We start from the raw sequence: 72,089 nt of genomic DNA on the forward strand, positions 1-72,089 counted from the left end.
CTACTGAAGCCAAACTAGCCAACGTGACGTACATAGTCCTTCTGATTTGAGGGTTTCAGTGTAACAACATAACTGAATTAAGGATAATCAGAATCCTGTGTGGGATTTTTTTCAAAGACCATGAGGAAAAATTTGTACCTTCCACTATGGTTACTGAAGTGGTGAGATGTGAGTTTTATTTTGCTGATGGCTGTCTTTCTCTACAGAAAACCTGTCTCAGAAATGAAGAAAGGAAGATAGAAACATCTCTGACAATAGGATGAAGCCTCTGAATATGGTTATTCTGGACACCAGTTATGCCCACGGACTTTGTAGTTAAGTGAACTAATGCATAACGAGTTTGAGTGGAGTCTGTATTACTTGCAAAGAATGAATACTCTGTCTCTCTGTTCTAGAGAGACTGATGTGACTAGGCAGGTTGTCAAGACAAGAAGTCAGGCCCAGGGGAGGAAGGCAGGTGCTTGGCTATGAAACCTGGGGTATCTGGCCTGATAGGACCAGAAGCATGATATTGGACTGGGAGCACATAAAATATAGTCAACACATGGACTAACCATCTTTGTCCTGCTCTCATGGAAGATACCAGTAATCAATTACAGCATTCTTTCCTACAAAATCAATACAAACCATTGCAACCTTACTATTCTTAACCCAAAGCTCTGGGCAACCTCTACCACTGATTTGAGTTTGTATATATTTCCCATTCTGGAGTCAATGCCTGAAGACCGAGATGTATTTGTCTAGGTATTGGTGCTTGAGCTTGGAAGCTAGCCTGGTTTTACTTGGGATTTCTTCCTTGTGGATACTTTGTAAGGGCTGGCTAGTCAATTTATTGTTATTGAAAATACTATGGATATGAATAATGATAAATTATACTTTTAAAATTGTATTTTCTTTTTAAATATTTTACATGTAACTCGATGATTCTTGAATTCATAGTTTCTCTTAGTTGTTCAAGAGTAATGATACTTTTAATTAGTTCTGAGCATTGTCAAACACTGTTATTTTTAGGGTTGTCTCTCTGGTATTTAAGAGAAAGCCCAGGAGAGCTTGGAGCTGACCTAATGGCTTATCACTGGGCAGTTACAGATTTTCTTCTTCCGGTAGAACAATGTTTCCTTTTGCTTACTGCCTTGATTTCCTGCCTGTATCAATCAAAATTCAATGATAATAGTCTATTATGTGGATTTTCATTTAACCTTTTTATGTTTAAGTTCAACATTTCCCCACAACCAACAAACAGATATCCTACTCAAGTGATTCAAGTGTAATTGCTAAGAGAATTTGTAACAAAGAGTTTTATGGGCCTTAGCAGTTAGTCAGGAGGGCCAATTACCACTTAAACCTTTACCTATTTCCAACTCTTCCTAAAATCCATTGCATATTACAAAAGGAATGTCAATTGTACTATTGTTGTAGAAATAACAATCGTTTTTGTCTCAGGATCTTAACTGACCCATAGATTAAATTTAAGATGTCTTAGGACAAATATAAAAAAATCACCCAATGCTTTTAAAAGCGATGATATATCAGAAAGATCAGCATAAAATATTCAATGACAGGGCTGACATTGCACTCACTTTGGCCAATTACATTAGTTGTTGTTACTTGTCATCACTGACAGTAGTTCTAACAGTCAACATTTATTTAGCATTTACTTGTGCCAGATACTGGACCAATTGCTGTACTTGCATTATTACATTTAATCTTAGCATAAGAACCATATACATTTATTCATCCTGTTTTACAAATGAGGTAGCTGAGCTGTAGAGAGATTATGTGACTTACCAAGTATTATAACAGTTAATTAATTAATGTACAGCCTGCATTCATATCTGTATTTGTATCTAGCCTATCTAGATGAAATATGACTATAAGGGCTTGCCTATATATTCATTAAGTTCAGATGCAAGTAACAGAAAAACTTAAAATAATAGCAGGTTAGTTTATACATTAGTTATCTATTAGTTTATCCAGACCCATTAGGGGTCTGGAGGGAGTCAGTTTGAACTGGTATGGCATTGCACAATATTAGGGACTCCAGCTTCAACTATCTCGTTGCTCTGCCAATCTGTGGCTTCTATTTCTAAAGTCACCTTCTGGCTCAGGAGAGCTGCTGGAGCATCAGTCATCACATCTGCGTTCTAGGAAGTAGGAATTCACATACCAGTTCTATTTTATGCCTTTGTTTGAAGTTAGTCACAAGGTCACATCAAGTTTCAAGGAAGGCTAGGATAGGTAGTCTTTATTCTGGGGATCAGTGTGTTCGGCTGACATTCAGAAGAGAATAAATATGAAAAGTGTTCAATAACAGTACCTACTGATGTCATCTTTTTGCTGCTTTTCCATAATTTTTGTGAACAGAAGAATCTGAAATTTTAAAAAAACCAATTCAGAATAATATCATTGCTATGTTGCTTATTATTACACATTCAGTCATTTCACGAAACCATCTAGACCCCTGAATCTAACATAAATAAAACAGAAACTCAGCCTTATCATTTATCTACCACACAGGGGTCAGTCCTGCCTTTAATACTGACACGAAAAGAGGGTTTTGCTCTCAAGGACTATTCTAACAGGCATGCTTTTATGTTGTCTTGGTAATTATGTTCTTGCTTAACTATTGACCAGAAACCACGAGAGAACAAGTTTCCTAGCTTCTGGTTCTCTCCTTTATCCTGTGTGGCCAAAATCTAAGTTGCAATGTGAACAAAAGGAATGTTCATTCCTACAGTGAAAAATTCCTGGTACTGTTCGGGGAATCTCATTACTAACTCTAATAGTTTTATAGTTCTATGCTCTTGTTTACTTATCAGAGGTTTAGCATTCATGCCATTCTTTGATACTCATCCCTGAGATTATACATATATAAGCACAGAGAGGTCTTGAAAGAATGATGGAACATTTCTTTCCATTTGACAAAGTATTCATTAAGCCCTTACTCTATTCTAGGCTTTGCTTAGATATGCAGAGAGTAAATTCAATAACACCTCTTTTCACTGCCCAATATTGGACCCTCCCATTGGACAGTCTTCACTGCCAGTCTCAGACAACCCCTAAGGACCAGGTGGTCCACACAGGGCCTACTCCTCTACCACCTGTGAGACAAAGGAACCAGCTGATAGACCGGACTGGGAGACGCTTGCTCTACCTCCCACAGGAAGGCTGAGTATGTCTCTCATGAAGGAGATGTCAGGGATGAATAAGAAGGTTCTCTCATCTGTCTCTGCCGCCACAGAGATCAATCTGGAACCATAGGGGAACCTCCCGTATGATCCCCAGAGGAACTGTTTCCTGTCTCCCTACTTTTTTCTTCACAACCTCCAGTTCCTCTGATGAAGGGCAGAGGCTTCCTAGAAACTGAAATCCCTTCTTCAGCCTTCAGGTACATAAGCTCTGTGGCTTGTTCTACTGGTCAGTTGACCAATCCCCTTCACCATTCTTCTCTCCAACCACCCTCCAGAGAGAGGCGGCCACATGACATTTCCGGTTTTGGATACTGAAATGTAGATGGAAGTTCCTGGGGAGCACGCCATTCCCAATCTACAAGGCAGAGTCTTTCTAAAAGAGAAAATGTGTTTTGGGCCCTTTGTTCTTCTGTCTTCCTGCCTGGAATGTGAAGATGGGGCCCAGAGGAGCAGTAGCCAACTTGCCATGAGAAGACAACACATTCAGGGAGGAAAACAGACTGCCTGCTGAGAATGTGGAACAGAGCTGGAAAGCACTTGGATCCTTGACTACACTGTGAAGTGCCTTTCTGGGATCAGGACCAGTTGTTTCAAAGGTCCCTAAATGATGTGTGATTCTTGCTCTGTGTTATGGTCTGAGTGTTTGGGTCCTCCAGGTTTAGGTACTGAAATCTACTGAAATCTTAAGCCCCAAAGTGATATTATTAGAGGCTGGGGCCTTTGGGAAGTGAATGGGATTGGATCCTTATAAAAAAGGCCCTAGAAGCTCTTTTGCCCTTTTCCTCATATGAGAACACAATGAAAAGAAAGCCATCTATGAACTAGGAAGCTTACCCTCACCAGATACTGAATCTTGAACATCCCAGCCTCCAGAAGTGCAAGAAATAAATTTCCATAGTTTTTAAGTCACTTGGTCTATAGTATTTCATCGTAGCTGCCCAAAGGGACTAAGGTACTTTGTATCAAAACCTCAAAATACTGAATTTTGGTTATTGGGAGCTATACTTAATGTTTAAAATATTCTTTTGAAAACAAGTGTTTTATTTGATATGTTCTCATATCTAAAGCAAATGAATGCTTTTAGAGTTAAATATTGTTTAACTTCCTTTTTTGAGGCATATATTAATATGTATTAAAAGCTAAATGAGAATGGGTACCCATAGGAGCTGGAAGATTGAGAACAAGTTGAAGAATGGACATCTGTATCCAGTACCACACTATTCATGATTTCCAAGGTTTCAGGGAACTCAAGGAGCTTCTCCTCCAGGGGTTCCCAGATTGAGTCACCAGAACTTCCCTGGGTGCTTCGAGAGAGATGTTGGGAATCTGAGTAGATGGGCTCCAGCCCCATTCTGGTTCAATAACCAGGACACATCCACTTTTCCCTGAGCCCTTCCCTGGATTCTGGATTACAATTAATCCATGTTGTCAAATGAAGCTTCAGACTACAGGTTTAGTCAAAATTAAGTTTAAAAACCACTGTTTTCCCCTAATACACTTATTTTCTTGAAAAAGGAAGGTGACACCCAGCCATGTTCAAATGACTTAAGTGGCAGACTATAATACCATCTTTTTCTGTTCCCAGCATATTGTTATTCCTGCATGAATACTTGATCTCTATGGATTATTAAAGAAGGAATTTCCTCCAAATGCTCATTTCTGCAAGATTGGATTTCTTTGGCACAGCTCCTTACCTAGGAGGCTCATAAGAGGAATGCCACAAGGCTGTTAACTCCAGTCACAGGCCAAAAGGACATAATGCAACTGGAAATTCCAGAGTTAGGTGGACTTTAGGTTCTACTTGATCAAGGTTCTCATTCCATAAGTTCCGCTCCCCATAGGCTAACTCAATCTGGTTCTTTACACGATAGCTGTCTGAGGGAGCATGCATGAAGATCCTGAACAATCATGAAATAATCCTGACCTTTGCAATGATCAACCCACCTACGAACCAATAACTGTAGCAAACTGTCCTTGTTTCCAAGGACAGCTGCCTTGTGTTCTTGCTGTCTGCTGAATGTTCTCTTCACCATGCTTATGCTTATTCACAGTTTAAAATATGTCTTTTATTTAATTATCTTGTATGATCTAGTGATGAATTTCCTAATTTTTTCCATCATTCCTTTTCTGGTAAAGTGTTACCTGAGGTGTTTTCTTCCTAGTGCCTTCCTAGTGGGACTACATATCATGTTTCCTTAATGCTGGCATCATTCTTGACATTGTCCAACCTGAAAATCTGAACGGAAGTGCTCAGGTTTGGCAGCTTTCACCATCGAAGTGATCTGGAGAATGGTCTTCTCTTTTTCTCAAATGGATGAGGTTGAGTTGACATTCTCTGTGCAGCATTTCTTGTCTGTGTCATGTGAGGCTGGAGTCCAGGCAAAGATGGCAAGTGCCATAGTGAGCTATGGTTGCTCAGGGATACTAAGGTCACCAGATCTCTCTTGCTTCAAACACTGCATTTGCAACCCCTCTACTTGCCTGGCCAGGAGTGAGGAATTGGGATTGGGGCTGTGAGTTAGGTCTCAGACTCTGAACTTTTGGAACATCCCTGGGCTTTCCATTTTGCCTGCCTGGATTAGCAGCTAATCCCTTAAGTCAAAGTGACCTGCATCTTTGTTCCTAAGAATAGTAAAAGAGAATAAAGCTAGCTTGCGGGGAAGGAGACCCAAAATATGAGTAGGAGATATGGGGGAAGCAGGGAAAAAAAGAAAAAAAAAAAGGATGAGAGTAAGGCCTCGCCAGAAGATTTAGGAGCGGAAGGCCCGGATCCTGGACAGAGTTCTTGCTCCCAAAGGCAAGATATAACAGGAGGATAAGGGAGGCAGCTGGGGGCTCCTTTGAGATTTTGAAGGATATCTCAGTCAAAAGGCTCTTGTAATTTCATTTGCAGAGGTAGATGTAATTTCATTTGCAGAAAGTTAAATTAAACAAATATATCAAAAGAAGAAAAATGCCATATGAGCAATGGTTTTTATGGCAGTCTATGTATAACTGTACATAATACTACATCTGCTATAATAGCAAAAATGAAAAGCATTTTAAATGTCCAAGGACAGGGAAACAATAAAATAATCCAAGATGTCAATGCAATGAAATAGTATGTATCCATTGTAAGAAACAGGCATGATGGCTCTAGAATTGTGTTGGCCAATCTTAGAGTTACTAGCCTCACGTGGATATCTACATTTGCATTTAAATGGGTTAAAATTAAGCAAGAAATTCTCTTCCTCAGGTACTCTAACCCCTCTTCAAGGGCTGAAGAGGCACGTGTGCCTGGTGGCCCCCATCAAAATGCAGGTTTGGGACATTTTCATTATCATTGAAGGTTCTATTGGGCAGTGCTGCTCTAGAATGCTGGGCAAGTGTTCACACATGACTGTGGAAGTGAAACAAAAGTTGCACAAGAAACACATGCACTGATTTTACCAACAGAAAAATCATAGAGATGCATGGGTAAAGACTAGTCAAGACAAGGAAGAATTAAAATGATTTCAATCAGGGAAATAAATGCACAGGTAGGTTTGAAATCTACCTTTCAGAGTGGCCTCTATAGAGTTCAATTACTAATGCAAGAGAGTCATGAAAACTCTCTTTGGGAAGCCAGTTGTACCTGCTGCTCCTGGACTAGACACCGTGAAGAGAAAGAGGTGGCGGCAGGACATAGAAAGATAAGGTTCTTCAGTTGGCTGTGTGGCTGAGATAGCTCTGTGATATCATGGAAGTCACTACAAGTCTCTCTTTTGTCAGAGAAACTCCAAGGTCTCTTCCAGCTCAGAGGAACGGTTGTGCTTGTCTTCCAGTGGAGGGCAGGTGTTCAGGGGACCCATCGTGCTAGGCCTCCAGAGGCCGTAGGAATGGAGAGACAAGGGCAAGTTTAGCCCTGGGGGGGAGTTTAGCAGAGTCTGGTGATAACCGTGGGTCCCAGGGACAAAGGAGGAGAAGCAGAGGGGATAACTGAGGACAGAGGACCCAGTCGGTGACAAGATGAGGGATTTGTATTCCAGGCACTAAAGAGCTATAAGAAAAATCGCATCTGTTTTTATTAAATGTTAGAGATGACTTTGAACAGAACCTAAGTGAAACTGCAAACACAGCTGAGAAAATCCCACTTCTGTCTGGTTCCTCGGAGACTCCACCCCCTCTCTTTCCGGCGGGCTCTCTAGTTACAGGCAGTTCACCAGACACCCTCCCATTGGCTCCTTAGGAACACGCCGGAGTAGGGCAATTCTTCCCTTTGTTCAGCTATTTCTATGTCACATCATAAAATCATCCTTCTTGAAAATCACTTATTCTTGAACATTTCCTGTCTGAATTGATTTTACAGTTGTAGCATTTTATCTAAATCATTTCATACTTCTTTTTAGTGTTTGAAGCTATGTAACATTTAATCCCATTTCCCTCCTTAGGTATTTTTCTGTTACGCATCACATGGAGAAATTCTACTAAACAGCTGATATTATCATCCACCTTTTTGACTTTTTGATGTATAATAACTACCTATTCTCATTCCTTTGAATGTCTGTCTACACCAGTAGACACTGGTGTGCTTTCCTGTTTATACTTTTACTGTAAATTGAAACAAAGCAAACTACCTGAATCTGTACCTGTGAAACGCTTTAATGATGCAAAATTACATGCATGAGTTGGTGTGGATGTGTGTGTGTGTGTGTGTGTGTGTGTGTGTGTGTGATCTACACATTAATTGAAAAACAAGTTGCTTATTAAATGCTATTCCCTGTGGAGAGATCAGACATAGTCCTGTTTGCCAAGAAGCTTATAATCAAGTGGACACATGCTTTGGTCATTTCTGGACAGCCCCCAAATTAGAAAAAAATATTGGGTTCCAGAAGTGTGTTTTAAACCCAATGGCTCAGAACCCCAAAAGTTTTTCCTTATAAAATTTGTGTATGTTTCATAGTTTTCAAATTCAATCTCCCTAAAATAACAGAATACATAATATACCCTGGGATCATTATACTTAGTGTAATTTAATTCAATTTATTAATACACTTATTGCCTAGCCTATGAGGAACTGGAATACAGAGATGAATAAGACATATTTCTTGCTCTCAAGCAGGTCGTAGTCTGGTAGGAAAGGCGAACCAGTAAACATGTAACCCCCAGTATGCACAATGGCTGCCAAATAGGTCCAGAAGCCCTCATAGAGAGCACTGGTTATCACTCTACCGAGTTATGTGGCCACTTTTGCCAATGGACAAACCAGAGGGCTTGGGACACATTTCCCACTGACAGAAGTCTGGTGGTAGAAGAGGAAGGATCTGCCTCCCCTACTCTTTCCGATCTGCTGATCAGGCTGTGGAGAAACACCAGCTCCAAGGTAGTAAAGGCTGAACGACTTGTCAAATGAGGACTTCCTGCTAATGGAACTCTGCAGACTAACTTCCTGTTTTCCCCTCACTCTTCATCAGGAACCAGGAAGGAGGTTCTGTCTTTCTTCCAACGATAACATTATTGATTTCTTTCCTTTCCTAGCCCACCATGGAGCTAAGAGCAGCCTAAGACACCCTTAAGAACTTCTCACTGCCTTTCAGATAAAATCCAAACTCCCTTCAGGACTGGCCCTTGTCTGTCCCAGTCTTGCCCTTAGCCACACGCCACCATGTTCTCTTTGCTACAGCCATGTGCACTCTTTGTAGTTCCCCCAGCATGTCACGGTTTCCAGTATGTTCTCTAGTCTTTGATTTATGCTCTTCTTAAAAGCACTTTCCCTTCTACTCTTAGACTGGCTGAACCAGGTCATTCATCCATTTTCAGCTTACATGCCATTTCCTTAGGGAGTTCTTCACTGGCTTGAGATGAGGGAACTCCTAGATGAGCCACCACTTCCCTTTTCTTCGTCTTCATTAAACCTCCCTTCCCTTCACTCCTTTCGTTTGTAAGCTCCAAAGGGAGGGCACAGACCACATCTCTCCAGCTCACCACTGTAGCCCAGGGCCTGGTCCATAACTCAGTGGATACAGGGTGGGCTTCATAGGTGTGCAACCTGTAAAGTTGCACAGGGCCTCATGTTCAGAAAGGTGGGTTCAGGGCGCCTGGGTGGCTCGGTCAGTTAAGCATCTGCCTTCAGCTCAGGTCATGATCCGGGAGTCCTGGGATAGAGTCCCATATCAGGCTCCCTGCTCAGCAGGGAGTTGGCTTCCCCCTCTGTCCCTCATCCCACTCTTGCACTTTCTGTCTCTCAAATAAATAAATAAAATCATGTTTTATTTTTACTTTTTTTTTTTTTTTTTAAGATTTTATTTATTGGGACACCTGGGTGGCTCAGTGGGTTAAAGTCCCTGCCTTCGGCTCAGGTCATGATCTCAGGATCCTGGGATTGAGCCCCGCACAGGCTCTCTGCTCAGCGAGGAGCCTGCTTCCTCCTCTCTCTCTGCTAACTGTGATCTCTGTCTGTCAAATAAATAAATAAAATCTTCAAAATAAAATAAAATAAAACTTAAAAAAAAAGATTTTATATATTTATTTGACAGATAGAGATCACAAGTAGGCAGAGAGGCAGGCAGAGAGAGACGGAGAAGCAGGCTCCCTGCCGAGCAGAGAGCCTGACGTGGGACTCGATCCCAGGACTCTGGGATCATGACCTGAGCTGATGGCAGAGGCCCAACCCACTGAGCCACCCAGGCGCCCCTAAAATCTTTTTTTTTTTTTTAAGTTGAGTTTCATGCTTGGTTTAATGATTTGTATATGCTGTTTTGAAAATTCTTAGAAACTGAACAAGGGGCACCACATTTCGTTTTGCACATTTCACAAATTGTGAAGCAGATCCCATGTGGATGAATAAATGAATTAATGAATGTATATTAATCTTCACAATTTGTTGAACCAAGGAAATTAAGGCTTCTGAAGTCCTAATTTTAAAAAAGAAAAAGGATTTTGTAGAGAAATTGCAATGCATAATGCAGACATCTTTATGATCTATTTTGTTAATCTTCACATATTGTTTGTTTCTATGAGAAAGGAGAAACAATGCCTGAAAGATATGCACTCTGTTCTCTGACATGTATTTTCATTTAAAATTGCCTTTTATTCAGCCACATTGTTTATAAATTAAAAAAAAAAAGCAAACAAAACGAAGTGCAGAATGATTTACTTTGTCTTGTGCCTGATTCATTATAATTGGAAAGATGGGTATAACTTCTTAAAAAGGAAAGACAAAGAAGCAAGAAAAATTCTGCAAAGAATGGTGATCCCTAGATTTCTATTTCCTTAGGATGCATGAACATCAGCAGAAATATTTGAGTGGTAAAAGCTATACTAGAAAAGAATGAATCTCAAAGCAAAAAGATGCAGGGTATGACATTGCATCCTAAACGCAAGGATGCCAGTCAAGAGAGACCGTATCTGGGCTTTGAGGTTTTAAGGCCTACAAAGGACCTCTGGTAAGCTTTTGTGAGGACAGCTGGGGAGTCCTCTAGTTCTTTTATTAAGGATCCTCTGAACCATCATCACCATCTCTAGCAGTCAGTGGCTGTCATCAATGTCTTTGACCAATTGAAGAGAAGGCAGCTCTTTGGAGGGAGGGATGGGAGTCTGGGTTCCAAAAGAGTGGGGCTTGGAGCATTTAGAGATGCTGATTTCCATTTAGAGAAGCTGATTTCTTCTCACTCCTTACGGGCTCAGAGGACCAGCTTCAGGTCCATTATGCCAATTATTTGCTGTGTAACCTTAATGATTTTCTGCCTCCAGATCTTGGCTTCCTTGTGTATAAAGCCAGAAGTGGATAAAGGCTTCGTACCACCTCCCACCTACCTTTCTGGTATCCTGAGTCTCTACCCAAGGACATTAATTTCCCTGTCCCTGGGAGTTTGGAACAGACACCCTGATCTGATCCATCTGCTGGGTTCATCCTCACCAGATTCCCATTTGCTATTCCTGACCCTCTATTTTTTCTTGCACATGCTGTTGTCTCTGTCCTGTGTCCTACCGACTACTCTCCCTTCACCCTCCATACTTTCTTAATTTACCTGCCTAATACCTATGCACCCTTCAAGAAGTTAAATCCCAGCCTGTCCAAAGCTCTCTCGAGCTTCAACCTCCATCAGCATTTTACACAGTCTTGTCCACAGGCACTCGTGTACTCACAGCACTCTGCTTCCTGGTGTTCCATCTCTCATCCCACGGTATCATTATTGCCTATTTCCTTGTTTGTTTCCTTCCAGAATCCCAGAGTTCATTGAGGACCTGGATGTTGCCTCTTCGACATCTAGAACAACCAACACAATAGATGTTCAATCAGTGTTCATAGAACAAATGACTGAATGAACCATTGAGGGGATGAATGAAGACTTCATCATCCTGCTGTCTTTTAGAAAGCAGTACACTACTTACTGGGCCTCCAGGAAACACAATTCCTTGATTAAAGAGGGTCAAATGGTAGAGGTTGGACTGGTGGGAAAAAGGAGTCTCTTTGCTACTCAACTGGCCTTTCTGCTTGGCCAAGGCTCACAGCAAAATTGTAGGGAATAGCAACAGGAAAGACTCCTTGGGTTTTGTTGCCTTACTCAAATCTGCCACATATTCTCACCCTGTCTTAGTACTATTGGCAATAGGAAGTAGGGGAGAAGAACAGCTCTCCCCCTTTACTCTAGCTTCTGCCAAACTGGCACAATTCCTGCCTCAGAGATACCCAAGAGTGTAGAGTAGAGACATGATCCCCAGGCGTGGCTAGGAGAATGACGCAGTTGATGGAAGTCATGTACTCAACATTCATGTGGCAGTACCAGCACAGGTATGTAGAGAACCAGACACAACATTTGGCCTCAAGAAGTTAATAGTCTATGTGGGGAGCCAGACAGCAAATAGAACATTACAGTGGAAAAACAATTAGGTAAACTTTTTTTGCCAGGATGTCAACAGCTAAATAAGCCCCAATCCCTGCTTTTACAGGAATGAATATTTCAAGTTGATATCAGGAATTCTTTAATTAATCAAGCCCTCTTATATACATAATCTTTAGCCCCCTACAGAAAACTCATGAGGTAAGTACAATTGTCTTCTTTTTGGATGAGAAAAGAAGTTTTAGCAATTTGCTAGAAGTCACCTAATTTTCAAGAGTATCTTAGGATCAGGGCCATTCAGATCATTCTTCTAACTCTACTTCCAGATCTTCCATCCTCCAAAAGCCCTGGTACTCAGGGCTTATAAATCATCAAGAAGATGATTAGACTCAACATTTTTAAGTCATATGTGCATTTTTCATTCTTTGAAAGTTAGACATCCAAGGAGGGCATCTGATAGACAGGAGCAGGTCTGGTCACGAAGAGGAAGCTCAGCCTGGGGCAAGGGTTGTTGGTTGGCAAGGAGGTGAGTCAAGATGTGAGGCTGGTCTGGATATAGGCAGCGATCTGGGGTGCTATTCTGGATGCGGAAGCCAGGCTGGGGAAGGAAGCCAAGTGGCTCAAGGCATAGTGGTCAAAGGACAGTATTCAGGCCAATTCTAGACAGCTTTGGCGCCAGTTGGCATTGGTTAGTATAATCCAACAATTGGGAGTCAGCCAGACTGTGGCTGACAGTAGACTGTGGCCCCCAGCATTATAGCTGGTGCTGCCAAGGCCAAGGTAGACTCTGAACACAGACCTGCCTGGTCCTCCTCCCCAACAAAGGATGGGCACTAGCACTCCAAGGGGCTCCAGGAGTCCCAGGGTATGGACGAGTGGTTAACTTGATGACTGAATTATGAGGTCTTACCTTCCACGGTGTATCTGAGGCCACTCACCTCTTGCCCCAACCAGAAACCGAGGCACGTCTGGGCCTGCAAACAGATGGAGCCTATAGGCGATCTAGCCCAGGCTAGGCAAAGGCCAGGGAAGGGAAGAAGGGCCTGATGGTAAATGTGGTAACTTGCAATTAAGTGGAAGAGTACATTACTCAGAATACCGCATTCCTCAACCATTCTGAAATGAGTTTACTGTAATTCCAGATAAAAACAAAACTTTCAGAGCTGATACTTAGAGACTGGAGGCAAGGTTGGTTTATTTTTTTCTACAGTTTCAATATAATTCAGCACTTTCACTTTGCGAAGATAGACCTGAACTTTATGTGGTCTGCAGAATGCTGATTCAACAGCAGGGTAACCAGTGGTGCAATCATGACATGAAACAAGACTAGTGGTTGTCAGGGTTTTTAAATCTCCTGACTTGGGCTAGCCCACGACCTCAGAAAGCTCTGCCTTTATCAGAAATGAGAGCCCTTGTGGAAACAGGGGTCTGGAATTGGAGGCATTCATTTGAAACCTTTCTTGAAAGGATTTTTTTCCCCTTAGTTTATAAGGGGTGGAGAAGAGCACTGATTTCATTTACATCTTGTCCCACTTTCCTCTAGTCGCACAAATGGCAACTGAATAGCTGGTGAAAAGAGAAATGGGGAAGGAAGCAGGGAGAAGAGAGGAAGAGGGTTGGGGGGAAGAGGGAGGGTCAACAAGGAAGGCTCACTTTCACTTCCTTGGAAATACTTGGTTCATTTCCAAAACCCCAAATCGAGGTGCTCCTGGAAATGGAAAAGGCTTGGGTTCTTCCAAATGCCTGCCTGTTTGACTTTTATCTGACTCGATTTTATGATTCCTTGGCAACCACACTGTGAATTTAATTTTCTCATGTGAAAAACAGACAAAAGTTCTTCCCTCTTCTCCAAAACACAACACAGCAGCTGCCCCCTTACCCCCACCACACTTCAAAGCACCAGATTGACATTTTCAACATACTTATCGTAAATCAGATCTGCTGTGCACACCAGTAAATAGTGCTAGGAAGCCAGGTGGAACCGAATCAGATTTTTCAGCCTTGACTTCCAATGGTGAGAACAAGTATGTGCTGACAGATGGGAAAAATGAAGAGGCAGGGGTGCCATGCATCTACCCCTTCAGAAGATGGAGAACTTTGCGGGCGTCTGAGGTAAGGATGAACCTGGGGTCCTCCATGATCCAGTGGTCTTAAGGGATAGGAAAAGCCAGGTAGGGTTATAATTTGGAATTCCACGTGGCCTCCGGGTACTCTTGGTGGCTCCTCTGCATTTTCTTTACAAGAGTGGATGTGAACTCTGGTACAGTTGAATGAGAAGGTGGGAGAAACGGCCTATAGGTGGCTGGTGGGATCCAAACCCCAGCTGAAAGCTCAGGCAAGAACCCCTGATCCAAGTCTTGGTTCTGGACTCTTCATGAATGTACTAGCACAAAGGACCTAGAGGAAGCGTGTCACAGCCCCCAAAGCAGGTGCCAGTCTGCAGTGTAAATTGTCTGCAAGAACCAGACCATGTGGGAGCCTGGGTGGCTCAGTTGGTTAAGCGACTGCCTTCGGCTCAGGTCATGATCCTGGAGTACAGGATCGAGTCCCACTCGGCAGGGAATCTGCCTCTCCAGCTGACCTCTTTCCTCTCACTCTCTCATTCTCTCACCCTTTGTCAAATAAATAAAATCTTAAAAAAAAAAAAAAAAAAAAGAACCAGAACCAGATCATGTTCTGGAGATATCTAGGGTAACGAGAAGGGTACAGGTTGGTAGGATTGTAGATGATTTTGATTTTCTCAACAGTTTTTAATAGTTTTGACTTTCCTCCCAACCACTGAATCAAAAATGTCACATTTTAAATCCAATTATTGATCGGAGCCTTTTCTTTCAAGGATTGAAACATTTTATCTGAAACATATTTTGGGAGACTGTCACCTTCTCTAAGTTTATAAAATGATCCTGGGGGCTCACACAGTATCGAAAAAAAGAGGAAGGAAGCCATTTGTCCTTCTTGCTGCTGATCTTCAGCTGTCTTTGGGGGCACCGAACGCCAGGTGGTCTCACTTCATAGTGGCCCTCTTCACAATCCACAAACTTTGTCACAAGAATTTTTCTGGGGTTTGAGGCTGTGGCATGAAGGGTCCAACCATTATAGCATCTCAGTGTCTAGAAGGCTACATGCAAGGGGAGGCGGGGCAGAAATTTCAAGGAAACTCCAAACACCCATCACTTTTTATAATAGTGGGAAATCAACCTCCATGCTTTGGGTCTTTGCCCCTTTGCTATGGTTTGAATGTCTGTGTGCCCCTCAAGTTCATATATGTTGAAATTATAATCCCCAATGTGATGGTATGTAGAGGTAGAACCTTTGGGAGGTAATGACGGGGGAAACCTCATGAATGGGATTAGTATTCTCCTTAAAAAAAAAAAAAGACCCCAGAGAGCTCCCTTTCCCCTTCCACCATGTGAAGACACACTGAGAAGCTGGCAGTCTGCACCACAGAAGGGAGCCTTCTCTTTACCTTGCTGGTATCCTGATCTTGGACTTCAGCCCCCAGAACTGAGAAATAAAGGTTGGTTGATTATAAGCCACCCAGTCTAAGACTATGACACCCTTCCAATGGAGCTCCTCCAGCATCAGCTTCTGTTTCCTCTGCTCTGGGCAAATGCAGTTTAAGCCCTTCTCTTCAGGCTTGTATTGGACTGCTGGGGCTGTATGACACAATGTCCCAAGCTGGGTGGCTTAGACAACAGAAATGTAATGTCTCACAGTTCTGGAGGCCGGAAGTCTTGAGATCAAGGTGAGGTTATAAAAGCCTCCTTCTAAAAAAAATTTTAAAATTAAATAAATAAATAAATAAATAAAAGCCTCCTTCTGCAGGCTGTGAGGGAGGGATCTGTTCCACGCCTCTCTCCTTGGCTGGCCCATGGTCACCTTCATGCTGTGTCTCTTCCCTCTCTGCATATCTCTGTGTCTGAATTTCCTCTCGTTATAGGACACTAGTTATATTAAAATAGGATCTACTCTAATGACCTCACTTTAACTTGATTACTTCTGTAAAGACCTGCTCTCTAAAGAAGGTCACAATCTTAGTTACTGGGGGTTAGGAGTTCAATATACAAATATTTAGGGGAAACAATTCAAGTCATAACAGGCCTAAACATAAGGCAGGGGCAGGGAGTAAAACTGAAAGTTCAGACTTTTTAAAAACTAAACTTTACTTTTGGGGCACCTGGGTGGCTTAGTCATTAAGCATTTGCCTTCGGCTCAGGTCATGATCCCAGGGTCCTGAGATCGAGCCCCACATCAGGCTCCCTGCTTAGCGGGAAGCGTGCTTCTCCCTCTCCCACTGCTCCTGCTTATGTTCCCTCTCTCGCTGTATCTCTCTCTATCAAATAAATAAATAAATAAAATCTTAAAAAAAAAAACAAAACCACTAAACTTTACTTTTTAAGAACAGTTTTATATGACAGGAAAATTGAGAAGATAGGACAGAATTTCCAGACCCCTTCACCTAGTTTCCCGCTAGTTAACATCATACAGTCTGGTGGTACATTTGTTATAATTGATGAACTAATATTGATACATTACCACTAAGCAAACTGCATAGTTCATTCGAATTGCTCTGGTTTCTACCTTATGTCCTTCTCCCGCTGCAGGATCTCACTGAGGATGTCACATTACTTTTACATGTCTTGTCTGCTTAGGCTCCTCTTAGCTATAACAGTATCTCAGACTTCCCTTGTTTTTGATGGCTTTTGATGACAGTTTTGTAGTGAACAGATTAATTATTTTGTAGGATGGCCCTCTTTTGGAATGCTTCCAATGTCTGATTTTTTTCATAATTAGAATGGGGTTATGGGCTTTTAAAAGAACATCATAGAGGTAAAGTGCCATTGTTGTTACATTGTATCAAGAGTACGTACTATCAGCATGATTTGTCACTGTTGATATTGACCTGGATGACTGGCAGAAGTACTGTTTGTTGGTTTCAGTACTGTGAAGTTATTATCCCCCCATCTTTCCCTGGTCTGCCTTTTAGGAAGATATCTCTATGCACAACCTACACTTTAGGAGTAAGGATTTATGTATTACCTCCTTGAAAGTAGAGTACCTACATAAATTATTTGGAATTTTTCCTGCAGAGGCTATTTCTCTCTTCTCCCTATTTACTTATCTGGTCATTTATTTATATCAGTATGGATGCATGGATACTTATTTAATATTTGGTTATAATCTAATACTTGGTTATAATCCAATCCAATAATCCAATCTAATAATATCCAACTTTATTTTGTTGCCAAAGTGTTCTGGCTTTGGCCATTGGGAGCTCTTTCATTTGGCTTCTATGACCTTTTGATATATCCCCATCAATGTAGGGTTGGGTTTTTCTGGGGGTTTTTTGTTTTGCTTTGTTTTGTTTTTACTATTTCCCTACTTTGTTGGCACAATAAGATGCCATCTTTCTGACTTATCAGCCTGGACTCCAAGCCCAGTTTTTATGTGTTAACTTCTAACTTGTTTTGATACCCATGCCCCAACTTTTGTCCTTATTCTAGAAACTGAAATCTGCCATAGTCCTTATTTCCCACCTTGTGTGGAGCTATAACCACCTACTGACCACTGATATCCTTCCTTGATATTGACCAGAGCTGCTGCTTTGAACTATTTGCTTTGTCTTCTCCCTGTTTCCCATTGCTACACTGTCTTCACTTTCAACAACTCACACTCCCCATACCCAGCTTTGGACCTCCCCCAGCTTTGCCCCTCCCCCCAGGGGCAAGTATACCTCAATCACTGCCATGTCACCTCAGTCATTACCTCTCACTAAAAGGCTTTTTTCATTTTCTCCACAAGGAAACTCTTCAGTCTCCTTCATTTCCCATAACATATTCCGCGATACAATCTGCAAAAATAGAATTCTAAAGTCAAATCATGTGACCTCCATCTCTTTCAGATTCTTGACTCATAGTAACATATTATAGACACGTTGTTAGTAAGGAAACCAGTTTTGTTCTGTCAGTCTGCCCATGGAGTTGTTTCTGCTATTGTTGCTGACATTATGCCTGGTACTCTGCAACGCCCACTGGGAAAACATTCCCTTCACTGCTGGGAGGTAGCACTGTGCAGTGGCCAGAGCTCTGATATACCACACCACCTCCTGCTAGACACGTGACCTTGGGTGAGTTACCTAATTTCATCTTCATCTGAAAAACCAAGCTGATCATAATATATTTCTTTATAAGGACAAAATGAGATTATTGAGGCAAGGTGCTAAGACAACCAGAATATTATACCCACTCAATAAGTGACATTTGTCATTATTATTTTTCTTATGCCCTTTTGGGCCACCTTCAGTTCTGTAATGTATAATGCCTTCAAGGTACTCTTTCTTGGCAGTAACTAACAACCAAGGATTGACCATTCTGTGCAAACATTTTAGATAATTTCCCTACAATTATTTTATGAATGTATGTGATAAAGCCCCTTTGTCATATTTTTTCTCATTTTTGCAATCTCAAGAGGTTTCCCTGCACTTTATTTAGTCACTCAAATAGTGCCTCAATTAAAAACAAATTCTATGATGGTTGGGGAAAAAGTCAGCTTGTATCTCTCCCACAAAACAGATGGGAAATGATTCAGAACAAGACAGTCTCTAGAGGTACAAATAGTGCCCTTTCTTTTGGGAAAAAGAATGACTTCTTTTTTTGGGTCTATGCCAAAGTCTGGGATGAAATTAAATTAGTCTTTGTTTATTTCTGCTTTCCTACATTATCTTCAACTGTCTTAGGACTCTGGCCATTGAAACTGTAGCATCCACCTGGAGGTTGTAGCTCAAAGAAATAAAAACACTTCTTTTAGAAACAAAGAAAAACAAAGACAAAACCTCCAAACCAATAAATTTTAACACCTACTTTGTTCTTAACTACGAAATCATATAATAATTTATTCTCTTATAGGTAGGGCTTAAGTCTTCATTTACTATCAACCCAATCTCAGGACACTTGTCAGTTTTAATTTATACACACATACATACAATGCACATGCCATTGTCCTATGTTTGTTTTGTCAGGTTTCTTTTTTTCCTTCTTTCTCTTTCTTTCTTTCTTTCTTAGAGTGAGAGAGGCAGAGAGAGAGAGAATGCATGCATGTGTGTGTGTATACATGGTGGAAAGGGGGTAGAGAAAACGGGAGAGAGCAAATCCTAAGCAGGCTCCACACACAGTACAGAGCCCACATGGAGCTCAATTTCATGACCCTGAGATCATGACCTGAGCAGGAACAGAGTCAGACCTAACCAACTGAGCCATCCAGGTGCCGCATCTTGTGTTTGCTTTCATGTAAATTGCATACCATTTTATTTTTCGACCATCTCTGACTAAAAAATACCTTCCATATTGACTTAAGTGATTCACATGCTAGCCTTTATCATTCACAGCTGTAACTTCTTCCAGTGAAAACACACTCCAACTATTGATAATTAATACCATTAATATCTGTGACAACATTTTTTCACTAGCTTGCTTAGGTCAATGGTTCTCAAATTTGTTATGTGTTAGACTTACTTGGGAAGCTTTTAAAAATTGGAATGCCCAGGCTTCACCCAGGGCCAATGAAATCAGAGTTTTGGGATTTGTGAGATGCCAGCCTTAATAGTTTAAAGATGTCCAGGTAATTCCAATGCACAGCTGAGTTTAAGAACCAGAGTTGAGGAGGTGTCTGGATGTTGTCTCCTCAAGTCTGATTCTTGTAGACTTCTTTTTGAATTTATGTATAGAGAAGTTCTGAACTGGGTCTCCCCAATCAGATCAGGGGAATCTGCTCTTTAATTATGGTCACCCAAAAAGAAAAGCTGAGAAATAGCTTTTTATTGTCATTTCTTTTCTGATCTTTTTGGAAATAATGTAACAGTTTCCTTCTGAGCTATCAATAAAACTTTAGGGAATAATTGGGGATGCCTCTGGAGAGTCTTCCAAAACCCTGGGATTAGTCCATAAAATTAGTCATTTAGATGCCATGATGGTGACAATACCAGGGATCACAAATAACACTAAAGTATGGAATTACAGGTGCTCAGTTCATATAGGAAATAAAGGGATAATGACTTAAAAATTATGGGAAACATTATAGTGAAGAGCAAAAGCAAGGACATTAATTTAGACAAGCTCATGTTCAAATATGGTCCTGCCAGTTCATCAGTAACCTTGGTCCAAGGACTTCATCTTTTTGAGATTGTTTCCTTATCTGTAAAATGAGCATAATATTTCATACTCCAAATATTTGTTGTGATGACTGTTGAAAGTTTTATTAAAAAATCTAACAGTTATTGGCATATAGAGGCATTCAACAAATGTTATTTGATATTTCCTTCACAAAGACGAAAAATAATGCACTATCAAGTTGTTCATGGCCTAAATATGATTTGAATATTGATTCCTGCCTCTCACACTTGTATTCCACAATTTTAAGCAAGGTGAAGAGATCCATAGGGACAGGAAATAGATTCTTCCTAAAGAGGAACTTAACAACAGAAGGGACTAAGCAGAGGTGGAGTATTTAAATACCACCAGTCTTCACGTTGCCTGGTTCTAACATACACAAATTTCAGTTTACCACAGTGTAGTTAAATAGCGCCAGATCTCAACAGAACATTTTAATTTCAGCTGCTATGATATGTTAACTGTGAGAAATTGTATAAATAAAATAAATTGCGAGCTCGTTTGCTAGCCCTTCCCTCCACAAGGCCCTACATAAATAATATATACAGCATGATCATGAATAATCACATCACTTCTTTCAAAGTCTCTTGATGATTGATCACTAAGCATCTGTTGTTAAGTTTTCTCACAGACAGCGAAGCCTCTAGTTGTGCTTCTTCCTTGCCTCTCAGTGATGAACTCCTGTGACATTTTCCAAAAATGGATAATCGAAAGAAGGAAGTAGCCAACCAAAAGGGAAGCGAAGCACGGAAACAGAAGGGGATAATGCTGGAAGTGACCTCCAACTGCACATGCATAGAAGAAGTAGCTGAATGTGAGAGGTTCTGGATATGCAGAGAGAAACTTAGCGAAGGTGAACTTAGTGACACAAATGAGGACAGGACTGTGATGATGCAGATGTCCCAGAGGAAGCACTCTGGGCGAAATACTTTAAAGGAATTCGCAGGTATCTTTTACAACATTGAAAGGGCAAAGGAGAAAAAGTGGGAAACTGATCCAGACTTAGAGTGTGACAATTTTCTAAGGCATAGAAGAAAGTGCTTGCTCCATTTCATGAGTTACATGATGAGAAGACAAGCACTGATCACACTGTTCTTGATAAGTTTTTGACAAAGAACTACAACACATCCATTCTCAATGTTTCTAATGTTTTAAATTACCATCTACTAAACGAATATTAGTTTTACACTCCTTTATTGCCTGTGCGATTATAGTTGACAGTAAGAGTTTTTAACATTTTGACAAAAAACTTTTAAATATCACAAACCAATGTAATTCTCTCATTGATTATTAAGATTGCTTAGCACAGTTTCAGTCACACGGTCGTTTTTATGGGTCCATGCTACCATGCAAAGCCTGCATGTCCAAGATGTCTGCAAGAGAACTTGTAGCTAAATAAGTGAGATTAAATGCAATGAACAGGAAACTTGGCTCCTCCCTCTGCTACTTCTAGGGAAAGCAAATATGAACACCTGGGCCCCTCCAAAAACCACATGGGAAAGGAACCTTATTTGGGAAAGCCCTAAATGGAAAACTATTTAGATTCTTTCTGAAGCTTAATCCTTTCCAAAGAATTTCTTTTTAGGTCTGTGCTGTGAACTTTTGCATCTGCTTCTACAGAACCATTAGTTTCCAGGGTTGTCAGCAGAATGGGGTAAGAGTACGGACCTGAAGCACTCCCATTGTGCCTGAGATGTAGCCAGTGTTCAATAAATTATCAGCATGCCTATTACGAATCTTGTTGCTGGATTCTAGGGTGACCAGCTGTCCCAGTTTGCCCAGGACTGTGGTGTTTCCCAGAATGCAAGATTTTCAGTGCTAATACTAGGATGGACCCAGGCGATCCAAGAAGGTTGGTCTCTCTGTTTGATGTTCTAGGCTCTGGGCCGGAAAGAATACTGAAATTACTGCCAGAAATTCTCTTGGGTTTTAGAAAGTGATCAGAAGAGAGAAAAATCCCTCATGCATAGTTTCCAGATTAAACTTCAGGATAGGAAAAGTAGGATGGCCCATGCTTCAATACTGCACAGAATGGTCTATAATCCATCCCAGGCAGATTTTGTATTTTTTTAAGTTTATAAAGGAAAAAAATAAATGACATATTTAATGGATAAATATCATGCACCAATCACTCTGCCAGAAGCTGAAGGAACACTAGTCAAATCAGACTCATTCCTTATTCTATAGGAGCTGACATTCTAGAAAGGGAGACTGCCATTTCTATGTCCCATGAATCACCATGAAACTACCCTTTACAGAGAGCTGGCACTGTGCAAAGTGCTTCAGACATGTGCTCTCCTTTTGTCTTCCTGACAACCCCAACAATGTACTATTACTCTATTTTACAGATAAGGAAACTGACATTTGGAGAGTTTGAGCTGTACAAAGTCACAACGCTAGTAGGTATGATAATTAATCTCAGGACCAGGTTTGTAGTGGCTGAGAGCATGGGCTCTGGGGTCAGCAAATCTGCATTTGAATCCTGATTTCCACTGGCTTGCCATGTGACAAATGCCAGTGAGCTGCTGCTTCCTCCTCTGCAAAAATGGGGTTGATCTTAATATCCACTTGTGAGAGTCATAAAGATTAAATGAGAAATGCACTTAGCATGTGCTTGACATGTAGTAAATGTCCCACAAATGTTTACCATCATCATCATCCCCAAACCCATGTATTTCCCCTATAGCATGGGGCTTCTTCCCTTTCTAGGGACATTCTTAGGGGAAGGAGAATCAATGAAATGCTTTAAGAATTCAGGGGTGAGGAGACTTTTTCAATCTGTGATGATCAATAAAGTTCTCTTGCAACATTGGAATTTTCTGCTCATGAATGGATGGATGTTCCATGAGTTTGGGGCAGGGAGCATAGTCCAGACAGAAGGAAGGATTTTAGCTGAGGCAAAGAATCAGGAAAGCACAGTGAGTTTGGGGAGCCGTATCTACCTGTGGTTAGAGTGTGGGTTTCTTGTAAGGAGATAGGTGGAAGTCCTCACAATTGAGGTGATGATTCCAGAAAGCGTGTCAAGGACCTTTCCTTCATTAAGGGACTCTCACTATCTTAGATCTAGAATTGCTTCACCTGCGCTAGTTCCTTCCTGAGGCTGCCCCCCGACCCTACCAATTGCTGTCTCATCTCCATCCCTCTTATGCAACATGCTGGAACCATGGTGCGGTGCTCGAACCGCATTCTCAGATAAGCTTGAAGCTCTTGCAGACAGGCTGAGGTTGGCGGTGGGGCAAAGGCTGAAAGAGAGTCACAGGGATTAGATTGTCTGTAGGGGGACCAGAAAGATAGCACTTGTTTCTCAAGATGGATGAGTTTCAGGTTTCCTGGCTTTTTTCTAGAGGGTTAAATCAAATTAAAAAACAAAACAGAACTGCCTGTGGCACATATTTCTCAGAAGGTCTGTTTGTGAAAAGAAATTCACAGGGAATTTAGAAGGATGAGCTTTTACAGAAAGGGAGGAATACATGGGGGAAATCTCTGGAAAGAATAGAGGGAAGGAACAAATGCCATGTTAAGATCGAGAGAACAATAAGTGGTCTCTCGAACAATAAGTGGCCTCTCGGTAATGCAGGCAGAAAGAAGTTGCTCTGCCTGGAGGGTATTATGGGCTAAACTGTGTCTCCATCAAATTTGTGTGTTGAAAATTTGATTATATTTGGAAAGAGGGTCTTTGAAGAGGCAACTAAGGTTATATGAAGTCATTGGGATGGGCCCTAATCCAAGATAGCTGTTATTCTTATAAAACAAGGAGATTAGGACAGATACACAGAGGAAAGTCCCCGTGAAGGTGAAGGGAGAAGAAAATGAACTTCCTGCCCCAGGGCAGACCCAGTGACCTGTGTAAGCCGTGTGTGGGGCTCTTCCTGGGGGATCCTGGAAGGAGGGCTCAGCATTCCAGTCTCTCGTCAATGGAAGCAAACCATCTAGATTCACTGAGGATTGGAAGAGGAGGAGGCGGGGGAGGAGGGTCTCATCACACATCAAACAGTAAGCAACTTCATCCATAACCTGTTAAGATACTATCTCCTTAGTCCTCCTCATCCTGGGTCTTCCTCTCAACCTCCATCTCAAGCAGACCCTCAGATCTCCCTGTCATTTACACAGTGTAAGGTAACCTCCAATGGTTGGCCCCTGGGGACTCAGCCTCTCCACTGGTTTGCCAAAGCCTTGATCAACCAAAGTTCACCTCTCCTCAGAGCATATTTTGCTGGTAAGGAAACTTAGCTTCCTTTTCTGTATGTTTTAATCTTCTACTGGGCAAATCTATGCCACCTTTAACTCACCTATCAGACTTTTCTCCTGTAAGAAGTATGGGAAGAGAAAACAAGACCCAAGACATAGTTTTAGTGTGCGGCGCATGTAAAGGGGTTCCTGCCTCGCTAGGCTGGGCTGAAGAGGTGGTTAGATAGGAAGGGCAGCCACCATCCTGGACTCTAATAACAGAAGGAAGGAAGCAGGATCCCAAGAAGAGTCCATGTGGAGGAGAGGGGATGTTGGCGGTGAATCTGAGGGGGGAAGAGCAAGTGTAAAAATGCTCAGGTGGGAGCAAGCCGGCATGCTGGGCGAGAGGGCCAGGGAGGAAACCATTGTGGTGTGCAACGGTGGGGGTGGTAAGAGAAGCAGGGCTGCCTATGGGGACTTCACTCCAAGTGTCAGAATCTCAGAGGACTGAGGCTCACCTCATTACCTCCAGTCCTTAAACCCTCCCTATGCCTCGGAACCACATTGCTCAGTCCTGTCCCCTGAGAGCACCCCCCTCCACTACCTCCACTTCCTTCTCTTGATTTAACTTTGCTATCGGGGAACATCTCTCTATTTCCTGGTGAAATCGAAGTTTTTTATTTGTTCGTAACTGCAGGGTCTTCGAATCTGTCCCAGAGGGGTCTTTGGCCTTTCTGGGGACACATGCTCCGAAACTTGCCATGTGGAGCCCAGCGTCTCACCACGCCATGGCATGCTTGTCTGAGGGCTAGCAGGCATTCTATCCCAGGGAGACGTCTGTGGCTTTGAGGCCGCCTATAGTCTCAAATCTTGGACTCTTGCTCACTTTCCACTGATTTGTTGCTTCTCCACCCGCTGGGGTTGGCCAGCTCTGCCTCACTGCTGTGGCTACATAGTCAGCCCACAGATCTCCTTTGCAGTCCTTGCCTTATATTCTTGTCTCGGGTCTTAGCTTTGGGAAGCGCTTGCTGGATAGTCCACACAACAGAGGGACTTCTGCCTCTGGTAAACCCACAGCAGCATGTGAGCCTAGAGCTAGGGAGTGGGATTCCTCTCTATGGTGGTGTCTCCTTTCCCCTCCCAGGACAGAATCTGACTTCCCAAAGACTTAGATGTATCCATTGAGGCCTGCTCGCTCACACATCAGCCTCCCACCTGGATTTTAGGAGGGAATTTCTTAGAGAAAGTTGCTCCTAACGTCACACACACTCGCACTTGGGGATGACATTCAAAGGCAGCCACACCCAAGCCCGGGTCACTCCATAGCTCCCCTCTGCCGGCATGGTAGATCTGAAGAAATTTGTGATGGTGCCCATTCAGCCTCCTCTCTCTCTCTGGCAGTCAGGTTGAGGGTGCCCCCCGGCTCTCTTCTGAAAGAATGGCTCAATCTGAGCTGAAGCTGTTTCCTCTGCCTTGAAAATCCTGGGTGGGACTTGGGGAATGATAGCCCAAGTATGGCTGACTTCTCACAGGAAGCCCTGGTTTCACCCCAAGCCAACCACATATTTTGACAACACATTTTTTTATTTCTAAAATGAAATATAGAATATATATAAAGCATATAGAGTAATGTAGATTATACTGGGAATATCATGAGGAGAAAGAGAACAGAGTTAACCTCATGGTATAGCCCCTCCACCCCCAAAAGTGTTTACTTGGAGCAAACAACAAAACTCTATTGATCATTTTGGTTTTCCCCACCTCTAGCCAATGAGTTCCCTCTTTAGCCATCATCTGATTGCTATCCCCACCCTTAACTCCCCAATACTTTCTCTGAACCCTTTTCACATGTGAATTCTGCAGTTGTTGAAGCCAAATTGATGGGTAGTGCTGCTCAAATCTTCTGTATTCTTGTTAGTGATATTCTCAAGTCGTCTTTTGCTCCCTCTACCCACACGGTCTCTGTTTCCTCTGAGCTCCTTTCCCATTTGTTTGATTGTTCGGTTGGATTTTGGTCTCCATCCTTCATATTAGTTTTCCTCAAATGTCTAATGATCCTTGGTTGTCCATTTATAGTTAAGAGTGACACACTAAGGGGCACCCGACTGGCTGGCTCAAGTCAGTGGAGTGTGGGACTCTTGGTCTAAAGATCGTGAGTTCAATCCCCATGTTGGGTGTGGAGATTACATAAATAAATAAATAAATAGATAAACAAAATAGAAATTAAATCTTTTTTTTAAAAAAAAAGAGTAAGGCACTAAAAAGCTGGTGAAAGTTTTGTGTATCTACATAGGATTTGTTGATTGGTAGGCTTTACAAAAAGTGACTGGGTAGGACCCGAATGGAGGTATTCATTAATTTGTGTATTTCTAAGTCTTTTCTACTGGAATTTCTATTTCTCTGGGAGTCAAGAGAAGAAAGGCGGTTATCGGTCTTACTGTTCAGTATGCACTTAACCCCCTTGACTTCAGCAAGGAGCTATCTACTTGCCCTCCTTTGACTTCAATACAAATTTCCCATTTGGTTTCCCTGGAGAATAAACCCAGGGGCAAAGGGAAGCTGCCTAGTTCTTCTAGGGGAAAGTAGGAAACTGGGTATCTGATTACTCTATGTTAAGGTTTTGGATGAATTCTGATATATCCAGCCTACCTGTCACTGGATGATGGTGAACTGGGACTTCTAGTTCCTGAGTCTTTCCAGGGTGTTATGTTACAAATGGGTTGCTTTTTCAATTACCATCCTCTGACTCAACAGAGTTAGACTCAGCTTTCCTCACTTTTTTATGTTCTTCACCTTCTTCATCTTTTTTTTTTTTTAATTTGAATGCTTAGAAAAAAATCAATTCATCAATGGATGATGGAGATGGGGAACAAAAGGGAGCTTTGGAGGACTCACAAAGGAATGGGCACTTTGATCAGGTCTTGAAAGGTCAGTTGGGTTGGATTGTTTTGTTTTGTTTGAGCAAGAGTCAGTTGGATTTTGACTGTTGTAAGATTGGCCAGAATATAAGAATATAGGGAAGAAAATTCTAGGTCAAAGAAAGCACATGAGCAAATGAGGAGCAAAGTGATTTAGCTTAAATAGTTTCTTTAAGGAAATCACCACTTCACTATCAGCTTTCTACAGGCAAACATTTGGCCCACTTTTGTCTTGTCTCCTCTACTTTTGTCTTTTTCCGTTTTGATCTTTTAAAATACTGTCAATTTAATGGGACTTAGAGGTAGAGTGGTTATAAATGCCTTTGCTTAACCGAAGGTTTTTCAACCTTGATACTGTTGACATTTGGGGGTCTGATGACTCTTTGTTGGAAGGAGGGCAGGAGCTGTCCAGTGCATTCTAAGAGGTTGGGTAGCATCCCTGGTTTCTTCCCATTAGATGTCAACAGCTCCCAGTCCCCTACTGTGACAACCAAAAGTGTCTCCAGACATTGCCTGACAAACATCCCTTGCTGGGGGAGTGGTTTGTAGGGAGTGGAGGTTTGTCCAGCTGAGAACCACTGGTTTAATCCACTTTTTATTAGATATCTAGAAAAATATATGCATCAGTGGATGTTGGGGGAGGGAAGAAATGGGGGTTTTGGAAGGTGACACAGGAATCGGCATTTTGACTCAGTCTTAAAAAACAACTTGAATTTTGAAGGTAGAAGATGGACTAGAGTGTTAGAATTGTAGGAAAGGGAATTCTGGGCAAAAGAAACCACATGAAGAAATGGGAGCAAAATGACTGATGCTGAATAGTCTTCTGTAACCCCAGTGTAGGGTACCCATAGCAAGGGAAGAGTCTTCAGAGATAGGAGGCGGATTACAGAGGCCTTGACTGCAAAGATGTGGAACATGGACCTTTCTTGCTGTGATGTGATCACATCTTTGATTTTGAACAATGACTCTAGAAAGTGAGACCTGAGTGCTGGGAGATCGGTGAGGTGTCCACTGTGGGTGTCAGTGGGGAGGACACCTGACTGGGACACGGGAATTGCAGAAAGAATCTTCCAGTGTCTTCATTTCAGTTCTAGTAAAAGGAACTGAAGGGAGGTGGTCAGAGGTTGAGCAGCAGGGTTAATGAAGCCCTCTGACATATATCTTTGCATATTAAAAGAAAAACCTATCTTCATTCGAGGAAAGTACCTTACCAGTGGGAATTTCAGAAGGCTGATACTCCTATGACCACACCCATGAGACAACTTTGGTGGGGTATTGGCAGCCCGGAGTCCAATTATAGCAATTGCCTATAACAAATAGCACTGATGCTTGAGGTTAAAAAGGGAACTAATGCTTCCTAATGAAGACCATTTAAATTTGCATTTGAAGGCAAGGTGGTCCACAGAAGAGCTGAAATACTTTCAGAGGGAACATCACTGCTGCCACCCTTGACACCTCAGCTCCTAATCTTAGTAAGAGAACCGGAACTACCCTTTTATCTCAGGTCTGCTTGGAAGATCAAGCCAATTTGGCTCTTTGACAGCTACTGCCTTGTTTTGGTGGTTTTCCTAATTACTTTGTTTTACAGGTATCAAACTCATGAAGAGCAAAGAAGAGAGGAGAGAGACATTATTCAGAGATTTGGGAATTTGGGAGTTAAAGAGACAACATTTATAGATAGAGCCTTCCTAGAGGTAAGCTTACAAACAACTTTTCCCCCTCCCCACTTTCAATTTTTACCTTACTACCCCATCCTCCTCATGAGTGAACTGTTGGGGGAAGTTCTGGTGAAAAGTGAATACTTCCTGATTTGAGTAAAAGAAGAAAAAAAGTACAGAAAGGAGATATGGTTTTGAGAGCAAAGGGGAATTGACTAAATGTGAAATCTTTAGTGACTGTATGAACTTGGGAGTCTCCACGTTGAGCTTCGAGCGGCTCAAGGTTCTGGGAGGCCTGGTGGGGAGACATTCCCATGTGCTGATGGAGTGAGTCGGCCTTGATGGGAGGGTCTCCATGTGACACCTTCCACTGAGATCTCATTTTTTGGCCTGGCTTCCCACAAAGGCATGTTACACAATTGATTGCCACAAGCTTAGGAACCTGTTCCATTGGTAGAGAGAATGACAGGGACGTTTGAAGATTCTGGAGGCGTAAATAATGCTGGCAGTGACTTGCTGCTTGAGAGGCTAAAACAGTAGCTAGGGGAGAATATGTGGTCATTGAATTTCATCTCACCTCCTTTGAATGAAATGGGATGAGAGCCAGACACAGTTTAACACATGATTCTCGATCCAAATACCCAAGGGGATTGAAAAAAAGAAAAACTGATTTTCTACAGTTTTTTAGTCTTAGTCCTCAGAGTTCTTTTTTTTTCAACACATTTTTTTATTTGGGCACACTAGGCCCAAATGCAGTGGTGTGCTGACCATCTGCTTCCAGGTGGGTGGAGATTACAAGAGTGTGCGTTTCAGTATTGCCCAATGCAAGTCCATGGTCACCATGATAAGGGATTATGCCTATTGCCATGTCTGTGTGCAATAATAGTTTGCTGATCAGGTAGGGCGCTGTTTTCTGAAAGCTATTAATAAGTAAGTGTCCTAGATACAGATTTGACTTGGGAAGAAAAGAACAAATATTGGTAAGCTATGTTACAATCAACAAATGCTATTTTAATGTTCTTCCCATTGCCCAGAAGGAGAGCAGTCATTGGCTAAATAAAAGCCATGGAGTAAAGACCTAAATTTCTACATGGGCTCAATCTGTGATTTGCTCAACATTACCAGGCTTTAGCTTGGATTGAGGAACATGCCGTTGGTAGATACATTGAGAACAGGGGTATCACTGGGTGGTCAGTTTCTTTTTGTTCTTTTTCTTTTCTTTTCTTTCTTTTTTTTTAAGATTTTATTTATTTATTTGACACAGAGAGATCACAAGTAGGCAGAGAGGAAGGTAGAGAGAGAGAGGAGGAAGCAGGCTCCCCGCCAAGGAGAGAGCCCGATGTGGGGCTCGATCCCAGGACCCTGGGATCATGACCTGAGCTGAAGGCAGAGGCTCTAATCCTCCGAGCCACCCAGGCGCCCTCAGGCGTATTTATTTATCTATTTATTTTTAGTAATCTCTACACCCAGCATGGGGCTTGAACTCATGACCCTGAGATCAAGGGTGGCATGCTCTTTGTTTTGTTCTTTTAAAATTCTCTACATGTCAATTAGTCACTAAAATAAGTAAATCTTTTGAATGGTTTTCTTGTTCCTATGATATAATGGGGTGCCTGAAGAGGACTAGACCTTGATCTTACAACTTGGAAAACTGTCATTTGAGGATTAAAAGCACTTTACCTCTGTTGGAAGGAGCCTGCAATCTGTCTTTGGTACAGATCAGTCTGGAGGATGCTACTTTGTGGTCCTGTTCGGCAGGCCCAGATACCAACGATAATGATGTCTAGCACTTATGTAGAACTCACCATGCACCAGGCACCCTTCTAAGTGCCTTATATACGTTAATACTTTAAATCCTTAAATGGCCCTGTGATGTGATATCCGCGTTGCCCAGATGAGGCGACTGAGGCACAAGGATATTAAAGAGATTGACTGGCAGTACACGGTAGAGCCGAAGTTCAAGCCAGACTGATGCCAAATTCTACACTCTTAATATCATGCCTCCTCTTAAGATAACCATGTTGTTGCCAATCAAAGGGACATCCACCATCCAGGACTAGCTTGTGGAATATGGACTCCCAGGGATTCCCAGAAATAAGCAGGCAAGACTGAAGCATGGCGAAGAGAATCTGAGCTCCACGGTTAAGGAAGATGGTGATTCAGACTACCATAGGAGCATTAAAGACTGGTGAAGTTGAGGATATCTGAGTTACCTATGCTTTTGTAGTCTAAAATCTGAATTATACTATTTATTTCTAAGCTGTGATCACAGGAGATGATCGATGTAGGAAAAGAATACAACTTATTATATATCTGCTTATTCAATCAATATTTATTGAGTGTCTACTGTCCTATCTGCACCAGATAGCCACATGAGACAGAAGACCCTAGAACACTCTTCTGAAGGGACAAACATCCTGAGCTACAAGTCTGGAGGCTCTGGTTTCCCAAGGTCTCCTTGGCGAGTGCCAGTGGCTCAAGGATGGACTCGATTTCTCTATCCTCTCTGCTGGGACTTTTGTCCAGAGCATTCTCAGGAGTTCTAGACAGGGCCACCCAAAAGTGAATGGTGGTCGCTGGCAGAACCGGGAGAAGCTGAGGGAACCCACAAAGCTGAGGGGCTCTTGCCCATGGAGTGCAAGGAGGAGGGAGAAACTCAGGAAACACTTACCAAAAAACCTTCCCTTCCCCAGTACTCTACCTCTGTGGATCTGGGAATAGTACCTGACCTAATAAGGAGTGGTTTCCTCTTCATTTATTCCATGCAGTGCCAATGTTCCTATGTTTTACTATAAACATTTTAATGTGTTAGATTGTGTGGAGTCTGCCCGGTCCCGCCAGGTGTGAAAAGGTATGATCTGTGCACTAGATGACTCTGCCAGATGCCTTTTGTTTGCCCAGGCCCACGGTCTGCCCTTCGTCACCTTCTGCTGGTCCTGGGAGACCAGCCGTGTGGATCCTTCCGTGGGCACCTCTTGCTCTCTAGCTTCTGCTTGGATCGGCCAACAGGAAGCAGCCTTTGAGGTCAGAGACAGCAGGAGAGAGAGGTGGGGGTATTTATGCCCCTGGCTGCCCTGCCACCGGGCCATGGGGAGGCAGCGGCTCAGTTCCTCTAGGAAAGGCCACAGCTTTTTGTGAGACAGCCTCTCCTGGAGTGGCATCACAGTCCTATCTGGATTCCAGTTAGCACCCCCTCCCCTAACCCCTCCAGCCTATGAATACCAATGCGATGCAATCCTTAAAATATAAGATACAATTATAGGACAGAAAGCATCATCTAAAAACTGTCTAGGTGGTCGAGAATGGTGGAATACGAGCAATTGCGGCTTGGAGTGTGGAGACAGTCATTTATTGTGTTCAGAAGACAAAGGCAAGAAAACAAGGGAGATCCAACGAAGTTCAGAGAATGATCATTTATTGAGCATCTATGACGAGCCCAGTTCACCCACAGGTATCATCTTGCTCAGTTCACCCAACAGCCCTGCAAACACTGTTATTTATTCCTATTAGAGGATAGGGACTTGGCTGTGCTCATACAGCTAGGAACCATTGCTAATTAAGTGGCGGAGCCTGAACTTGAACTGTGCACATCAGGACAGGACAATAATTGGAGCTTCTGCCCTGGGCACCTCCCAGGATGAGGACATCCCTCCCCAGCACTGCTGGGCTAGAAGAAGTGGGCACAAGGCAAAGGAGGCTAGGGTATCACAGACAATGATGGAGTCCAGATACTGAATCCTTCCCTACTTTGGCAGAGGGTGAGCCAGCGGAAAGGGGCCCGAGGCACCAGGACTAGGGGAGAAATCACCGCTCCGAAGGGTGAAAACATGCAGAAAGAGAGCAAGCTCTGAAAACTAACCTCAAGTACATCTGAGAAGACTTTTCTGCCTACTTTCAACCCTACCAGACAAAGAAGAGAGAAGGTCTTTATTTTGGTCCTTTGTTTAATGGAAACCATGAACGTAAGGACCACCAGCCCTCCTGATACTTCAGAACATTGTGCAAATTTTATTTTATAGAAGCTTCGTACTGAGAGGCTCTTAAATGGGACACCATTACCCTTTAGAGTCAACAGTCGAAGAGTGGTCTTATGTTTCCAAGAAGGAATTAGCAAGTACTTCTTCCATGAAGAATTCAGACTGTTCTTCAGATGGTACCGCCTAGAATTAGAAGGGTGTGGTAGATTAGAGCCCGGATTTATAATCAGACAGAACTGGATTCAAATTCCAGCTCAGCTAGGAAGTAAATGAGGGAATAGGTTGGCTATGTACAAGACAGATACAATAATAAGGGTTTCTACAAGAAAGAGGTCTTTTCTTCCTCATTTAATAGCCTGAGGTGGGTAGCCTAGGAATGGCATAGAGGGATGGTACGCTAGGACACTGTAGGGAACCACTCCTCCAATTTGGCTGTTCCACCATCCACACAATGATGTCTTCAATGAAAGGTACAAGATGTCTCATGGCTTCCTCACCCGTCTCAAGTAGCAGCATGGGAGAAGAGGGGATGGGTGAGGAAGCTCCTCCCCTTTAAAGGCAAGTTCAGGAAGTTCCCCATACTGTTCCATTTCCCTTCATGCCCCCTTGGCCAGATCTTAATCTCAGGTCTGTACCCAGCCTCAAGGGAGGCTGAGAAATGAAGTCTTTACTCTAAAAGGAAATATGCCCCGAAAATCAGAGGTCCTGGTCACTACGGGGCCAGCTGTGTGACTTCAAGCCAGTTAATGAACTTCTGTGTCTCAGTTTCTGCATCTGTAAAATGGGAATCATAAAAGTCTGCTTTGTAGAGTGGAAGTGATGATTAAAGAGGAATGTGCTTCAGCACTCAAGGAAGATAGCTATAATTATGATTGGTTTGCTGAGGCTGGGAGCACTTTGGGTCCCACCCTTGCCAGGATCCAGATTTTCCCACTCCTTTTTCAATGTAAGCTCATGTATGTATCCTTTAAAAACCTTTCTGGTTAGGGTTTAGTGACCAAAAAAGTTACACGCCAACAATGAAAAGCAAAAAGTACGTTCCACATTATTCCTAGGAGGAAAGGAGTTGGTGGTGGCTCTGATTTCTTTCCCCATTCACTAGCCTGTGGAACAAGGATCGGGGGTGGGAGATGGGGGGAGAGGAGCCGAGTGTGGCCCCATCTTCCGCTGCCCAGTCATGCCCAAAGCTTATCTTTCATCTCCAAAACTCAGCAAGCCAGTTTCAAGCCGAAGTATGCCAATTCCCCACGCAGAGCTCCTGCTTCCGTTCTTCCACAGCCTGGCCCCTGTCCAGCCCACATTTAGCTGGAAGTTAGAAATGAATTATGATTAGAAACTAATTTTCACCATTGCTCAGTTTGCCTCTTTCTGGCTTTGTTTTTCGAGGCTGGGTGAGAATGCAGGTGCTGCATCAGACAAGAGGGAGAAACTTCTTCCTTCCCGAAGTATGGCTTAGAACCTTGTTGGGGAATGCGTTTGCTCTAGGATGTGGCTGACCCGTTTTAAAAGGACCCTATAAAATATCTGGAGTTAAGAGAAGCTACCTGAACATCTCTGAGGGGTAATTAGTGGTGTGGCTTATAAAATACCGGCCCTCCATACCTGTGGCCTGAAAGGCACTCTTGTTTTCAGGTGACCACTGTCACCTGTGGTCAATCACTTGTTGCAGCCCAGCCCTCCCACAGCCCCCGGGGCTCCCACCTTCCTGCTGCAGCATCCTTGGTCTGTCTTCGTAGTTGAGCTCCCTGAGCCCGCCCTTAGCACCGTTCGACCTCAGAGTTCTGTTGGCAATTCTTACCAGCTTTCAGGACATTGTTTCCTTGCCCCATTCCTCCTCATGGAAAGAATTATCTCCTTAACTTCATCACTACATCTGGCAGCAAAGACTGAGAGCCCGGGGCAGTTAAAAACATGCATATATTTTTTTTTAGATCCGCAGGGGTTCCAAGTTCTTCTTCTTGGCTGTAAATCATCAGAGAATGTCCCAGCTGGAAGGGTTCCATTCTTAAGACACAAAGATGCTAATGAAAGATGCTATAAGTCAGTAGCTTTTCTTACTTCCCTCTCTCTTTCCTCTCTTCCCTCTTTCCTCCCTCCTTCTAGAGCCCTCCCTCCCTCTCTCCCCCCCTCCCTTCTATCCTTTCTTCCTTTCCCACTTTTGCTTTGCTTGCCTTCTTTCTTTGGGCGTACATCAATCACTGTGATTGCAATAAACAGCCCAAGGTTTGGGGGTTTTCGTGAACTAAGGTTTACCCATCCTAGCTAATCACTATTTTGTTCTCACTACAGTAAACTTACTTGTTGCCCTCTGCACAAAAGGGAACCAAAATGAATTCAACTCCACACTCTGGTTATCCACAACGAGGACCTATCCCTCGACGTGCATCACTTGCAGCAAAAACTTGGGTTTTCCAAATGGATTCAGTGTCTCTCGATTCCATCTGGATAATAGACGTTGCAATGTCAAGCCAAGTCAGCTTCGGTTTCTGCGAGGAGTAAGGGCCACGTGTAGAACTGAAACCATTCCTTTTCAATGTCATTTATTTTCTGGCAACAGTTTTGGGAATCTCCACTGTGATACGAGTAAAGTCAGCACAAGGCAGCAAAGATTTCCTCCTCTGAATCTTTTAATCTTTTTATGTTGATTCTTTGCCACCGAAACCTAAGGAAATAACTTGGCTTAAATATAATTGCCATGCATTACCATAACCTGTTGCTAGGTGTGGTTTCCAAACAGTTTTTATTTCCCATGTATGTTCTTTGATAATAAAATAACATGACCCCTCTAGTAATTAGTAATGCTTTTCAATAATCACTCATGGAAGGAATTGGCATAACCCTACAAGTCTAGTTATGTTTCAGATAAGAATTTGTTCATAGATATTTATTTATTTATTTAATAATGGAAGGTGTTATAGACATGGATCAATATTATACTTCCCAACACAGAAACCAATAGAAGCTCAATTGGAAAGCTCTGATTCTGCTGTTAGACTCAGAAGCAAAAGCCTAGAAAAGAGCAGTCTGTATTTTTGAAAGTTTGCTTATTAAAGAAAAATATCTTATTTCTTCAAAGGAACATTAAGCAGAACGTAAAAGATTCTGGGTCATGTGAAAGGACTGCGAAATGGCTCTTCTAAACTCACAGAAATTGGCTGCAACTATTTTCTTTCTTATTCTAGAAAAAAGAAGAGCTTTTTCTATGATGTGTTAAAATAGCTCAGAAGGCTTTATTCAAAGAATGGGGAGAAACATTGTGTTTTCAGTGATTTTAATACCGAAAAGTTTGCAGGAAATGCTCATAATTTAAACTGAAGTGAAAGAAAGTAAAATGCAAAATATCACGAGGCTTTTTTATAAAAACTGTAAACATTTATATTAAAAAATTGAAGAAACACACACTAAATGTTAGCATTTGTTTTCTCTGGATGTTGAGACCCTTTTTTGGTAAAGTTTACCTTCTTTATCCTTTTGTGCCGTTTTCCATTACCACAGTGATTAGATTATATTTCTTAAGGGAAATTATGATGTTAAGAAAACAGATTAAAATAATGGACGGCCTTCTCTCCCAACAGAAATAAAATTAGGGAAAAATTTAGAAAAACGTGTTGCTTTGGGAAAGTGAAACTTTGAATATATATATTTTTCTTCTTTATTCTAAGAGTTAGCAAACTTTTCTGTAAAGGGCCAGATAGTAAGTATTTTATGCATTGTGGGCCATATCCACCTTGCCATTATTGTACAAAAGTAGATGTACACAACACATACACCCATGAGGACAGTCAGGTTCCAATACAACTTCGAATATTGACACTGAAATTCGAATTTCATGTATTATAAACCATAATTATTCTTCTGATTTTTTCTCTATCATTTAAAAATGTAAAAACCTTTCGTAGCTTGTGGGTCATATAGAAACACCTTCAGTCTATCCTTTGCCAACCGTTGGTCTATTTCATTATTTTATATTTCCCCCCAAATGTAAAATAGATACTTTAATTTTTCCCCAGTTTTCTTAACTTTAAGAATTTTAAGAATATCAAAAAATTTAAAAATAAATGCATATACTCAGGTCACTCATATGATAAGAGTTTACTCCCGAGGGTGGGAGCCAAGGCCAGCTCTGCTTGTCCACGTGAAATCCGAGGTCTGCGCGGGAGGTCTGTGCGGTCAAGGTCAACAGGAGGTTAGAATCTAAGTCACACAGCTGGTGTGGCTTCACCCTGCTGATGAAAGGGAAACGGGTCTTACCCAACAAACCTGGCCACGTCAGAGCCATCAGAAGCCACTCTGCTCAAGGTATCTAGCAACGGTTTCTGTGACATTTCTTGAAGCTTCCTCAGGACCTCATTGTGGAGGAAGCAATAATTCCCCTGTGGTCACCACGAGGGCTGAACCGGGGGCACTTTCCCCACTCGCATGAGTCAGAAGTAACCCCACAAGGGTACCTCACTGGTTCAAAGAGGATGTTGTTTACAGGAGAGGGGAGAGATGAAGCCAGAGGCCTGAGCGCGGTTCAACGTCAGTAATTCTGTGGTCCTTCTAAGTGACTGTTGTAGGCTGTGGTGATTTGGGGGTGGGACTGGAATAGAGCTAGACCCCCCGCTTGTTTGTTTTTCAAGTGTTAACAGACTGTTTTGCTGAAGGCTTGCTTATTCCTGGAGTCTTTTGTTATTGTTGCTTTTGTTGTATTTTAAAAAATAAAAGACTTTTTTTTTTCTTTTCCTCCTTTAACTGTTTCATTACCTAAATCGGGAGAAAACAGACCAATCTTGGCAAGATCACCGATAACTGAGGTAGAGGGACAGTGGGTATCTTGGGGAGGGGCTCCATCGTAAGAGACTGTAAGGGCTGTGAAGCCGGCCCAGAGGATATCTCAGGGAAGGCAAGGCTTGTAAGTCAAATCATCAATCAATATGCCTATCACAATTAAATACTTATCACAATTAAATACTATTAAATACTTATTGAGCTCTGGATCTCTACAGCCCCTGGTACATTCTAGCAACTCTCCACATGTCTGATCAGACAGTCACAGTATGCTTCCAGGGCTGATGGGAGGTCAGTGGAAAAGTACAGGGAACTTTCTTTTTTTTTAAATGTTATTTTACAACATATTGAAGACTCCAAATTTTGCTTATCCGAAGGGGGCTCAATCAGGGGACATTATAGAACTAATCAATATCCCTTAACAATTTGTGTAACAAATTGTTTCTTACTAGTCCAGATTAAAAGAACAGAAGCCTGTCTCTAGGTTTCCTATTTTACTTGGTAAGAACGGCTCCCCACCACCCGAAGGCACACCTTTTAAGGATTTGAACAGGAGGATGAGTCTGCTTCATGCACTGTGGGAGGAGTCCTGACTTTGGAATTCCGGAGGTCCTACAAGTGATTTGTGTTAGAGCTTCTCTGTGGCTGGTCTCCAGAGGATCACCCTGTGCCACATGGCCATCAGGATACCCCCTGGCAGGAGACCTGCGTTGGAGTGTGACTCCCAGGGGCTGAAGAGCTAAAAGCATCATAAATGTCCTCCCAGTTTGAAAGAGATGCTCTTTTATTCTGTGTTAAACCAGCAAGAGCTGTAGGTAATCACTGGAGGGAAAGCAGTGGATTTAGGGGATCGGGCCCCTCCAGGTTGTGGGCATGGGTGGGGAGGGCGAGTGGCCAGGCACCAGGATGTTAAGAATGCTTCAAATTTTGTCCTCTTGCACGCTGAACATTGTCTCTTGCTGGCTGACAGAGGACAGCACTTCTTAGGGATAAGGGACATTTCCACCAGGAGCTATGTCGTTTTTGTCGACATCAGAACACTTTGTAAGTGCATGTCCCTGGAGTCACAAATTGGAAAATTTTTTTTTAAAAGATTTTTTATTTATTTATTTGACAGAGAGAGAGAGATCACAAGTAAGCAGAGAGGCAGGCAGAGAGAGAGGAGGAAGCAGGCTCCCTGCTGAGCAGGGAGCCCGATGCGGGACTCGATCCCAGGACCCTGAGATCATGACCCGAGCGAAGGCAGCGGCTTAACCCATTGAGCCACCCAGGCGCCCCACAAATTGGAAAATTTTACTTGTTTGGCAGAAATTGACTGTACAGTTTTTTTCAGGGTCACTTTATTTCCGTATAATGTAAATTTCACTGTATTTTCCAAGGTATTTCCAGCTTCCCATGATGCCTAGCATGTAGTGTGTACTTAATAAATATTTGTTCAAACAAGAATAAGGTTCTTATAAAATTAACTGTACTCTTACCGGGTGATCCAGCAGTCACATTCCTTGGTATTGTCCCAAAGGAGTTGAAAACTTATGTCCCTACAAACACCTGCACATGAATATTTATAGACGCGTTATTCGCGATTGGCCAAACTTGGAAGCAACCAAGATGTCCTTGGGTAGGTGAGTGGATAAATGAACTGTGATATATTCAGAAAGGGAATATTATTCAGCACTGAAAAGAAATGAGCTATCAAGCCATGAAAAGACAAAGAGGAACTCTAAATGCATATTCCTCTGTGAGAGAAGCCAATCTGAAAAGGCGACATGCTGTATGATGTTACATATATGACACTCCAGGAAAGGGAAAACTGTAAGAGTAGAAAGGTCCATGGTTGCCAGGGGTGGGTGGGGAGGGATGAATGGCTGGAGCACAGGGGATCTTTAGAGCAGTGAAAATACTCTGTGTGATACCACGATGACGGTTACATGTCGTTCTACAGTTGTCCAAGCCCAGAGAATGACAACGCTGGGAACGAATCCTAACGCCAATGATGAACTTGGACTGTTGACAGGCGATGTGTCAGGGGTAAGCTCGTCAACTGTAACAGTGTGGGGGCTCTGTTGGTGGGGGCTGTTGATAATAGGGAGATGAACCTTGTGTGGAGGCAGGGGCTGTATGGGACATTGCTTCCCCTCAATTTTGCTGTGAACCCTAAACGACTTTCAACAGAGGTCTTAATTAAAAAAAAAAAAGTAAGCAAGTACATGAATCCATAAGTGAGACTATGGCAAAACCGTAACTTACCCATGCGATTGCTGGAAGCATCATCAATGAAATGACAGTTTTTCAACAGTCCCTATTAGTAGGGCGTGACTCAGAAATCTGCAGAGAATTTTTCCTGAAGAGCAGATATTCTGTCATAGGAATCGGTCACTTTTTTCAGTCCCCCCAAAACAATCTTGCTGAAGCTTTAGGCAAAGAAGATCCCCAGAAACAGCCCACAGCTCTTACCTACCATTTCCTATTTGTCATTGTCGCAGCCCGCCCGGCCCTAATTGCTGCATCCTGTCTGACCAGAGCTCACGCTCTAGCTGGCCTGCCTTCTTCAGTGACCGGCCACGTTTACACTAGAGTAGCAAGCACTTCCTGGCTGGCTCCTTGCAGACAAGGAGTCTCTGTTCGCCTTGGGACCGGGGAGGAAACAGCCTCTGACTGTCCCTGCGGCTGAGCGACTGGCCCCAACCCCAGGAGAGCAGACTTTGACACCCATATTTCTGAGCACTGGATGGGGAAGCAAAGCAATCAGTTAGGATATTGCCAGCCTTTTAAAAAAGCAGCACTTAGCAATAGTGTTTACAGGCTCACGTTTAAGAAAACAAAAATGCCTGTCTTCCAAGAATTCCTTTTAAGTGGTTTGGGAAGGTGTGTCCTTCCTAAGTAAAGAGCTTTTCACAGGAGCTCGTGCTGAATAATGGCGGAGTCTTGTTATGGCCCTATTTGACTTGGGCGGTTGTGTTTCTGTCCTGCTTGAAGCCTTCAAAAATACTGTAGGTACATGTAGGATTATACTAGTTTGCTTAGCTCCTATTTAAAAAAAAAAAAATAAGATAAGAAAAGAAAGAAAAAGATGAAGAGAGTATTCTTGCCTGACTTAGAGGTTAGTGAATGGAGTGTGGCAGGTTTGTGGTGGCTGGTTTGCTGGGCTTCAACGGATTCAAATCCTGCTTTGAATCGGGGTCAAACTGGGGCCTTTTGTGAGGGGCGATCCTGAGGGGCCCGTGGGCTAGGGAGGTGGAGGGGTGACAAGTGTTCTAGGGCCCTCGGTTGCTATTGTCTGGCACACAAGCTCCAGCCACCGGACTGCTTTCTTCCGTGGAGGGGAAGCCGGATCCAGAGAGAGCGCGGCGGGGGGTGGGGGGGAAGCCCGGGAAGGGCTGGTGCAGCCATTTAGGCCTGACCGTCCCTCCCTGCTCCCCACTCCCACCCCACTCCCCCAGAACCTTCCTGCTGACCCGGAGAGGGCCGAGAAGGGACGCGCTTTGGGGCAGGAGCAGGAACCGGCAGTGGCCCGCGGGAGCCCAGGCCCTGTTCGAGGCGAGTCGTTAATGAGAACTGACTGAGGCTCGGAGGAGAATGCAGGCCGGCCTGGGTTCCGCCTTCCATGCTAATGAAGAACGCAGCGAGGTGGATAATTAAGGGCAGTGATGTGAATAATTCCACACCGATAATCCAAAGGTAATGAAATGCATTATGAGTTTTGGGGACAGCAGATTTGCTTTACCAGCCAAGGCTGCTTTATGATAAAATGAGCTTTGCCTTTTCGAAGCGCGGACCAGCTGACTCTGGGAGGAGCCGGCGGGAATGGGGAGGACCCCGGGGGATGGAGGAGGAGCCCGGCCGGGATGGAGAATTCATTCGGCCATTAGAAACAACAACGTGTGGGATGCTCGCAGCCCCGGTTCCCGGACGGGGAGACACCCCCCTCGGATTGACTGGGGGAGGGAGTAAAGGGGGGGACACCCCCCTCGGATTGACAGGGGGGGCAAAAAAAAAAAAAAAAAAAGAAAGAAAAAAGAAAAGAAAAGACACAGGCACACTGAAGAGTCTGACCAACCACAGCCATGTATAAAACAAACAAACGAGCACCAAACCAACCAAATGCGTCGAAGAAACACTGTGAAGAAACCCACGGGAATGCTTTTCTCCTAGGTAGTGTTGGAGAAGGGACCTAGGTGATTTCTTTCTTTCTTCTCTCTGCTGTTGTTCTCCGAATTTTCTTCTGTGAGCTTGGATCATTTTCATCCTGAAAAAGGGGAACGCACTTAAAAAAAAAAACAAAAACCAAAAAACCATGAACTTGACTTGGCAGAGTTCTTCCCATAATGCCAACTTTTTGACTCATGTGGATGGGCAGGGCATCCAGCCAGGCCGGATTTTACTGTAGACGTTGTGAGAGGTCCCAGCAGCCCTCTTCTGGATAGAAAAGATTTTCTCTGTCAAATTCAGACTGTATGTGAATCTCTCTGGTTCTGCTTTTCTGAGAGCAAAGACACAGAGACAGATTTTGGCTACGTGTTCTCCTTAGGGTATAACCGATTCTTACCATATGTAGTAGCTTTCTGGAACCTCGTCTGCACTGTGTTTCTTTCTTGTGTCTTCTAGTTTTCAAACTAGTTATGAAAATAACACTGGTAAATTAAATGGATTCTTGATTTCTTGATTTCATGAAGTCATGGGGCTGGCCGATCTGCAGGGTTTCCAGTGGATCTCTGGGAGGAGATGACTGATTATTTCTCACTCTTACTAAGAAGACAAGTGGTGGGAGACTTAGTAGCAAATTCTTTATTTTATAAAGATTTCTGGTTAATGAGGATGATCTGTCACCTAGAACTAAAATCTGTATTTCCCTCTACAAGTGTTTGGGTTTGAAAACACTAAAAAAGTCTTTAGGAACTCTGAATATTTTGTTCTCACCGCATCGCTTCTGGTATGAGATTGGCCAGATGTTTGTGCTGCTGTTGGCCATGACCTTGTTTAGGGTTGGGTGGGTGATACCAGAGAGTAGTGTCTCTTGGTTTTACTGAGTTGAGTTGATTAAAATGCTTACTGTAATCTTGCAATATCATCCAGATTTTCAGGTTTTGTCCTAATAATGTACACATTTGCACTAACATATATCACACTTCTATATGCTATAACGTGTATATATGTATATATGCTATAATGTGTATATATATATATATAAAACGTATATCACACTTCTATATGCTATAACTGAGAAATGACGACTTCGATACCTCAACAATTATTAAAAGAATTAAATGAAACGTGGAATGTGAGTCATACAGACAGGCAAGCGTATCTGACCTACAATGCTCACTGGGCAGAAGCCGAAGGATGCCTGGGCGACCTACAGCCCCTCTGGGCACTTCCTCATACAGTACCTTAGGACATTAAGTGACTTATACTGTGCTGAGATATAACGCAGTGGTATTGTTTTGTTTTGTTTTTGAGGGATGGACAGTCCAAAAAACTACTTTATCAGGAAAAAGTATAAAACTCTGGGTATGTGAACTCCAAAGCTGCAAACCGTCAAAAAAGGAAAATGCTGAAATAGAAACTTAAAAAGCCTTCCTTTCCTGTTTCGTTCCTTGAAACCTGTGACTTGATCCCATGTGTTTGGCGGGCATTCTCTCCTCATTGTCCCCCCATATTTCCCAGGGTAGGGTGTGAAGCACCTGGAGAGCAAGGCTCCAGGCTTTCCAAATACTTTTTTTTAAAAAAAACACGTCTTTTATAATGTATTAATGTATTCTTAGTTGAAGGAATTGACTGATACTTGCTTTTAAGCAAAAAAAATTTTTTTGAGTATTGAAATTTTTTATTCTGGTGTCTCCAGAATTGACCATGGAAAAAACAAGTTTCTACATTTAAGAAGTTTTATACCAATTACATGAATTGTACTTTTTATAAAAGTCAAAAGGAGATGTTCTGCAGAGAACAAAAGATATGCCAAGAAGTAGTGGGATGTGAAAACCTTGTTCATGGCAGACTAGCAAAGATTTTAGTTTGGTATTCTCTAAGCCCAAGATTGTAAACTACTCTTAAGTACACAGAAGCTATAATGACATAGAGAGTTTTGTGTAGAAACCCTTGTGCCTCTGCTCGGCACATTTTCTACCTTTTTTTTTTTTTTTTTTTTAAGTTTTTTTCATTTATTTGACAGAGACATCACAGGTAGGCATAGAGAGAGGGAAGCAGGCTCCCGGCTGAGCAGAGAGCCTGATGAGGGCTGGATCCCAGGACCCAGAGATCATGACTTGAACCAAAGGCAGAGGCTTAACCCACTGAGTCACCCGGGCGCCCCCATTTTCTACTTTTTAATACGTGAAATTAATACAGATACTTGGGAGAGGTTGTGCAAGACTATTGTGTTTGCAAGAAAGGCACTAAAGGTGATAGTATTTGGAGGTGGGGACCTTCGGGAGGTGATTAAGTTATAAGGGTGGACCCTCACGAATGGGATTAGTACCATGAAACCAGGGTGTCTTGGTGGCTCAATCGGTCAGATCTTGATCTGTGTTGTGAGTTCAAGCCCGCGTTAGACTCCGTGCTACTTGTGGAGCCTACTTAAAAAAAATGAAGGAAGGAAGGAAGGGAAGGAAGGAAGAAACAAACAAACCCAGGAGAGCTCCCTCACGCCTTCCACTGTGTGCAATCACAGTGAAAAGGCATTATCAGTGAACCATGAAGCGGGTCCTCACCAGACACTGAATCTACCAGCATCTTGAGCTTAGACTTGCTAGTGTCCAAGACCATGAGAAATAAATTTCTGCTGCTTATAAGCCGCTCAGTTTATGATACTTCATTATAGCAGCCAAAGACAGAGGGATTACTCTGTGCTTAACGACTGATGTTTTAAGTTGTATCAAAGATGGAAACCCTAGAGAAAAAGATTGAAATATTGGACTGAATAGCGAAAGCAAAAATAAGTTAAAAAGTAAATTACAAGGCAAATGATAAATTGTAACATGTACTTACAGTAAACCTTTTTGATGCTGCCAACTATAGCTGAGTGTTAACGCTATGCACCATTTTTCTTTCTTTTTCAGCTGTATATCTGATCCAGGTTGGCAGATCTGGACAGCTCTCTCTGTGAAGTGAGAGCCTATCCGTTAACCTGTGGGTCTTGTGTTCTATTCCATCAGAGCAACTGATCCCACAAATTAGTCTGGTCTTAAGACTAAGGGTGGAGAGAGAGCAAAGTATTTGATTTTTGAAATTTTATTGTCATTTCTATATGTTATCCCCACCCGGACTCTCAGATAATGTTTATGGACGAGAACTTTGAAAATGTAAATTTGTTTGGTATGATTTGCTCTTCTTGGATTACAACAACAAAATGCCGCTGGCCAATGGGGAATGATGACTTCATTGCCACTGCGTCCCTGGGTCCAAGTCATATAGGATTGGAAAGACAATTATACCTCTTTGCAAAAACAAATGATTCTCTGCAAGTATGTAGTTTAAATGAGCTCAGTTTGGAGAAGGCTCTCAAGTTCTCTGCTCTTCTTGGTGGTATCCTTAACCTAGGAGAATAACGAAAACACCCGGGTCTTAAACTGGCAACATCATTTTCTAGCTGTGGTCTCTTTTGTGACGCAGGAAAGCCCCTAACTTAGAGATTTACCTCATAGAACTAAACATCCTATTAGTACCGAGTAATACAAACCCATTCTTTTACTTTGGAATGTGCTAGATATTGTAACATCATCTATAATATCATAGAAATCGAACAGCTCTGGTAAATGAGCTATGAATTGAACAACAGGAACACTGTTTTAAGGAAACGTGGGTGCAGAATATATATTCACAGGGGAATTCTCGATGATGGGGATTACCTACTGTGATGTTCTTGAAAAAAGATTATTTAAGAGGCATAAAGCAAGAAAACTGGAGGGCAAGCAGAGGAAATCATCACTTCTTGGCGATAGGTAAGGTAGGGCTAATTCATGTCATGGAGCCCTTCAGATGATCACCTTGGGTTGTGGGGTCCTTAGTGCCAGCAACCAGGAAGATGGAGGGGAGAGGAGAGCAAATCCCAAAGATTAAAAAAAAACAAAAACCAAAAAACCCGTTTGTTCCGGTCATGTTATTGTATAGTAAGTCACCCCAAAATATAATGGCGTAACACAATTCGTTATTATCTCTTGCAATGCTGTGGAATGGCCTGGTTGTTGAGCTGGGGGAAATACAGCATCACTATTTGTGTGACCTTGCCCCCTGACAGCTTGGGCTTCCTTACAGCATGGTGATCTCAGGGCAGCCTGATTTATTTTTTTTCTCTATGGTGGCCAGTTTCTGCCAGAGCAAGTGATCTAAAAAGTCAGGATGGAAGTTGCCAGTCCTGTTGAAGGTTAGCCCCAAACTGGCATAGCATTATTTCTGCCATACTGTTTTGACCACTGGCTGGTCACAGGCCCACCCAGATTTAAGAGGAGGGGAGATTAATCACACCTCAATGGGAAGAGTGGCAGAGAATTTGCCGCCATCTTTAATCCATCCCCATCACTAAGGTGATCTTGAAAGGTGAAGGAAGAACCCAGTTAAAGCCCAAAGAAACTAAGTAGCAAAAGGATGGTTTTTCCTTTTTACTGTGTATCTTTGTTGCTTCAGTAATCAGAGAAGAATATGAGGAATTTGGAGATCTTTCAGAGAGGAGAGCCCCCTACAGAGATGACTGAAAAGTTGGGAAGTGAGACCTGTAGAAAGGAATGAAAAGAAGTAGGATCAATTTGGCCTGAAGCAGGGAAAACAGAGGAGTAGCTGAATAATACAGGATGAAATAATAATATTCTGAAAATACAGGATGGATATTATGAAAAAGATGCCTGACTCTTGAAAGGTGAGCTAAAGGGACCAGGCCGGAAACACTAAGGAATTTCCCACCAAGTAATGGGCATCTCTGGCACCGTTTTCTGAAGCTGTTTGAAAGAGAACCCATTTTATAACTCTGCAGAGGACTTAGGATTCGTTTTACTGAAAATAGAAATGTTAGACCAGATCGTCTCCTTTTTCGGTAACAGAATCATTTTTTTGAATGAAACTTTATATAAAACAGATGAAAGGTGGGGTTGTTTGTGTTGAAGTGAGAGCCTGCCAAAGCCACACTTGTTCTTCTCCCATCCCTTATCTCCCCAGGTGGCCCCCAGAGTCACTGAATGAGACACAGGAACCTGACTAAAGATAGTTTGAAAAATTAAAACCGATAAAGAGTTCCCTAACTGTTCCATAAAAGCTGTGGGTTCCTGGGAATTTTTTTCAAGTCGAGGCGAGGCCCTAAGGGCTTTGTGAAATTGCTGAAATCTCTTCCTGGTTCAAATTTGTGAGATGTTGTTACTCCTGAACTCGGGTTCCATTCTTTCCTGTGTTGTCAAATGGCACTTTTATGTTCACCTTTTAGTAGCACGTGTGTGACAAAGTGTACCAAAGTATAAGGAAAGTGATGGCTGACATTTTTTTACCTTTTGGTAAGTTAACAGTTTGAATTCATGAATGGTTTCATTTCACTAACAGTCGATGACACTCGGGGTTTACTTTATTTTTATTTATTTATTTTTTATTTTTATTTTTTAAGATTTTATTTATTTATTTGACAGAGAGAAAGAGAGCGTGCACAAGCAGTGGAGGGAGGCAGGCAGAGGGAGAGGGAGAAGCAGGCTCCCCGCTGAGCAGGGAGCCCCATGTGGGACTCTTGCATAAAATCTTTGCAAAAAAAGAGAAAAACTTAGCACAACCACCAAGGTTGTCATCTCACTATTATTCTCCAGATAGCTTCATGAATAATCCATGTGCTTTGGAACTCTTCCTACACAAAAGGATAAAATATATTCTAGCACCATTTTAAATACATGCATATATTGTTATAACTTTTGATACTTGATAAGGTCCACATTAAAAATGTAAATACATACCAATTTCACAGTTGATACAACTTCTAGTTTCCAGGTAAACTGAGCATCTGCTATTTTTATTCCTCTAACACCAAGGCCATATGTTTGTTGGTAGAATATATATTGGAAAAAAAAAATACACAACTTCATTGAAAATCAGGCATAGTCAGATATTTAAAACTCCACAACCATGTTTTTGATAAGAAATATAAAGCAAGATGGCACAGAAAAGTTGAAATACAGGGATGGAAAAACATTTACTAAGCAAATGCTAACAAAAAGAATCTATAGTATTCTTAATATCAGACAAAACAGAATTCAAGGGGAAAAGGACAATATCAGGCAAAAAAGAATTCAAGGATTAAAGAGCATAGTCCGTATTGACAAAAGTAACAAATCACTAAAAACTAGTGGCTTCGTGAGTTTTTGTGCACCTGAGAATGTAGCTAAGACAAACAGACACATATTGTAGCATTGTCTATGGTTACAAACATAAACTAAAACAAATCTAGAATTCTAAATTCAAATTCTGAAGAATTTGAAAATTCTAAAGAAATCTAGAAGCCCATCAACTGGTGATTGGCGAATATTAACACTTTGAAATATTCTGTAACAGTTACAAAGAAAGGAGGTCAAACTATAGAATAACATAGTTCACTCTTTAAAATATACATTGACTAAAAATATCAACTTGCAGACAGGTGTGTACAATATATAATCATTGATGTTAACACATGTATACACTACTACGTATTTTCTTTGGATACAGAAGTCTTTATATAAATAAATTTTAAAAATTATGAAACAACATGTGCCAAAAGGATGATTGTGGTCACCTCTGGGGAGCTGGGGAGAAGGTGGGTTAGAGTCCAAAGGTGCAGAATTAGAAAGGACTTTAAACTTTATCTGAAATGCTTGCATGTTTTAATAAGGAAAGTCAATTTTATTACTCATGTTATTAAATTAAAAAAAAAAAAAAAAAAGGATTCCATGATTTTGAAAAGTTCTGAAAGGCCCGTACTAGTTGATGGGTCAAGTTGGATGGCTTTGGATATAAATAAGGAAACCTAATCTGAACAATAAGGCTTGAACAGTAAGGGAGTTTATTATTCCGTATAACAGTATGCCAGCAGAGTAGAGGGTTGATTAGTTACAAAATTCAACCATGTGTCTGCAGCCAATTAAGCCGACTGTGCTCTTTGTCTGTGGGGGCCCAGTGTGCCATGGCTGCAAACAGTAGCCTCCTCGGTAGTGTATGCAGCCTGTTGATTGTATGGGTTGCCCTAAGGGACCTTGGAGACAGCCCTTTTGGTGGATGCTGGGGTCTGACCTCATGGCTATCTCCAATTTAGGCCGCAGACAGGTATGCGGGGTGCCTTTGGAAAGCCCCAGGGCACAGTAGCCAGGGTCCACATTGGCCAAGTCATCATGTCCATCCGTACCAAGCTGCAGAACAAGGAGCATGTGATTGAGGCCCTACGCAGGGCCAAGTTCAAGTTCCCTGGCCGCCAGAAGATCCACATCTCCAAGAAGTGGGGCTTTACTAAGTTCAATGCGGATGGATTTGAAGACATGGTGGCTGAAAAGCGGCTTATCCCAGATGGTTGTGGGGTCAAATACATCCCTAACCGTGGTCCCTTGGACAAATGGAGGGCTCTGCACTCATGAGAACCTTAGCACTACCCCTTCCCGTCATATTCATGCCCACCAATAAATCCAACTTCCTGTCAAAAAAAAAAAAAAAAAATTCAACCATGTGGCTGAAGACCCAGGATTTTTCCATTTCTTTGCTTCGGTGAATTTTGAAGAAATTTACTTGAAATTCTCTTTGCATTCCTGGAGTTAGTTGATTCCTCAGGCACATAGCGAGATGGTTCCAGCAAAAAATCTCCAGAACAAAATAATAGTAATAAAAGAAGAGTAAATATGGTGCTTACTATGTGCCAGCATTTTACATACATTATCTCATTTTTTTCTTCTCAAAACTGCTTTTGCAGATGAGAAAACAGAGGCACTGAAAAGCTCTGTAATTTGTTGACTATTACATAATTAGTAAGTGGTAGATTCAAACCCAGTTAGTGTGGTCTAAGAATATATGAACTTGATCTCAGGGCTCTACGCTGTATCTGCTTTTTCTTATGACTTTTTTTCCTTCCTTTTCTTCTCTTGTCCTTCTCTCTGAAGAGTAAGGAAACTTCTTCCAGAAGCTTCCCAGCAGACAACTCTTCACGTCTCATTGGCACATGCCCATTCCCGAACTGATTACATTACCCTTTGCCCAGACCACCCCTGGAGTTGAGAGTAGAGTCAGCTTTCCCCGGGGACATTACTGCGTGGGAAAGTATAGACACGTGAACCAAATTTGGGTTCTCTTTCGAAGGCAAATGGGTGGAAGGGAATTGATGCTGAGAAGATAACCAACAGTGTCCAGTAGAGGTAACTTTTATTGGTTTTTGCAGCTCAATGATTCATTCATTTGAACGCCTGTTATGTTTGGCATCCAAGTGCTAACAATCCAGGAACCATATATGGTTCAAATCTTGAGGAGAATAGTCTGGGCTGGAGAAACAAATCTGAGCATCATCAACACAGAGATTATAGGTGTTTTGCATCATGGGATTGGAAAGAATTCCCACAGAAGAAAGGACAGAAGTTTGAGGGAAGATGGACTACAATAAGATTTAATGTTTCCATCTTCCATGTGATTAGATAAAAAGTTCCCTTGTGATTTTTAAAAAATTATAACTGTAACTGGTATGTTTAACTGTTATTAATAAAATAGCTACACATTCACGCATTCAGTTTGTTTGTTTTGTTTATTAGTTTGTTAATTCATTTATCCTAAACACCATGAAGAATCTTGTTCTTCATAGTCTACAGTGTTGAAGAGTCCAATAACCAAAGCTTTGCAACAATAACTTAAAATTGTCCCCAACTAAACCTAATAGATGAAGTAATCTTGTCCCTGTGATAGTAACAGAAATGTGCCCTAGGATATATATGTCGCCTATTGACTTTGCTTTGCGTGGATCTTGAACTCAGCAATCGGAAGAAATGACTCTTGTGAATGTTAGCGGGGCTGACCTAATAAGCCCCAGAGCTCAGTGGCTTAATCCATGGAGGTTTATTTCTTGTGTACGTGGTCATCTAACTTGGGTTGACAGGGATTGTTCCCTTTCATCCAGCAGCTCCGTCATACCCTTGAGCCTGAAAGACCCCATAGGGTCCTCAGCAATTGTCTAGCAGGTGAGGGAAGAGGCAAAGAGCATGGGGGATTGCATAGGATGGGCCAAGACTTGGGGGGTGAACATCACTTTGGGCTCTCATTCCGCTGACCAGAGCTCAGTCACATGGTCACGGCTAATTGTAAGGTAGTTGGGGAAATGTCGTCTAGCTATGTGTTCAGGAATAAGAGGGTGGGTTTAGTGGGCAGCTGGCTAGTCTCCAACATACAATGGATGGCGTGAAACATTTCCACCATGTTAAAATTTAATGTCTTTATTTGGTATGTTTACTGTTTCTCTCTGATATTTTGTTTCCGTTTGGAAGAGATCTTTCTTACACTACCTTTCTCCTCATTGACGACAGCTTGGGCAGTAAGTAGTAGTATTTCATGTTTCAGGTCCTTCAGAATCCTCCCACATTTGCTTTTGTTATTTCCAGTTATTCCATTCTCTCTTCAAAGTCCTCTGCCTTCCATTTGCAGACTTGCTTTGCAGTCAGAATGCATTTGATGTCTCCTCTGAGGCTTCAGGAGAAATTTTTCTGTTTCTCAGACTTTTGACATATGGATCAGCTATTTTAGGCATCTCAAAACCTAAACTCTGCAGTAAATGAACACGCCTTCAAAAATACACAGAATTATTTGATTAATTAAAGCAAATCTCAGAAAGGAACACACCTCTTAGAAACTCTCCCATGTACTACTATATTAAATTCAATGCTGGTAACTTGTATTTAACATGATGAGTAATAGAACTTACAAGCTTAATTCTAGAAAGGCCAAGTAAATCAATGCCCAGAAACACAATAATTCCCAAGAAACAATCATGTCCCCATCAACTATCATTGTTAACGTTTGAGAATTAACCAGCACGGTTTTCATAGGAACCCAGATTGACTGGGTAGAAACCACACCCAGCAGAACCTCAGAAGAAACATCCTTGACCTTTTAGATATATCGATATTATTATTTTTTTCCTTGATGTCATTGCCATCAAGATCAACAAAGGGCTTAGGGACACATTAAGCTGCAGCTGTTGCAATTAATTGTGCCCTTGGAGCCTCAAGGCAAGGCCCAGCGGCGGTGGCTAGCCTAGTCCTAGGGAGGGTGTAGTTCTAATAGGGACTCCTTGGCAGAGTGCTCTATAGGTCCCTCCCTGGAAACAGTCAGTGGCTGGCTTAGGTGGGGAAGGGGCCAGTCCTGGCCTGAGGCAGGGCTGGGGCTGGGCCTGGGTGGTGGCAATCTCCTTGGCTTGGCCATCCAACCCGCACTCAATTACTCCGGCTGGGTGACTCAACTTTAAGCCGACCGAGAACCACAAACAGGGCACCTGACAACTAGCTGCCATTTTATGAGAGTGGGGCTTGAGGTCATCAATTAGCATTTTCCAGAACGTGTTCTACTGGCTCCCTATCAGAGTGATGGCTGCACTCTACCATGGCAAACCAATGCTAAAACATTTGATTTTCTTGCAAATGGTGAGCCTTAGTCTGCCCAAAGTTTGACCAACATTTTGCTTCTCACATCATGCCACGCAAATGTTGTGCAATATCTTAGTATTTAAAAAAAAAAAAAAAAGTTTAGGGGCACCTGGGTAGCTCAGATGGTTAAGCCTCTGCTTTTGGTTCAGGTCATGATCCCAGGATCCTGGAATTAAGTCCCGCATTGGGATCCTTGCTCAGTGGGGAACCTACTTCTCCCTCTCCCTCTGCTTGCGCTCTCTCTCTCTCTCTCTGTCAAATAAATAAAATCTTAAAATAAAAAGTTGAAATAACTTGTTTTATGGCTTTGCTCTAAAACCAGAATTAGACTCTTAATTGCTGTATGAAAAGAATTCTAGGCAGAATTAAATTAAATTCGGCTATTTGATTATCTGCTGAATCTAAGTACATCTTCCTTATATTGTTCTCACCTCAGAGGGATAATTAATTAGTTATTCCACTAGGTGTTTGTGGAAAAACAAGGTTTGGGTGATCTCATGCCAAGCAAATGCCCAAAACGAAAAAGAAGAGTTCATCATTTTATAACCTGTCTCTGGGTAAGTGTAAACCTTGGTTTAAGGGAGCCAAGGACCCGGGGCAAAGCAGGCTATCAGGGGAATCAGATGGAGATGTCAGCAAACACTTTAACGATGTGTGCCAAGCCCTGGGGGAGAGGAGAGCGGGAGAGGAGCACCCTTCCATGCAGGGAGGTTGGTCTTAAAAGGGTTTTTTGGTGCCTTTTTTTTTTTTTTCCCTAGGTGGAGTCTGTCTGCCCTGCCTCTTGATTATACAACACATGCAGCTCCATTAAACAGGTCACTGGCAAAAATGAGCAAAACTAGAAATTCTCTAGGTGGAAGAGAAATAGGAAAATTTGGGTTGGTCTCGTGGAACTTCAGCCACTCCCCATGTTCTCCATGCCAGCCGAGAAAGCATCTTTAAGCAAAACACAAGTCAAAAATGGCCACAGCATCACACACCGGGCTCGGAAGCTCCACCATCTATATGGTCCGGCCCCGTAGGACAACGTGCAGGGAAGGAGCCTCACAGAAAGCTCAGGTGACCAGCTGGGATGCGGAGTGGCTAAGGTTGGCCGCTCAGGGAAATTCTGAGTCTTTCCTTCTGGGGTCTGTGGGGTGGGGTTGGGGGGTGGCATTGTGAATCAGGATTTGGCCAGGCAGGCTCTGACTCACTTATCTTCTACAGATAGTGCTCTGGGTGCCTGGGGACAGGGAAGCCACATCACCAAAATTTCCAGCTGTCAGCATCAGGGTGTTTCCTGGTTGTTTTCCTTTTCACCACTTAAATGTTCACTTGGGTGTTTTCAAGCGGGGAACCTTTGAAACCTCTCCTGGTTCAGTGTCCTCAAGGGAGTAGTTAGCAGTTGAGGTTCTATAACAAACCGGCTGCATTTATGTCTACAAACTTTTACAGGGCCTTTTAAAACGTTCTCACCGAATCACTCAAGATTTTATCAGCACGAAGCATGTCATCCACACCAATATCCTCAGAGCCTCCTCATGAATAATGTGACTAACAAGCGTCATGTGTGGCCGCCTGGCACCCTGGGAGCTTCATCAGCCTGACTCCTCAGGTAACTTCCTGGCAAACATCCTTCAAGATGGCCTCCGCCTTACCTGGGGACAGTAAGTCCTACTATGAGGGAGAATCGAAGGACTTTAAATTTTATTTCGCCTGGTTTTTTGTTTGTGTGTGTTTGGTTGTAAAGGACTGAGGTAGATTTATCCTTTGACAGAAGACCTTGAGAAGGGACTAAATCAGTCTTCCCAACTAGCTTATCCTTCTCTCTCCCCCCAGCCACAGGGGAGGACACAGCAGTTGGGGGGCAGGGTTGGGGGGTTGTGGGGTTGGAGAGTCACCATAACTGCCACCATGTTCTCTAACCTCTGGGCTCACTCTGACCTCCTGCCATAGAGAAGGCAAATCCCCATCCCTGTAAAAATCTCTCCAAAGAGACTTTATGAAGCAAATATGGATAGACACTCCCCGGCTCTCTAGAACAGAAGGAAAATGTAAACTATAAAGACGGACATATTTACAGGGGCTGGGTCCCATATGCTAACACAAAGATGTCTAGACAGAACTCAGCTCACCTGCCCCTTCACAGAGCTTTCTCCCAGTCCCACCTCTTCCCCATACCCTTTGTCTATGAAACTCTGCCTACTTTAATGTAAGATCCAAAGTTCAGCCTCCTAGTTCTGCAAATTTACAGTAAAAACAGCAACAGCAAATATTTAAACCAGCAGTAACAATATGAGGTAGTAAGAGGACGGTCACTCCTCACACAGATCCTTCCCTGGAACAGAGAAGTCAAAGTCACCAGCTCTTCTTGCTTTATAATCTGACACAGCTTTGCTGCTTTGCGGTATCAGTAGGCTAATGTATAACGTTGAGTATTTAAAGTCGATGTTCACCAAGCACTTGCCACACTCAGGGCACTCTGCTGGGCACTCTGTATTCATCTAACTGCTTGAGTTTTACATCTCTCTGGTGTTGTGGCAAAGAGCAGGTAATTGGTTGTGAAATTTTGTAAACGAGCAGAGACCCTGGCAGGTTGGGGAATCTGTCCAGTCACCATGGGTGATCCATTGTAGGGTTAGGTTTCTTTTTTTTTAAGGTTTTATTTATTTTTAAAGGATTTTATTTATTTATTTGACAGGGAGACACAGAACGAGAGAGAGAACACAGGTGAGGGGAGCAGGAGGGGGAGAAGCAGGCTCCCCGCTGAGCAGAGAGCCTGATACAGGGCTTGATCCCAGGACTCTGGGATCATGACCTGAGCCGAAGGCAGAGGCTTAACCCACTGAGCCACCCAGGTGCCCCAAGATTTTATTTCTTTATTTGACACACACAGAGAGAGGATAAGCAGAGGGAGTGGCAGCCAGAGGGAGAGGGAGAAGCAGGTTCCCTGGGGAGCAGGGGGAGCCCAAGGTGAAACTCCATCCCAGGACCCCAGGACAATGACCTGAGTCAAAGGCAGTTGCTGGCAAACTGGGCAGGGAGGGTTGCAGAAGGTCTGATGAGACATGTGTGAAGGTGGACACCATATACTCTCAGGGTGGAGACCTCTAGGTGATCCAGAAGACCAGGGCAGCTCCTGTGTAGTAGGGTCAAGGTCATACATGAAGATGTGTGGTCCAATCGCTGGTAGTAACATTTAACACCAATGAAGCAGTTAGTGTGTACTAAGTGCCTCTAAGCACTTACGCATTAACTAATCCAGTAGTAATCAAACTTGAGCATATATCAGAATCATGGCTCTTAGAATGTGGATTGCTGGCCCCACTCCTAGAGTTTCGGATTCAGGAGCGATCCCTCTCTCCTTTTCTTCCTAAAGCCTCTCCTTCGTCCTATGTCCTGTTTGGGTCCCTGTCTCCCCAGGACTTCTCTGCCCATGCTAACTATGTTATCTCCCCTCTGTCCTCTTCTGAGTGTATTGTTTAGGGCACTTACTAGATCTGGGTTTGAATCCCACAGATTGATTTACTGGCTTCGTGAGTGTGGACAAATCATTTTACACTTCTGTGCCTTCATTTTTTTTCTCATTGTAAAATGAGAACTGTAATACATTATTTACTTCATAGAGCTGTTGTGAGGATTAAATAAATAAATATATAGTGTAAGAAATGTTATATACATATATACATACATATACAGTATATATTATGCATATAATTTTAGAAATCATAGTTTACTTATTTAGTTGTGATAAATGATTGCCTTTCTTTTGGTTCAAGTTATAACTGTAATTTAAAACAAAAATTGATGTGTCTTTATTATTAGGTCTTATGGTGGGAGGATCTGAGGACACTCATTGGGAAGACTGCAGGATAAGTGATAGCAGGAAACTAGAGAAGTGGATGGAGCTGTAGGAAGGCCTTGGCTGTGGGTTGAAGGAACATCATTCGTAGGAGGACATCAATCATCTCTGCTCATTAGAGGCTTCTCTCAGTAAAGACAGGGAAGGAAGGAGCAGATCTTAGAGAGGAGACTTTGAAAATGAAGAGATTCAAAAGTCCTTTAGCAGACAAAGGAGATGATTTATTGAAATCAGGTTCTCCAATATAGATGGCAACCAAAGCAAGACCTAGGTGGCCCCTTGAATGGCCAAACCAAGAGACCAACTTAGAATAATATGGGAAGAAGACACCTCCTCTGAGTTATGATTTCTGGCTAGGAACGTTACTTCTGGCAAATCCGGTAGGCCATAGAAAACGAGTCAGGGGCGCCTGGGTGGGTCAGTGGGTTAAAACCTCTGCCTTCGGCTCAGGTCATGATCCCAGGGTCCTGGGATCGAGCCCCACATCAGGCTGTCTGCTTCACAGGGAGCCTGCTTCCTCCTCTCTCTCTGCCTCCTTGTGATCTCTGTCAAATAAATAAATAAAAATCTTTTAAAAAATAAAAAAATAATAAAATAAAATAAAATAAAATAAAATAAACCAAGTCAGGGCATAAAGTCAATGTCTACAGCTAGTTAAGAGCCAGAGATCTGATGGCGTCATGGAGGCTACCGCTCGATCACTGAAGGCTCACCTATAGGCCAGGAGGGAAGACTCTTAGGGAGCAAGATAGGGCAGTATCTTTTGCATCCCAAGGATCAAGCTAGGAAAGGGGTTTGCAAATGGAACCAGTTACATAATTTTCATGCCCCCGGGCAAAATGCAAGGGCAGAACTCCTTGTTCAAAGAGCAGGAGAAAAGTAGGTTAGATGTATTAAAATAAGAGGTGTTTTCTTTCTGGGGTCTATCTTTCTCTTAGCCTGTCATGGTGTGTTTTGTTTTTAATTCACTGTTTCAACCCTGGAGCCTGGGGACATGCGGAGGGCGAGTAGAGACCCCTTATGGCTGGTCCCCTTGCTTGGTGCTCACGCACGCACAGCTCATCATCTCCTAGGTTCTCCCTCCCAGCAGCCCCTAGAGCCTCACAAGGCCTCTAGCCAGGGGCAATAGGTCGAGGGGGGCATCTCCCCTTCCTACAGGCCTACCACCCCAAATTTCAGTTGACAGGGGGTCCCTAAGGGTATTGCAACTTCTGCATGAAACCCTATAAAGTGTGTGGATCAGGCTGAGTAAGAGGCTCATCTACTCAATGTCCCTGCGTCTATACTGGGGTATAACCCAGGGCAGGGACTTGGGGCTGCTCCTATGCTTAGCCCCAAGACTCTACAGGATCTATGAGCCCTAACCCACCATCCCTGTTTCGATACCCAGATCCCTGGCAGGGTTAACAGTGGTCACTGGGTGGGGGTTGCAACGGTGAGGCCGGGATAGGGGTAGGGGCTCAGGGTGCTGGGGGAAGGGAAGTAGGTGGTTGAGAACCCATGCCTGGGAGTGGTCAGGCAAGGAAAGCTGGACCATTGCTTCTGAGCAAACCCCCTCTCCTCCCTCAGCCCCCACATTCTTCATTGTTCTATTGGGCTTGACTTCAAATACAAATCCAAAGACCCAACTATTAAGAATTTCAAGGCAGTGGTTGCAGAGTGTTAAACCCCAAAGGAGAAACCCTTCCAAGCAGGAGGTCCTGTGTACCACCTCTGGTCAAACACCCATGAAACCATCCTTGGTTGCAAGAGAGAGAATTTATCTATAGTTCAGAGCCAGGGGAGAGTTTGGGGTGAGCAAGGGGACCATGAAGCAGGTTCTGAAAAAGATTAGGGCTTTCACCAGAGTGGGAAGAGCTGTCAACCCAAACCCACTTTGGAGTAAAACTGAGGTGTTTTTTTTTTGTTTGTTTGTTTTGTTTTTTGCCTCCAGCCCCAGTAGGTGGGAAAAAAGCAACAAAGTTTGAGAGTTTACCTTGTACTCAGTTCAGGTACCTATAGTTTAGCAAATATGCTCGATTTTCGTCTTCTGGGAAACTATTTTTATGTTTCCTTTCTTAGTTTCATGAGTAAAAATTTCTCAAGAAGTTTGCCAATCCTGATTTGGCTGGACAAAGAGGACAGGGAGGTTTTCCACATGGGGCTGACAGGGCGTCAGTGTCTCTCTGGAGGCCAAGTGCAGGGGAAGGCTGGTACTGACTCCACCCTTGGGTGGGGGGTGGTCAGCATGGATGGACGCGTGGGCGGGGGGAGCCCCAGAGGCCGTGGACACTCTCAGCTACAGATGCTGCTACTTCTGCTGGACTGCTTGCTCCCACTGGCCCCTCTTTATACACCAGAGATGACGATCCTGGAACAAGAGTCATTTTCAATCTTCCAAAGCAGACTACACAAGGATGGGTGTTTTTTCTTCCCAGGGTCATTTTGAGGACTGTGCACCCATTCTGCTGGTCCTGAAGCCCAGCGTGCTAGAGGAGAAAGAGTTTGGACATTTAAAGGAGTCTGTTCTGGAATAGCATTGTGGCTTTGCCATGGTTACAATTCTCTCCTTCCTTCCTGCTTGATGCTGGTCTGTGCTAAGTGCTGGGGATACAGTGAGAAACAAGGCAGAGGCACAGTCCCTTCTCTGTTGGCACCCACAGTGGACAGAGCACCAACCAATTATTACCCGTGCCGGTGGGAGGAGATAGCAAGAGAAATCAACCTGGATGAGGGGTCACTGACAAGGCAGGCACTTCTTCCTTGTCCTCCGTTCTAAACTGCAACAGTTGGAGGTCATGGGTGTCCAGCCTCTGGCACCATGCTTGGTCCATGGTGACACCATGACAACTCCAACCAGCTTTGGGATTCTTCGTGGGAAACGGTCACAGAATCAGTTTCAAGTTCCACGGAGGGTCCTGCTTTCTTATCCTACCCCCTCCCTTCGCCTGTAGTCATGATCTTTTCACACTGGTGAACCCTGCTGCCTCTCCCGAGACAGAGCTCCCAGGAAGGCAGGAGCAGGTGTTACCTTTCTGACTCTCCAGAGCACCTACAACAAAGCCCTGCACACATTTACGGCTCAACAAATGTTGTTCAATTAAAATGAGTTGAATAGGGACAACTGGGTGGCTCAGTGGGTTAAAGCCTCTGCCTTCGGCTCAGGTCACGATCCCAGGACTCTGGGATCGAGCCCCACATCGGGCCCTCTGCCTGGCAGGGAGCCTGCTTCCTCCTCTCTCTCTGCCTGCCTCTCTGCCTACTTGTGATTCTGTCTGTCAAATAAATAAATAAAATCTTAAAAAAAAAATGAGTTGAATAATGAAAATGAAAAAGAGTCCCGGAACAAAAATACCCTAAGCAATCCAAAGAATGAGAAAGCATGATGGGAAGAAATTAGAAGCTCTTCTGCTATTCTGATAATATCTTCATGACTTCTTGGGAGACCAAAACCCCACATAATGTTATACTCCTTGTCTGTCTTTTCCTCTGATAGAAGGCAGAGAGGATTAATGGCAGAAAGAGTATTTAGTTGGGGTTTTACTCCAAGGGCTCCTTCTTAATTAAGTAGTGAGGCATTAATTAAAAATCTAATTAATCATAATAAGCGGTTGCTGCTGTGCTCGGCAGTCACTTCAGACACAAAGCGACTGGAGCTCTGAGCTGCATGTCAGCGAAAGATTCTCCAGCCTCCAAGCAGGCGGTGAAGCCCTGAGCAGGAAATCCTCCTGGCTGGTCAGTTTGGGATTTCCTCTCCCAGCCTGATTTACAGAGATGGATTTACCGTGGAGCTGGTGACCCTTAAGGTTTGGACCCCTCCCTTCATGGCAATCACAAGATGAAGGCCAGGCTGAGACATGGGGGACCGGGGAGGGGGCTCGTGAGGGCACTCCAGAGAGTTTGCCATTCATGGGGTCAGGGAGTGGTGGTTGGATCAGAACCAGCTCTGTTGCCAGAAACCAGGTGCCTATCTGTAGTTCCCACCTACACACCCACAGGAGCCAGGTGCAGCCACTTCCCTGTCTGCACCTGCAAGGTCTAGCAGCTGGCTGGGCCCCGAGACTGGTCCCACCCCGGCTGGAAGGATGTGAGCAGCTTCCTGCCTAGGGCACGCATTTGGCTCCAAATCACATCCTCCTCTCTACTTTTCCCTTCCCCTGGCCTGTCCGGCACGGCTCGTTCTTTGACCCCTCATTGCTCCCAATCCTTGGTCGTAGAGTTCCTCAACCCAACCGGAGCCCTAACGTTTCGCTCTTCTAACCCCAGCCCCTTGCACTCTGCCTACGATCCTTCCATCCTGCCGTCTCACCTACACCAGGCAAAGAAGGCCAGCCCCCAGAGTAAGGGCTGGGGATACCCCAGGAAAAAAAATGGGGAAGAGCTGTGACTGAGGTGATGTTGGAAAGAGAAATCCAAAAAGCCAAAGAGGAGAAGGGCCTGGAAGGAGTATGCATTTTGTCCCTCTTGGACCCTGAGCCAAGAATAAGCAATAGTCAGAAATTCTCTCTAATAATGTTCTAGAACACCTATCACAGAGCCTATCTACCCAGATCACGTATGTTTCTGCGGAGAGCGTTACACCTTAACAGAAGTCAAGTCCGCACTCTTCCTCCGGCATGAGGGAAGGTGCTAAATCCGGGCAAGGGTTAACCATTTCAGGAGATTATATCAAGCTTGGGTTTAACTTTTAAACTAGATGCTAGAGGGCATGTCTTAACTGTCATGCTGGATTGTGAATTTCGAGTTTGGGTGTGGAAGCTCTGCCTCCTTTCTCTATAATCTACCCAGGTGCGCAGAGGACTTCAAAGCTGGTTCTAGAAGGAGGCTGTGGTGAATTAGCTCTGGGGAAAAAAAGAGAGCAAAGAAAGCGAGAAGCCAATGAAATCCTCCTCGATCAATTATCTTCACATTAATATTAAGATTCCAAAATCTTTGTCGTGTGAGGCTGCTCAACATTGAGGACTTTTCCCATTCCAGGGGATGATTGTGGGTCTGAGAAGCTCTGTCCTTTTCTGCAAGTGATTCTAATAGGAAGTTTACCCAGGGAAAGTTTGGACATTACACTAAGTGACTGAGTGGGACCTGTAGGACCTTGGTCTGTCCCCCAGCCTAGTACACTATACGTTCTCAGACCTTGCTCCTTGCTATTGTACTAACCATCTACTATGATTTCCTAATGGAGAATATAAAATGTGGTCACTTTAACATTTGCTTCTCTCCTATAAAGCAATTAAATTAATAAGCATAGTGCCCTTTTTTTTAAAATGAGACAATGCCACTGCCTAATTGACTAATATTCAAAAGAGTATATACTTGGAGTTGTATTTTTTAACAGTGATAGTGGGGCTCGATTTCATTACCATATGGAGAAAGAAATTCCTCCTTTTAAATGTCAATATTTGAGTCCTACTAACAGTCAAAGGGGATTTATGCATTTAGCCTAAAGTATATTTTACCTCTTGGCATTTTCAATGACTTGTGGCCCATGAATCATGAAAATGAAATCTTAAATCCCCAAGAAACCACCAGAAATCAAAGTTGGCATTTAGCATATTTCACGGTAATTATTCCCACCCCACTCCAAAATGAAAATGTTTGTTTTCCCCAATTTGTTTGCCTTTTTCATTTATTGACATTTTGGGAATTTCCAGATTCAATTGCCTGTTCTCCAGAGGGTAGAATAACTGAAATCGGAGTTTGGAAAGTCCTGTGTATTTAGTCAGAGAACAGGAAAGATCCTCAGAGAACAGGAAAGATCAGACATTCTCTCATTTCATAGAGGTTCCTCATATTTTTTTTTCTAGGAAAGATGATTTCTACTAGATTGTTTCATAACTACAATACATAAGACTTAAAAAAAATCTAGAAGTTCTAACAGCTTTCTGGTGAAAGTATCTACCGAACTTATTCATTCATTTTCCAGGAAACGACTGCACCAAGACAACTGGTTTAGCCATTTGTCATGCTACCCCCGAGCTTGCCAAAGAGCTGAGCTAGAATTACCCTGTTTCTATTCTCCCTCATATCATTTTAGCAACTAGTACTGATTCTTGCTACTTATTTCCAATCTCTTTTAGTCTGCGGGGACTTTTAGTCTTGCCTAGTTTCTCATAGAGGAGATTCTTGGTTTCCCTTTGGTGTTCATTCTCCCCTCGTCCACTTAGAATGTGTTAGCAAAGTACGGTGTTCTACCCTGCTCCCCTCACCCCCAAAGCAGAATTTGTACGTCCCAGTTTCCCTTGCAGATTGTTGTGACCGCGTGACGGAGTTCTCACTGACAGAATGGAACAGAAGTGCTGAGCACAACTCCTGTTCATTCTCGTAGAAGAACTTGGCTCACCCTCTGCTTCCTCTCCTTCTCTCTAGGCTGTCAGTTGTATGGGGCATTGGTGAACCTGTGGTGGCTATTCAAGGGAGGGAAACATCTTATGAGACAGGAGGAGCATTAAAATGAAAAACATCCCTCAGTGTCTGGACAAGCCACACTCTTGCCCTGGACCACTTGCCCATCTCTAGACTGTTACCTGAGAGAAAAGTAGATTCCTTTCTTATTTGAACCGTCTTATCGTGAAGTCTTTTTTTGTTACAGCAGCATCACGGATACTTGGCCCTGAGTAACACATTTCTTCAGCAAAAGAGAGGACGCTACGAGTGCACTCCCCTCTAGTTAGGTCCTACATATGGTGGAGTTTTGCTTTCTGTAAATCATGTGTTAAGAGACATAAAGACAAAGCAGAGGTTTTCAGATGAGAACAACAAGAGGGGTGAGGGGTTCCAAATGGAAGAAACTGAAAAAGTGTTCTCAGAGTACGAGTGCTGTTTCCAAATGTCTGAAGATCTGGTATGTGGAAGAATGATTCACCTCATTCTGTGTGGTTTTCGTGGATGGAAGTAGGACTCAAGGTGAAAACAGATTTTGCTTAAGACAAGGAATTTTTCTGGGGGCACCTGGGCAGCTCAGTGGATTAAGTCTCTGCCTTCAGCTCAGGTCATGATCTCAGGGTCCTGGGATGGAGCCCTGCATCGGGCTCTCTGCTCAGCAGGGAGCCTGCTTCCTCCTCTCTCTCTGCCTGCCTCTCTGCCTCCTTGTGACTTTCTCTGTCAAATAAATAAATAAAATATTAAAAAAAAAAAAGACAAGGAATATTTCTGGCTGTCAGCTCTGCATAGAAATGGAAAGGGCTACTCCAAGAATGCTGAGTTTCTTGCCCGTGGACACCTCTTAGCAGAGCCTAGATAACCATTTGGCTGGATCTCATAATGACTATATGCCATGTGTATATTACATAAATTGTCTCCAATTCTTAGAACGACAATAAAAAGTACATATTTTTTAATCTTCATTTGACAGAAGGAGAATCCAAGTCTCAACCAAGTTAAACCTTGCCAAAGTCCTCAGAGCTAGTTAATAGCAGAATGCCTGTTTTTTCTACCAGCCACCCTTAAAGCTGATTTACAAAATGGCTTAAATATTTCTTTTCAGATCAGAAATTCCACTGTCGTTCCTGAATCTTTGGTGGAAGTCCGAAGTATCAGAGCCAGAGACATCTCCAAAATGTTGGTGTGCCTTATCTTCTAAACTTTAACTCAGTGGCAAACTTACTTTGAGCCTTCCTTTCTATGTCAGAAATTTCCAGCAAATCACCAAACCATTTTCCTTTTTTACTTGGCATGCAACAAGAATACAACTTCCAGCTTCTGTTGCAGTGAAATGTGAGCAAAAATGATGTGGACCATTCCTAGATCTGGCCAGTAGAAACCTCCCATATACTTTCTTGGGTTGCTCCTGAATATTGACCCATGGAGTGGCCTTGACAGTTGAGCATTGAAGATGGCAGAACTTTTCAACCTTGATCCCCAAACTCTAGCCTGGTAATCCAAAACTGCTCAGCACAATGTAAGCAAGGGAGGCATAACCTTTTACTGTGTTTGAGCCTCTTGATATTTTAGTATCCATGCTAACAGCATTGAGCCTGCTTCATCTAACACTTCTTATCCTTAGCCACTAAATAGCAAAGATTGTCTCACCCCATCAGAGGACTCTGTACAGGGTCCGTGTTTACTGACAACTCTACAGAGGACTCTGTACTACAGGGTCACCCTGTTTACTGTTTACTGACAACTCTACTGGGCTGCTTACTTTGTAAGCCTGCAGTATTCAACCCTTCTGGGTTAACAAAGCAGAACTTCAGTGCAGTTCAACCTAAAATAATAGAAGACAACTGATTCTGTCCCCTCTCACACCTTTGACACCCACACAACTCTTCCCAACTGATAAAGAGGGATCAGCTTCTCTTTACAACAACTTCAGAGATTTTCAAATACATAGAGATCTGCCATAATTTGCCAAACGGTTGACGAATGGTACAGTCCTCCACTGGTTGGTGCTGTTAGAGTTTTCAGTATCTTTTTTTTCTCCCTTTCTTTTCTTTTTTTCTCTTTTACTTACAGAAGAAAAGCTACATTTCCCAATTATTTTAAAATTGGAAGATTTAGGGGCACCTGGGTGGCTCAGTCAGTTAAGTGTCTGCCTTCGGCTCAGATCTTGGCCCCAGGGTCCTGGGATCCAGCCCTGCATCAAGCTCCTTGCTCAGTGGGGAGCCTGCTTCACCTTCTCCCTCTGCCCACCACTTCCCCTGCTTGTGTTCACTCTGTCTCTCTCTGTCAAATAAATAAATGGACTCTTCAATTTGAAAAAATTTGGAATATTTAGCCACACTCACACTGCAATCAGCTGGTATTGAGGGGATCATCTTGAGACCAGTCATACCTTCTCCAGCTCTCCATACATCTAAGGCTCCTTTTATCTCAAAACTGACATGTCAGATGCCATGTATCTTTGTGAATCACATCTTTAAATATCTGGCCTTACAGGCCATTTGTACTTCTCTCTCCGTGTTAACACTGAAGTAGAGTGAATGATTAACAAAGAACTACCACTCTGAGAACTGCTTCTAAAGGAGATAGAACTCCTTTGGAAGACAGTGAACACTTCGTGTGCCTTGGCAGGAAGGGTCAGGAAAAGTCTCTCCATTATTATTGGTACAGAGCCTCCTTGTGGGAGCAGAGACCTAGGATATCAAAATTACTCTTTTTGGTCCCCAACTTGCTTTCAGCAACACAAAGTGTGAGATATAAAGCAAAGCTTTGAGAGAGAGAATAGAATTTTGTTGTTCCACTTTTAACTGAAAGCCCAAAAAGTGAGTATTGATTGGTTTGACTGCATCTAGACAGTTAAGCAATTTTCTTCTAATGCACCCCCCTCAAATCCCCAAACTGTAGCATTGAGCTACAGTTGTCACCATTAACCTCTTGGATGTTGGGCAGGTTCAGGTAACACACCCACAAGATGAGAGAAGCCAGGAGCTGGAGAAGAACCCAGAACAGAAGACCTTCACCTTTCCACTCAAAGGTGGTCGTCTGTGAGAGGATGAACATATGTGCAGCTGTTCCGGGGTTCCGACTCAGTCAGGGAACAACACTCCTACAGGTGTAGTGTTTGTTCTCAAAGTTCTGGAATATGCCAAAGGTTAGATGTGTGCATAAGTTTCATATGCAATGGTTTCCTTTTTCAAAAGTCTGAAAAACAGTTAGTACAACGTGGATCACTGACCTCCCAGAGAATTTTCTATGATTATGGTACACATGGGGGAGGGAGGTGGATGAGACAGGGCATTCAAGGCAAGTACCTGAAGCTGGGTTTGCCCAACCTGTTGTATGGGTAGTACTGAAATAAGCACAGCTATTTGAAGTGGTACATAAATGTACATTTTAAAAATGTTAATAATGTGACACTGACTTTAACATGAATTAGGATAAAAGTAACACAACGATGTTTCAGATCTGTGATTACATCAATATAAGTACGAAGGGTGAATAAAGAAAAATGTAGGCTATTTAAAGAGAAATATCAGGTTTAAATAAGAATATAGGGACTGCCGCTTCCAGTCAAAACAGAATAACAGGGGTCAGATTTATTTTCCCACCTGAAACAACTGGAAACAAAAACAAGCACACGACGTGATACCACTCAAGAGAGTGGACATCAGGCTTTGATAGTGGTTGGACAAAGTAGATGAGCCCTATAACTGCCTGTCCTCTTATTACCTGGAGAAAGTTTCCAGGTCATGGCACAGGAATGGGGGACCCAATCAAGGCTGGGGAGTAGTTGTCTTGACTCATAGAGATGACCCTGAGAGTGTAGAGGAGCCAGCTCTCTGTGAGCAAAAATAAACGACTCTCTAAGCCTGACTGCATATTAGATACAAAAATTGACCCAAAATGTATCACAGATCTAGGGGCGCCAGGGTATCCGAGTCAGTTAGGTGTCTGCCTTCAGCTCAGGTCATAATCCCAGGGTCCGGGGATCAAGGCCCACGTCGGGCTCCGTGCTCAGCAGGGCATCTGCTCTCTTCCCTGCTCGAGCCCTCTATGTCAAATAAATAAATAAAATCTTTTTTAAAAAAAAAAAAAGGATCATCGACTTAAATGTAAAATACAGAACCACAAATTGTCTGGGGGAAAAAAATAAGAGAAAGTCCTTATGATGTTGGGTTAAGCAAACTTCTTCTTCTTCTTCTTCTTTTTTTAAAGACTTTATTTTTTCATTTGACAGACAGAGATCACAAGTAGGCAGAGAGGCAGGCAGAGAGAGAGGAAGGGAAGCAGGCTCCCCGCTGAGCAGGGAGCCCAATGTGGGGCTCGATCCCAGGACCTTGGGATCATGACCTAAGTTGAAGGCAGAGGCTTAACCCACTGAGCCACTCAGCCGCCCCTAAGCAAACTTCTTTAGATGAAACACAAAAGGGGTGCCTGAGTGGCTCTGTCATTGAGCATCTGCCTTCGGCTCAGGTCATGATCCCAGAGTCCTGGGATAGAGTCCCACATTGGGCTCCCTGCTGGGTGGGAAGCCTGCTTCTCCCTCTCCCACTCCCCCTGTTTGTGCTCCCTCTCTCCCTGTGTCTCTCTCTGTCAAATAAATAAATAAAATCTTTTTTAAAAAAGATGAAACACAAAAAGCATAATCCATAGAAGAAAAACAATAAATTGAGCTTTATCAAAATGAAGACCTTCTACTGTTAGAAAAATACTATTAAGAGAATGAAAAGACAAGTCATGAAGTAGGAGAAAATATCTGAAGATCTCCAATCCAGTAAGGGATTTGCATTCAGAATGCATAAAGTATTCTCAAAAACTCAATAAGAAAACCCACAAGCCAATTAAAATTGGACAAAAGGTTTGAACAGACATTTCATCAAAAAAAGATATATAGATGATAGATAACCTCATGAAAAGATGTGAATATTGTTAGTCATTAAACAAATGCAAATTGGAGCCATAATGAGATACTACTGCTTGACTATTTAAATGACTAAAATTAAAAAGATGGAGGGGCAACCGGGTGGCTCAGTCAGTTAAACATCGGACTCTTGGTTTTGGCTCAGGTCATGATGGCAGGGTTGTGAGATCCAGCCCGGAGCTGGGCTCCATGCTGGGTGTGGAACCTGCTACCCCTCCCCAATCCCACCCACACATACATGCGCCTTCTCTCTCTTTCTCTCTACTGGTGAGAAGGAATTATGGCATAACCAAGTCCAAAAACCATCTGGTAGTTTCTTAAAAAGTTAAATAAATACCTATCCTGTGATTCAACCATTTCCCTGCTACATAAACAAAAAAGAAATGAGAGCATATGTCCATACAAACACTTGTACAAAGACATTCATAGTAACTTTATATGTAACAGCCAAATACTGAAAAGAACTCGTATGTCCATCAACAGGGGAATAGACAAACCAAGTTGATATATCCACACAATGGCAAATGTCTCAGTCACAAAAAGAAGCGCATTACTGATACACCCAACAATGTGGATGGATTTTGAAACATTTATTTGAGTTAAATGAAGACAGACAAGAAGTGTATACATATGGAATGATTCCATCTGGATAAAGTCTATAAAGTGCTAACTAAGCCACAGTGATCGAAAGCCCAGCAGGGGTTGCCTGTGGGTAGAGGTCAGGGAGGAGAGGGAGGAGAGATTACAACATCATACAAAGAAGCTTTCTGGAAGGGATTAACATACTCAACTGTGTACCTCTGTTGTGGCGATGGTTGTGTCACATCAAAACTTGTCAAATCGTACCCTGTAAACATATGCACTTTACTGTATGTCAATTAAACCTCAATGAAACTGTTAAGAAAATACGAATATAGTAAGACTGATGGATCAAAGACCTGTACCTCTGAAACTAATAATACATCATATGTTAATTTAAAAAATATGAATATAGCTACTATAACAAAAAATTAAAGGCTGAATGACTAAATCTTGGCAATAAAGCTCGAATTTATCCCATTTTTCTCATCCCCACTCCTCTTCTCTTCCTCTCCCGGACTTGCCCCTCTCTTATTCTTCCCACGTGAGAATAGGTGATGAAAATTTGGGGCCACCACATAGAAGAGACCCTGGCCTCAAACTAAGAAAGGACTTTCTGATAATTTCTGCTCTTGAGAGGTGCCATCAAATAGGTCGTTTGCTAAAACAGGGAGCTCTCCATCTCCGGGGTCCTCCAGCACAGACAGGATGAACACTGAACAGGGAAACTGTAGCATCAGATGGAAGGTGATGGACCATCAGATGGACACATCAGTGGCTTTCAAGCTTTCTTCCCTTTTTCTTAAGTCATAAAACTCTTTCTGCAAATGCATGGGATCTTAGGTGGAAGTCAAATATTTAGAGAAGACAAAAGAGGCGTTTCTTTGAAAAAAGCTAGGGGCACAGAATCCTGCCAACTTGGTGTCATCTCTTAGCTACGGTGGTGGCCCTTCCCCGTCTCCTTGGGTAAGTCACTTCTCTGCGTTCCAACTCTGAAGTTCTAGAAACATTTAGTTGCAATGGGAGTAGATGAGGTTGGGGTTTTTTGTTGTTGTTGCTGTTTTTCATTTGTTTTTTTCTCCCCCAAACCATCCCATTTAGAGCAGGAGTTTGAGGGGAAGGTCAGACCCACACGTCTTACTCATCTGAGAAAAAAGTGGGCCCTATTTGCAATAGAAGAGGCAGTTCTTTTCTTTGCAAACAAATCCAGTAATTATAACATTGATTGTCTTTTTCCCAGAGGGACTATAATACAGCTACTATTTATCCAGATGTACCAGCTCTTTGCTTTCTGAGAAAGAAAGGGTTTCAAATAATGGTTATTTAATAACAGTTTGGTCAGTTCTGTTTCTTTTCAGACCATGCATTTTTTTTTTCTCCCTTTAACCCTGAAGATGCCAGCTGTATTTGACCACCCTTCGGCCAAGGAGAGAAAGGATGCTCTGTTTTTGTATTAGTCAGAAGGATGAAAGTAATTGTTGTGAGCAGCTACTGAGTGCACAAGGGTTCATTTTGATGTGTCAGCTTGCCCAAATAGCCAGACATTTTGTCAAATGTTGTTCTGGATGTTTCCATGAGTACGTTTTTGAATGAGGTTTACATTTAAAATGGTGTACTTTGAAGAAAGCAGATTGCTCTCTTTGACACGGTTGGGCCTTGTCCAATCAGCGGAGGGTTAAGTAGACCAAAAGGCAGATCCCCACCAGCAAGGTGGGCGGGGGGGTTCCCCCGGCTGACAGCCTGCAGACATCATGTACATTGTCAGCTCTATATTACACAGCTTTTGCCCTCAATTTGCAATTCTCCTGAGTTCTAGCTTGTCAGCCTCCCCTGTTAGATTTTGAACTTACCAAACCTCCACAATCAAGTGAGCCAATTCCTTAAAACAAATCTCTCTCTGTATAACACACATCCTATCACTTCTGTTTCTCTGGAGGACCCTGACTAATACACCGTGCTGGAAGTATTTTAAATCTATTAATTCATCTGATTTTCAAAGCCGTCCTATGAAATTTGAACACAATACTTTAAGAGCAGTTACTCTTTCACAGGCAAGGGAATGAGGCCTAGTGAGATCAAGTGACTTGCCCAAGGTCTCCAAGCTGGAGGTGACAGAGCAACGGGTGTAACCTTAAGTTTGCAGCCTGAGCCTGTTTGCTTTCCCACACCAGCCAGCTCTTAGCAGACTTTGGCCTCAGGGATACTGAGCAGGCCTCAGCTTCCAGAACCTGACCTTGACCCACAGCATTTTTCCTGTCAGGGGGCTCCTGGGAGACTGCCTGGCATCTTTCCTGGGTCTTGACGCATCTGACCCTCTCTGGTAAACGCAGGCAAGATTCCTCACTGGCTAATCCTCAGGCTTCCTCACCTACAGGAGAGTAAATCACTTCATCAGCTTGTCACGAGGACGAGATGCGCGTGTCAAAGCATCCATCCCTCTGCCCGCACCTGCAGGCACTCATGCTCTCCCAGGGACTGAAGTGACACCGGTTCACTAGACCCTGGTCTTGGGCACTCCCAGCTCCTTAGAGAGCAAATCCTCCCTTGTGCTGTTTGCGCTAGACTTTGAGGGTTGCCACAGCAGAATTCCACAGGCTGGGAGGCTGCGGGACCACAAATGTATTTCTCACGGCTCTGGAGGCTGGAAGGCTGAGACCAAGAAGATAGCAAGGTTGGTTTCTGGGAAAACCTCTCTTTGACTCTCTGATGGCCACTTCCTCCCCATGTCTTCATATGGTGTTTCTTCATTGTGTCTTCAAATTTTGTCTCCTTATAAAGACACTGGTCAGATTGGATTAGGGCCCACCCTGATGACCTCATTTTAATTTAGTCATCTCTTTCAAAGGCCCTGTCTCCAGAAGTAGTCACCTCCTGAGAACTGGAGGTTAGAGCTTCAAATATGGATGTTGGGAGGGCACAATTCAGCCTGTAATACCGTTTTCCCCACCAGAGGCCAAGGACCTGTGGCCCCAGGACCATCTTTCTTACCTGCCACTACTAAGATTATGCACTAGATTTTTTTTCTGCCTGGGTGTTCCCTCAAACTTTCTCCTAGTTCGGCGCTCTCTCTTCATGATTATGCTAAGAGACCAACTAAGCGGATCAGAAATTAAACGCCAATAGCTCACTCAAGTTCTATAAACTTATCTTTGTCCAATGATTACGGAAAGGCAACTAGAACAAGCATCACACACATAGAAATTGCTTCATACTTTTATTTATTTATTTATTTATGAGGATTTTATTTATTTATTTGTGAGAGAGGGAGAGAGATAACAAGCAGGGGGAGTGGCAGACAGAGGGAGAAGCAGGCTCCCTGCTGAGCAAGGAGCCCAATGTGGGACTCTATCCCAGGACCCTGGGATCATGACCTGAGCCAAAGGCAGATGCTTAACCACTGAGCCACCCAGACATCCCTGCTTCATACTTTGAATCTGTAAACTACACCTCCCAACCCTTCCACCACCACCACCTCACACACACACACACACACACACACACACACACACACTGCGCTCACCTTTTCACACCCAGCAGGAGCAGAAAGGCATTTTGAGGTATAATTCAAATAGCAATTATATGTCTATGTCTATGTATGTACATATGGATATATGATACATACATGAACTCTTGACTCCAGTGACTGTGGCATTCTTTAAATTGGCTCCTGCTGACAGGGACAGGGCTACAGGGCTACATGTGTTCACACCATGGGTCTTATAATTCTGTCCCTGTTTATTATGACTTAGGGTTTTTCTTTCCTCCTAACATTGTAAAACTCCAAGAGAGAGAGTCTCTGCTTGGGCTGGTCACCATCCAGTATGGTCTACTCTTACTGGTAATAAGGCCAGAGTATCTTCATAGATCAGTCTTTCTGATGTCAAGCCTACTTTTGGTTGCTTTTGGCTGAGGCACCAATACTGGGTCAAATCTTGGAAACATAGGGAAGTAGGGTCTTATGGTATAAACAGAGTGACTTGCTTAGAAAGAACCTAAATGACCAGTTCCTAGGAAGAGAGTGTGAAAAGGTAGGTGCTGGTCTCTGTGGGTCTCTCTGGGGCTCTCAGGGGCCCACGGTGAGGATTCACATCCTGTCGGCAGAGTAGCTGCCATGTTGGCAAAGTTCACTTCCTTTTGCTGATAG

The 72,089-nt window shown here is 43.0% G+C and overlaps 1 protein-coding gene, 2 long non-coding RNA genes and 1 other non-coding gene across 4 annotated transcripts; all 4 read left to right on the plus strand.

Annotated features, from left to right (window-relative positions):
• Positions 1–28,659: 28,659 nt before the first annotated feature.
• Positions 28,660–35,699, plus strand: LOC131819267 (uncharacterized). The gene is made up of 3 exons (XR_009349114.1): positions 28,660–28,746; positions 28,831–28,936; positions 35,167–35,699. It is a non-coding gene; the product is annotated as an uncharacterized LOC131819267 (long non-coding RNA).
• A 4,579-nt stretch (positions 35,700–40,278) lies between these two features.
• Positions 40,279–41,606, plus strand: LOC131824935 (uncharacterized). The gene is made up of 2 exons (XR_009351042.1): positions 40,279–40,747; positions 41,088–41,606. It is a non-coding gene; the product is annotated as an uncharacterized LOC131824935 (long non-coding RNA).
• Positions 41,607–48,714: 7,108 nt separating this feature from the next.
• LOC131823006 (small nucleolar RNA SNORA70) lies at positions 48,715–48,848 on the plus strand. Its single transcript, XR_009350456.1, has one exon. It is a non-coding gene; the product is annotated as a small nucleolar RNA SNORA70 (small nucleolar RNA).
• A 26-nt stretch (positions 48,849–48,874) lies between these two features.
• Positions 48,875–49,296, plus strand: LOC131824930 (large ribosomal subunit protein uL16-like). Its single transcript, XM_059163657.1, has one exon. The coding sequence runs from the start codon at positions 48,909–48,911 to the stop codon at positions 49,209–49,211; it is 303 nt and encodes a 100-aa protein (XP_059019640.1). The 5' UTR covers positions 48,875–48,908; the 3' UTR covers positions 49,212–49,296.
• Positions 49,297–72,089: the final 22,793 nt, after the last annotated feature.

This window comes from Mustela lutreola, chromosome 1 (assembly GCF_030435805.1).
Source record: "Mustela lutreola isolate mMusLut2 chromosome 1, mMusLut2.pri, whole genome shotgun sequence".
Lineage (NCBI taxonomy): Eukaryota > Metazoa > Chordata > Mammalia > Carnivora > Mustelidae > Mustela > Mustela lutreola.

Excerpts from the sequence above, each read along its gene's own strand:
- LOC131824930 (XM_059163657.1), top strand. The coding sequence starts at position 48,909 with ATGCGGGGTGCCTTTGGAAAGCCCCAGGGCACAGTAGCCAGGGTCCAC.